The sequence below is a fragment of the Loxodonta africana genome, chromosome 6 (assembly GCF_030014295.1).
Source record: "Loxodonta africana isolate mLoxAfr1 chromosome 6, mLoxAfr1.hap2, whole genome shotgun sequence".
Taxonomy (NCBI): Eukaryota; Metazoa; Chordata; class Mammalia; order Proboscidea; family Elephantidae; genus Loxodonta; species Loxodonta africana.
The window spans coordinates 141,392,044-141,461,024 of NC_087347.1; positions in this window are offsets into that span (position 1 = coordinate 141,392,044).

Below are 68,981 nucleotides of genomic sequence, written 5' to 3' on the forward strand. Positions count from 1 at the left end.
GCCTATTCTTGTGAGCGGGTCTCTATTCGGGCCTCTTTTTGCCTAAGGGCTCCTCTATTCGGGCCGATTCTGGCCTGCGGGACTCTCCGTTCGGGCCTATGCTTGCCTGCGGGAATCTCCGTTCAGGCATATGCTGGCCTGCGGGGCTCTCCGTTCGGGCCTATTCTTGCCTGCGGGACTCTGTTCGGGCCTCTACTTTCCTGCACGTCTCCTCTACTCGGGCCTCTTCTTGCCTGTGGGACTCTATTGGGGCCTATTCTTGCCTCCGACAATCTCCGTTCGGGCCTATTCTGGCCTGCGGGACTCTTCGTTCGGGCCTCTGCTTCCCTTCGGCAATCTCCGTTCAGGCGTATGCTGGCCTGCGGGATTCTGTCCGGGCCTTTGGTTGCTTTCAGAAATCCCCGTTCTGGCCTATTCTGGCCTGCGGAATTCTGTTCGTGGCTATTCTTGCTCCGGGAATCTCTGTTCGGGCCTATTCTGGCCTGCGGGACTCTGTTTGGGCCTATGCTTGCCTGCGGGAATCTCCTTTCAGGCATATGCTGGCCTGCGGTTCTCTCCGTTCGGGCCTATTCTTGCCTGTGGGACTCTCCGTTTGGGCGTATCCTTGCCCGCGGGACTCTGTTCGGGCCTCTTCTTGCCTGCACGGCTCCTCTACTCGGGCCTCTTTTTGCCTGTGCGACTCTATTGGGGCCTATTCTTGCCTCCGGGACTCTTCGTTCGGGCCTAGGCTTCCCTTCGGCAATCTCCGTTCAGGCGTATGCTGGCCTGCGGGACTCTGTTCGGGCCTTTGGTTGCTTTCGGAAATCCCTGTTCTGGCCTATTCTGGCCTGCGGAATTCTGTTCGGGGCTATTCTTGCTCCGGGAATCTCTGTTCGGGACTATTCTGGCCTGTGGGACTCTGTTCGGGCCCATGCCTGCCTGCGGGGCTCTCTGTTCAGGCCTTTTTCGCCTACGGGACTCTCCGTTCGGGCCTATTCTCTGGAGCGGGACTTCAGTCGGGCCTACTCTTGCCTACGGGGCTCCTCTATTCTTGCCTCTGGGATTCTGTTCGGGCCTATTCTTGTCTGCGGGACTCTCCGTTTGAGCCTATTCTTGCCTGTGGGTTCTCCGTTCAGGGCTACTCTTGCCAGCGGGACTCTGTTCGTGCCTCATCTTGCCTGCATGGCTGCTCTACTCGGGCCTATTCTTGCCTGCGGGACTCTGTTCGGGCCTCTCCTTGCTCCGGGAATCTCCGTTCGGGCGTACCCTGGCCTGCGGGACTCTGTTCGGGCCTATGCTTGCCTGCAGGAATCTCTGTTCCGGCCTATTCTGGCCTGCAGGACTCTGTTTGGGCCTATGATTGCCTGCGGGAATCTCCGTTCAGGCGTATGCTGGCCTGCGGTATTCTCAATTTGGGCATATTTTCTCGCCTGCGGGACTTTCCTTCGGGCCTATGCTCGCCTGCGCAACTCTCCGTTCGGGCCTATGCTCGCCTGGGCGACTCTCCGTTCGGGCCTATTCTTCCCTGCGGGTCTCTCCGTTCCGGCCTATTCTTGCCTGCGGGTCTCTCCGTTCGGGACAATTCTGACCTGCAAAACTCTCCGTTCGGACCTAATCTAGCCTCTGGGTGTCTCCTTTCGGGTCTCCTGTTGCGTGCGGGGCTGCTCTATTCCAGCCTTTTGTGCTTACGGAGCTCCGATATTCGGTCCTGTTCTAGCATGCGGAGCTCCGCTACTCAGGCCTGATTGTGCGTGTGGGGCTCCGCTGCTCGGGTCTGTTGGTGCATGCGGGGCTCCACTACTTGGGCCTGTTCGTGCATGCGGGGCTCCGCTACTCGGGTCTGTTCGTGCTTGCAGGGCTCCACTACTCGGGCCTGTTTGTGCTTGCGGGGTTCCGCTACTCGGGTCTGTTCGTGCTTGCAGGGCTCTGCTACTCGGGCCTGTTCGTTTGTACGGGGCTCCGCTATTCAGGCCTGATAGTGTGTGCGGGGCTCCTCTATTCAGGCCTGTCCTTCCCTGCGGAACTCTATTCGGGCCTATACTTCCCTGCGGGACTCTGTTCGGGCCTATTCTGGCCTGCGAGACTCTCCGTTCGCTCCTATCGTGGTCTGCGGGACCCTCGTTCGGGCCCATTCTCGCCTTCGAGACCCTCTGTTCGGGCTTTTCTGGCCTGCGGGACTCTCCGTTCGGGCCTATTCTCACCTGCGGAACTCTCCGTTCGGGCCTTTCTGGCCTTCGGGACTCTGTTCGGGTCTCTTCTTGCCAGCGGGGCTCTTCGTTTGGGCCTATTCTTGCCTGCAAGACTCTGTTCGGGCCTATGCTGGCCTGCGGGAATCACCATTCGGGCCAATTCTGGCCTGCGGGACTGTCCGTTCGGGCCTATTCTTGTGAGCGGGTCTCTATTCGGGCCTCTTTTTGCCTAAGGGCTCCTCTATTCGGGCCGATTCTGGCCTGCGGGACTCTCCGTTCGGGCCTATGCTTGCCTGCGGGAATCTCCGTTCAGGCATATGCTGGCCTGCGGGGCTCTCCGTTCGGGCCTATTCTTGCCTGCGGGACTCTGTTCGGGCCTCTACTTTCCTGCACGTCTCCTCTACTCGGGCCTCTTCTTGCCTGTGGGACTCTATTGGGGCCTATTCTTGCCTCCGACAATCTCCGTTCGGGCCTATTCTGGCCTGCGGGACTCTTCGTTCGGGCCTCTGCTTCCCTTCGGCAATCTCCGTTCAGGCGTATGCTGGCCTGCGGGATTCTGTCCGGGCCTTTGGTTGCTTTCAGAAATCCCCGTTCTGGCCTATTCTGGCCTGCGGAATTCTGTTCGTGGCTATTCTTGCTCCGGGAATCTCTGTTCGGGCCTATTCTGGCCTGCGGGACTCTGTTTGGGCCTATGCTTGCCTGCGGGAATCTCCTTTCAGGCGTATGCTGGCCTGCGGTTCTCTCCGTTCGGGCCTATTCTTGCCTGTGGGACTCTCCGTTTGGGCGTATCCTTGCCCGCGGGACTCTGTTCGGGCCTCTTCTTGCCTGCACGGCTCCTCTACTCGGGCCTCTTTTTGCCTGTGCGACTCTATTGGGGCCTATTCTTGCCTCCGGGACTCTTCGTTCGGGCCTAGGCTTCCCTTCGGCAATCTCCGTTCAGGCGTATGCTGGCCTGCGGGACTCTGTTCGGGCCTTTGGTTGCTTTCGGAAATCCCTGTTCTGGCCTATTCTGGCCTGCGGAATTCTGTTCGGGGCTATTCTTGCTCCGGGAATCTCTGTTCGGGACTATTCTGGCCTGTGGGACTCTGTTCGGGCCCATGCCTGCCTGCGGGGCTCTCTGTTCAGGCCTTTTTCGCCTACGGGACTCTCCGTTCGGGCCTATTCTCTGGAGCGGGACTTCAGTCGGGCCTACTCTTGCCTACGGGGCTCCTCTATTCTTGCCTCTGGGATTCTGTTCGGGCCTATTCTTGTCTGCGGGACTCTCCGTTTGAGCCTATTCTTGCCTGTGGGTTCTCCGTTCAGGGCTACTCTTGCCAGCGGGACTCTGTTCGTGCCTCATCTTGCCTGCATGGCTGCTCTACTCGGGCCTATTCTTGCCTGCGGGACTCTGTTCGGGCCTCTCCTTGCTCCGGGAATCTCCGTTCGGGCGTACCCTGGCCTGCGGGACTCTGTTCGGGCCTATGCTTGCCTGCAGGAATCTCTGTTCCGGCCTATTCTGGCCTGCAGGACTCTGTTTGGGCCTATGATTGCCTGCGGGAATCTCCGTTCAGGCGTATGCTGGCCTGCGGTATTCTCAATTTGGGCATATTTTCTCGCCTGCGGGACTTTCCTTCGGGCCTATGCTCGCCTGCGCAACTCTCCGTTCGGGCCTATGCTCGCCTGGGCGACTCTCCGTTCGGGCCTATTCTTCCCTGCGGGTCTCTCCGTTCCGGCCTATTCTTGCCTGCGGGTCTCTCCGTTCGGGACAATTCTGACCTGCAAAACTCTCCGTTCGGACCTAATCTAGCCTCTGGGTGTCTCCTTTCGGGTCTCCTGTTGCGTGCGGGGCTGCTCTATTCCAGCCTTTTGTGCTTACGGAGCTCCGATATTCGGTCCTGTTCTAGCATGCGGAGCTCCGCTACTCAGGCCTGATTGTGCGTGTGGGGCTCCGCTGCTCGGGTCTGTTGGTGCATGCGGGGCTCCACTACTTGGGCCTGTTCGTGCATGCGGGGCTCCGCTACTCGGGTCTGTTCGTGCTTGCAGGGCTCCACTACTCGGGCCTGTTTGTGCTTGCGGGGTTCCGCTACTCGGGTCTGTTCGTGCTTGCAGGGCTCTGCTACTCGGGCCTGTTCGTTTGTACGGGGCTCCGCTATTCAGGCCTGATAGTGTGTGCGGGGCTCCTCTATTCAGGCCTGTCCTTCCCTGCGGAACTCTATTCGGGCCTATACTTCCCTGCGGGACTCTGTTCGGGCCTATTCTGGCCTGCGAGACTCTCCGTTCGCTCCTATCGTGGTCTGCGGGACCCTCGTTCGGGCCCATTCTCGCCTTCGAGACCCTCTGTTCGGGCTTTTCTGGCCTGCGGGACTCTCCGTTCGGGCCTATTCTCACCTGCGGAACTCTCCGTTCGGGCCTTTCTGGCCTTCGGGACTCTGTTCGGGTCTCTTCTTGCCAGCGGGGCTCTTCGTTTGGGCCTATTCTTGCCTGCAAGACTCTGTTCGGGCCTATGCTGGCCTGCGGGAATCACCATTCGGGCCAATTCTGGCCTGCGGGACTGTCCGTTCGGGCCTATTCTTGTGAGCGGGTCTCTATTCGGGCCTATGTTTGCCTAAGGGCTCCTCTATTCGGGCCGACTCTGGCCTGCGGGACTCTCCGTTCGGGCCTACTCTCACCTGCGGAACTCTCCGTTCGGGCCTTTCTGGCCTTCGGGACTCTGTTCGGGTCTCTTGTTGCCAGCGGGGCTCTTCATTTGGGCCTATTCTTGCCTGCAGGAATCTGTTCGGGCCTCTTCTTGCCTGCACAGCCCCTCTACTCGGGCCTATTCTTGCCTGCGGGACTCTGTCCAGGCCTATGGTTGCCCACGGGAAACTCCGTTCCGTCCTATTCCGGCTTGCGGGACTCTGTTCGGGCCTATGCTTGCCTGCGGGAATCTCCTTTCAGGGTTATGCTGACCTGTGGGATTCTCAATTTGGGCGTATTCTCGCCTGCAGGACATCTCTTTGGGCCTATTCTCGCCCGCGGGACTCTCCGTTCGGTCGTTTCTGGCCTGCGGGACTCTCCGTTCGGGCCTAATCTTGGGAGCGGGACTCTACTCGGGCCTATTCTTGCCTAGGGGCCTCTTCTATTCGTGCTTCTTCTTGCCAGTGGGACTCTGTTCAGGCCCGTTCTTGCCTGCGGGATTCTGCGTTCGGGCTTATTCTTGCTTGCCGGACAGTGTTCGGGCGTCTTCTTGCCTGCACGGCTCCTCTACTCGGGCCTCTTTTTGCCTTCGGGACACCGTTCGGGTCTATTCTTGGTCCGGGAATCTCCGTTCGGGCCTATGCTGCCTGCTGGACTCTGTTCGGGCCTATGCTTGCCTGCGGGAATGACCGTTTGGGCCAATTCTGGCCTGTGGGACTCTCCGTTCGGGCATATTCTCACCTGCGGGACTCCGTGCTCGGGGCTTTCTGACCTGCGGGGCTCTCCTTTTGGGCCTATTCTTGCCTCTAGGACTCTGTTCGGGCCTCTTCTTGCCAGCACGGCTCCTCTACTCGGGCCTATTCTTGCCTGTGGGACTCTGTTCGGGCCTATTGTTTCTTCCGAAAATCTCCGTTCGGGCCTGTTCTTGCCTGCGGGACCCTATTCGGGCCTATGCTTGCCTGCGGGAATGTTGGTTCAGGCCTATGCTGGCCTGCGGGATTCTCAGTTTGAGCGTATTCTCGCCTGCGGGACTTCCCTTCGGGCCTATTCTGGCCTGCGGGACTCTTCGTTCGGGCCTATGCTTGCCTGCGGGAATCTCCGTTCAGGCATATGCTGGCCTGCGGGGCTCTCCGTTCGGGCCTATTCTTGCCTGCGGGACTCTGTTCGGGCCTCTACTTTCCTGCACGTCTCCTCTACTCGGGCCTATTCTTGCCTGTGGGACTCTATTGGGGCCTATTCTTGCCTCCGACAATCTCCGTTCGGGCCTATTCTGGCCTGCGGGACTCTTCGTTCGGGCCTATGCTTCCCTTCGGCAATCTCCGTTCAGGCGTATGCTGGCCTGCGGGACTCTGTCCGGGCCTTTGGTTGCTTTCAGAAATCCCCGTTCTGGCCTATACTGGCCTGCGGAATTCTGTTCGTGGCTATTCTTGCTCCGGGAATCTCTGTTCGGGCCTATTCTGGCCTGCGGGACTCTGTTCGGGCCTATTCTGTGCTGCGGAACTCTCCGTTCGGGCCTATTCTGACCTGCGGGACTCTGTTTGGGCCTATGCTTGCCTGCGGGAATCTCCTTTCAGGCGTATGCTGGCCTGCGGGTCTCTCCGTTCGGGCCTATTCTTGCCTGCGGGACTCTCCGTTTGGGCGTATCCTTGCCCGCGGGACTCTGTTCGGGCCTCTTCTTGCCTGCACGGCTCCTCTACTCGGGCCTCTTTTTGCCTCTGGGACTCTATGGGGGCCTATTCTTGCCTCCGGGACTCTTCGTTCGGGCCTAGGCTTCCCTTCGGCAATCTCCGTTCAGGCGTATGCTGGCCTGCGGGACTCTGTTCGGGCCTTTGGTTGCTTTCGGAAATCCCTGTTCTGGCCTATTCTGGCCTGCGGAATTCTGTTCGGGGCTATTCTTGCTCCGGGAATCTCTGTTCGGGACTATTCTGGCCTGTGGGACTCTGTTCGGGCCCATGCCTGCCTGCGGGGCTCTCTGTTCAGGCCTTTTTCGCCTACGGGACTCTCCGTTCGGGCCTATTCTCTGGAGCGGGACTTCAGTCGGGCCTACTCTTGCCTACGGGGCTCCTCTATTCTTGCCTCTGGGATTCTGTTCGGGCCTATTCTTGTCTGCGGGACTCTCCGTTTGAGCCTATTCTTGCCTGTGGGTTCTCCGTTCAGGGCTACTCTTGCCAGCGGGACTCTGTTCGTGCCTCATCTTGCCTGCATGGCTGCTCTACTCGGGCCTATTCTTGCCTGCGGGACTCTGTTCGGGCCTCTCCTTGCTCCGGGAATCTCCGTTCGGGCGTACCCTGGCCTGCGGGACTCTGTTCGGGCCTATGCTTGCCTGCAGGAATCTCTGTTCCGGCCTATTCTGGCCTGCAGGACTCTGTTTGGGCCTATGATTGCCTGCGGGAATCTCCGTTCAGGCGTATGCTGGCCTGCGGTATTCTCAATTTGGGCATATTTTCTCGCCTGCGGGACTTTCCTTCGGGCCTATGCTCACCTGCGCAACTCTCCGTTCGGGCCTATGCTCGCCTGGGCGACTCTCCGTTCGGGCCTATTCTTCCCTGCGGGTCTCTCCGTTCCGGCCTATTCTTGCCTGCGGGTCTCTCCGTTCGGGACAATTCTGACCTGCAAAACTCTCCGTTCGGACCTAATCTAGCCTCTGGGTGTCTCCTTTCGGGTCTCCTGTTGCGTGCGGGGCTGCTCTATTCCAGCCTTTTGTGCTTACGGAACTCCGATATTCGGTCCTGTTCTAGCATGCGGAGCTCCGCTACTCAGGCCTGATTGTGCGTGTGGGGCTCCGCTGCTCGGGTCTGTTGGTGCATGCGGGGCTCCACTACTCGGGCCTGTTCGTGCATGCGGGGCTCCGCTACTCGGGTCTGTTCGTGCTTGCAGGGCTCCACTACTCGGGCCTGTTTGTGCTTGCGGGGTTCCGCTACTCGGGTCTGTTCGTGCTTGCAGGGCTCTGCTACTCGGGCCTGTTCGTTTGTACGGGGCTCCGCTATTCAGGCCTGATAGTGTGTGCGGGGCTCCTCTATTCAGGCCTGTCCTTCCCTGCGGAACTCTATTCAGGCCTATACTTCCCTGCGGGACTCTGTTCGGGCCTATTCTGGCCTGCGAGACTCTCCGTTCGCTCCTATCGTGGTCTGCGGGACCCTCGTTCGGGCCCATTCTCGCCTTCGAGACCCTCTGTTCGGGCTTTTCTGGCCTGCGGGACTCTCCGTTCGGGCCTATTCTCACCTGCGGAACTCTCCGTTCGGGCCTTTCTGGCCTTCGGGACTCTGTTCGGGTCTCTTCTTGCCAGCGGGGCTCTTCGTTTGGGCCTATTCTTGCCTGCAAGACTCTGTTCGGGCCTATGCTGGCCTGCGGGAATCACCATTCGGGCCAATTCTGGCCTGCGGGACTGTCCGTTCGGGCCTATTCTTGTGAGCGGGTCTCTATTCGGGCCTATGTTTGCCTAAGGGCTCCTCTATTCGGGCCGACTCTGGCCTGCGGGACTCTCCGTTCGGGCCTACTCTCACCTGCGGAACTCTCCGTTCGGGCCTTTCTGGCCTTCGGGACTCTGTTCGGGTCTCTTGTTGCCAGCGGGGCTCTTCATTTGGGCCTATTCTTGCCTGCAGGAATCTGTTCGGGCCTCTTCTTGCCTGCACAGCCCCTCTACTCGGGCCTATTCTTGCCTGCGGGACTCTGTCCAGGCCTATGGTTGCCCACGGGAAACTCCGTTCCGTCCTATTCCGGCTTGCGGGACTCTGTTCGGGCCTATGCTTGCCTGCGGGAATCTCCTTTCAGGGTTATGCTGACCTGTGGGATTCTCAATTTGGGCGTATTCTCGCCTGCAGGACATCTCTTTGGGCCTATTCTCGCCCGCGGGACTCTCCGTTCGGTCGTTTCTGGCCTGCGGGACTCTCCGTTCGGGCCTAATCTTGGGAGCGGGACTCTACTCGGGCCTATTCTTGCCTAGGGGCCTCTTCTATTCGTGCTTCTTCTTGCCAGTGGGACTCTGTTCAGGCCCGTTCTTGCCTGCGGGATTCTGCGTTCGGGCTTATTCTTGCTTGCCGGACAGTGTTCGGGCGTCTTCTTGCCTGCACGGCTCCTCTACTCGGGCCTCTTTTTGCCTTCGGGACACCGTTCGGGTCTATTCTTGGTCCGGGAATCTCCGTTCGGGCCTATGCTGCCTGCTGGACTCTGTTCGGGCCTATGCTTGCCTGCGGGAATGACGGTTTGGGCCAATTCTGGCCTGTGGGACTCTCCGTTCGGGCATATTCTCACCTGCGGGACTCCGTGCTCGGGGCTTTCTGACCTGCGGGGCTCTCCTTTTGGGCCTATTCTTGCCTCTAGGACTCTGTTCGGGCCTCTTCTTGCCAGCACGGCTCCTCTACTCGGGCCTATTCTTGCCTGTGGGACTCTGTTCGGGCCTATTGTTTCTTCCGAAAATCTCCGTTCGGGCCTGTTCTTGCCTGCGGGACCCTATTCGGGCCTATGCTTGCCTGCGGGAATGTTGGTTCAGGCCTATGCTGGCCTGCGGGATTCTCAGTTTGAGCGTATTCTCGCCTGCGGGACTTCCCTTCGGGCCTATTCTGGCCTGCGGGACTCTTCGTTCGGGCCTATGCTTGCCTGCGGGAATCTCCGTTCAGGCATATGCTGGCCTGCGGGGCTCTCCGTTCGGGCCTATTCTTGCCTGCGGGACTCTGTTCGGGCCTCTACTTTCCTGCACGTCTCCTCTACTCGGGCCTATTCTTGCCTGTGGGACTCTATTGGGGCCTATTCTTGCCTCCGACAATCTCCGTTCGGGCCTATTCTGGCCTGCGGGACTCTTCGTTCGGGCCTATGCTTCCCTTCGGCAATCTCCGTTCAGGCGTATGCTGGCCTGCGGGACTCTGTCCGGGCCTTTGGTTGCTTTCAGAAATCCCCGTTCTGGCCTATACTGGCCTGCGGAATTCTGTTCGTGGCTATTCTTGCTCCGGGAATCTCTGTTCGGGCCTATTCTGGCCTGCGGGACTCTGTTCGGGCCTATTCTGTGCTGCGGAACTCTCCGTTCGGGCCTATTCTGACCTGCGGGACTCTGTTTGGGCCTATGCTTGCCTGCGGGAATCTCCTTTCAGGCGTATGCTGGCCTGCGGGTCTCTCCGTTCGGGCCTATTCTTGCCTGCGGGACTCTCCGTTTGGGCGTATCCTTGCCCGCGGGACTCTGTTCGGGCCTCTTCTTGCCTGCACGGCTCCTCTACTCGGGCCTCTTTTTGCCTGTGGGACTCTATTGGGGCCTATTCTTGCCTCCGGGACTCTTCGTTCGGGCCTAGGCTTCCCTTCGGCAATCTCCGTTCAGGCGTATGCTGGCCTGCGGGACTCTGTTCGGGCCTTTGGTTGCTTTCGGAAATCCCTGTTCTGGCCTATTCTGGCCTGCGGAATTCTGTTCGGGGCTATTCTTGCTCCGGGAATCTCTGTTCGGGACTATTCTGGCCTGCGGGACTCTGTTCGGGCCTATTCTGTGCTGCGGAACTCTCCGTTCGGGCCTATTCTGACCTGCGGGACTCTGTTTGGGCCTATGCTTGCCTGCGGGAATCTCCTTTCATGCGTATGCTGGTCTGCGGGTCTCTCCGTTCGGGCCTATTCTTGCCTGCGGGACTCTCCGTTTGGGCGTATCCTTGCCCGCGGGACTCTGTTCGGGCCTCTTCTTGCCTGCTCGGCTCCTCTACTCGGGCCTATTCTTGCCTGTGGGACTCTATTGGGGCCTATTCTTGCCTCCGACAATCTCCGTTCGGGCCTATTCTGGCCTGCGGGACTCTTCGTTCGGGCCTCTGCTTCCCTTCGGCAATCTCCGTTCGGGCGTATGCTGGCCTGCGGGATTCTGTCCGGGCCTTTGGTTGCTTTCAGAAATCCCCGTTCTGGCCTATTCTGGCCTGCGGAATTCTGTTCGTGGCTATTCTTGCTCCGGGAATCTCTGTTCGGGCCTATTCTGGCCTGCGGGACTCTGTTTGGGCCTATGCTTGCCTGCGGGAATCTCCTTTCAGGCGTATGCTGGCCTGCGGGTCTCTCCGTTCGGGCCTATTCTTGCCTGCGGGACTCTCCGTTTGGGCGTATCCTTGCCCGCGGGACTCTGTTCGGGCCTCTTCTTGCCTGCACGGCTCCTCTACTCGGGCCTCTTTTTGCCTGTGCGACTCTATTGGGGCCTATTCTTGCCTCCGGGACTCTTCGTTCGGGCCTAGGCTTCCCTTCGGCAATCTCCGTTCAGGCGTATGCTGGCCTGCGGGACTCTGTTCGGGCCTTTGGTTGCTTTCGGAAATCCCTGTTCTGGCCTATTCTGGCCTGCGGAATTCTGTTCGGGGCTATTCTTGCTCCGGGAATCTCTGTTCGGGACTATTCTGGCCTGTGGGACTCTGTTCGGGCCCATGCCTGCCTGCGGGGCTCTCTGTTCAGGCCTTTTTCGCCTACGGGACTCTCCGTTCGGGCCTATTCTCTGGAGCGGGACTTTAGTCGGGCCTACTCTTGCCTACGGGGCTCCTCTATTCTTGCCTCTGGGATTCTGTTCGGGCCTATTCTTGTCTGCGGGACTCTCCGTTTGAGCCTATTCTTGCCTGTGGGTTCTCCGTTCAGGGCTACTCTTGCCAGCGGGACTCTGTTCGTGCCTCATCTTGCCTGCATGGCTGCTCTACTAGGGCCTATTCTTGCCTGCGGGACTCTGTTCGGGCCTCTCCTTGCTCCGGGAATCTCCGTTCGGGCGTACCCTGGCCTGCGGGACTCTGTTCGGGCCTATGCTTGCCTGCAGGAATCTCTGTTCCGGCCTATTCTGGCCTGCAGGACTCTGTTTGGGCCTATGATTGCCTGCGGGAATCTCCGTTCAGGCGTATGCTGGCCTGCGGTATTCTCAATTTGGGCATATTTTCTCGCCTGCGGGACTTTCCTTCGGGCCTATTCTCGCCTGCGCAACTCTCCGTTCGGGCCTATGCTCGCCTGGGCGACTCTCCGTTCGGGCCTATTCTTCCCTGCGGGACTCTCCGTTCCGGCCTATTCTTGCCTGCGGGTCTCTCCGTTCGGGACAATTCTGACCTGCAAAACTCTCCGTTCGGACCTAATCTAGCCTCTGGGTGTCTCCTTTCGGGTCTCCTGTTGCGTGCGGGGCTGCTCTATTCCAGCCTTTTGTGCTTACGGAGCTCCGATATTCGGTCCTGTTCTAGCATGCGGAGCTCCGCTACTCAGGCCTGATTGTGCGTGTGGGGCTCCGCTGCTCGGGTCTGTTGGTGCATGCGGGGCTCCACTACTTGGGCCTGTTCGTGCATGCGGGGCTCCGCTACTCGGGTCTGTTCGTGCTTGCAGGGCTCCACTACTCGGGCCTGTTTGTGCTTGCGGGGTTCCGCTACTCGGGTCTGTTCGTGCTTGCAGGGCTCTGCTACTCGGGCCTGTTCGTTTGTACGGGGCTCCGCTATTCAGGCCTGATAGTGTGTGCGGGGCTCCTCTATTCAGGCCTGTCCTTCCCTGCGGAACTCTATTCGGGCCTATACTTCCCTGCGGGACTCTGTTCGGGCCTATTCTGGCCTGCGAGACTCTCCGTTCGCTCCTATCGTGGTCTGCGGGACCCTCGTTCGGGCCCATTCTCGCCTTCGAGATCCTCTGTTCGGGCTTTTCTGGCCTGCGGGACTCTCCATTCGGGCCTATTCTCACCTGCGGAACTCTCCGTTCGGGCCTTTCTGGCCTTCGGGACTCTGTTCGGGTCTCTTCTTGCCAGCGGGGCTCTTCGTTTGGGCCTATTCTTGCCTGCAAGACTCTGTTCGGGCCTATGCTGGCCTGCGGGAATCACCATTCGGGCCAATTCTGGCCTGCGGGACTGTCCGTTCGGGCCTATTCTTGTGAGCGGGTCTCTATTCGGGCCTCTTTTTGCCTAAGGGCTCCTCTATTCGGGCCGATTCTGGCCTGCGGGACTCTCCGTTCGGGCCTATGCTTGCCTGCGGGAATCTCCGTTCAGGCATATGCTGGCCTGCGGGGCTCTCCGTTCGGGCCTATTCTTGCCTGCGGGACTCTGTTCGGGCCTCTACTTTCCTGCACGGCTCCTCTACTCGGGCCTATTCTTGCCTGTGGGACTCTATTGGGGCCTATTCTTGCCTCCGACAATCTCCGTTCGGGCCTATTCTGGCCTGCGGGACTCTTCGTTCGGGCCTCTGCTTCCCTTCGGCAATCTCCGTTCGGGCGTATGCTGGCCTGCGGGATTCTGTCCGGGCCTTTGGTTGCTTTCAGAAATCCCCGTTCTGGCCTATTCTGGCCTGCGGAATTCTGTTCGTGGCTATTCTTGCTCCGGGAATCTCTGTTCGGGCCTATTCTGGCCTGCGGGACTCTGTTTGGGCCTATGCTTGCCTGCGGGAATCTCCTTTCAGGCGTATGCTGGCCTGCGGGTCTCTCCGTTCGGGCCTATTCTTGCCTGCGGGACTCTCCGTTTGGGCGTATCCTTGCCCGCGGGACTCTGTTCGGGCCTCTTCTTGCCTGCACGGCTCCTCTACTCGGGCCTCTTTTTGCCTGTGCGACTCTATTGGGGCCTATTCTTGCCTCCGGGACTCTTCGTTCGGGCCTAGGCTTCCCTTCGGCAATCTCCGTTGAGGCGTATGCTGGCCTGCGGGACTCTGTTCGGGCCTTTGGTTGCTTTCGGAAATCCCTGTTCTGGCCTATTCTGGCCTGCGGAATTCTGTTCGGGGCTATTCTTGCCCCGGGAATCTCTGTTCGGGACTATTCTGGCCTGTGGGACTCTGTTCGGGCCCATGCCTGCCTGCGGGGCTCTCTGTTCAGGCCTTTTTCGCCTACGGGACTCTCCGTTCGGGCCTATTCTCTGGAGCGGGACTTTAGTCGGGCCTACTCTTGCCTACGGGGCTCCTCTATTCTTGCCTCTGGGATTCTGTTCGGGCCTATTCTTGTCTGCGGGACTCTCCGTTTGAGCCTATTCTTGCCTGTGGGTTCTCCGTTCAGGGCTACTCTTGCCAGCGGGACTCTGTTCGTGCCTCATCTTGCCTGCATGGCTGCTCTACTCGGGCCTATTCTTGCCTGCGGGACTCTGTTCGGGCCTCTCCTTGCTCCGGGAATCTCCGTTCGGGCGTACCCTGGCCTGCGGGACTCTGTTCGGGCCTATGCTTGCCTGCAGGAATCTCTGTTCCGGCCTATTCTGGCCTGCAGGACTCTGTTTGGGCCTATGATTGCCTGCGGGAATCTCCGTTCAGGCGTATGCTGGCCTGCGGTATTCTCAATTTGGGCATATTTTCTCGCCTGCGGGACTTTCCTTCGGGCCTATTCTCGCCTGCGCAACTCTCCGTTCGGGCCTATGCTCGCCTGGGCGACTCTCCGTTCGGGCCTATTCTTCCCTGCGGGACTCTCCGTTCCGGCCTATTCTTGCCTGCGGGTCTCTCCGTTCGGGACAATTCTGACCTGCAAAACTCTCCGTTCGGACCTAATCTAGCCTCTGGGTGTCTCCTTTCGGGTCTCCTGTTGCGTGCGGGGCTGCTCTATTCCAGCCTTTTGTGCTTACGGAGCTCCGATATTCGGTCCTGTTCTAGCATGCGGAGCTCCGCTACTCAGGCCTGATTGTGCGTGTGGGGCTCCGCTGCTCGGGTCTGTTGGTGCATGCGGGGCTCCACTACTTGGGCCTGTTCGTGCATGCGGGGCTCCGCTACTTGGGTCTGTTCGTGCTTGCAGGGCTCCACTACTCGGGCCTGTTTGTGCTTGCGGGGTTCCGCTACTCGGGTCTGTTCGTGCTTGCAGGGCTCTGCTACTCGGGCCTGTTCGTTTGTACGGGGCTCCGCTATTCAGGCCTGATAGTGTGTGCGGGGCTCCTCTATTCAGGCCTGTCCTTCCCTGCGGAACTCTATTCGGGCCTATACTTCCCTGCGGGACTCTGTTCGGGCCTATTCTGGCCTGCGAGACTCTCCGTTCGCTCCTATCGTGGTCTGCGGGACCCTCGTTCGGGCCCATTCTCGCCTTCGAGACCCTCTGTTCGGGCTTTTCTGGCCTGCGGGACTCTCCGTTCGGGCCTATTCTCACCTGCGGAACTCTCCGTTCGGGCCTTTCTGGCCTTCGGGACTCTGTTCGGGTCTCTTCTTGCCAGCGGGGCTCTTCGTTTGGGCCTATTCTTGCCTGCAAGACTCTGTTCGGGCCTATGCTGGCCTGCGGGAATCACCATTCGGGCCAATTCTGGCCTGCGGGACTGTCCGTTCGGGCCTATTCTTGTGAGCGGGTCTCTATTCGGGCCTCTTTTTGCCTAAGGGCTCCTCTATTCGGGCCGATTCTGGCCTGCGGGACTCTCCGTTCGGGCCTATGCTTGCCTGCGGGAATCTCCGTTCAGGCATATGCTGGCCTGCGGGGCTCTCCGTTCGGGCCTATTCTTGCCTGCGGGACTCTGTTCGGGCCTCTACTTTCCTGCACGTCTCCTCTACTCGGGCCTCTTCTTGCCTGTGGGACTCTATTGGGGCCTATTCTTGCCTCCGACAATCTCCGTTCGGGCCTATTCTGGCCTGCGGGACTCTTCGTTCGGGCCTCTGCTTCCCTTCGGCAATCTCCGTTCAGGCGTATGCTGGCCTGCGGGATTCTGTCCGGGCCTTTGGTTGCTTTCAGAAATCCCCGTTCTGGCCTATTCTGGCCTGCGGAATTCTGTTCGTGGCTATTCTTGCTCCGGGAATCTCTGTTCGGGCCTATTCTGGCCTGCGGGACTCTGTTTGGGCCTATGCTTGCCTGCGGGAATCTCCTTTCAGGCGTATGCTGGCCTGCGGTTCTCTCCGTTCGGGCCTATTCTTGCCTGTGGGACTCTCCGTTTGGGCGTATCCTTGCCCGCGGGACTCTGTTCGGGCCTCTTCTTGCCTGCACGGCTCCTCTACTCGGGCCTCTTTTTGCCTGTGCGACTCTATTGGGGCCTATTCTTGCCTCCGGGACTCTTCGTTCGGGCCTAGGCTTCCCTTCGGCAATCTCCGTTCAGGCGTATGCTGGCCTGCGGGACTCTGTTCGGGCCTTTGGTTGCTTTCGGAAATCCCTGTTCTGGCCTATTCTGGCCTGCGGAATTCTGTTCGGGGCTATTCTTGCTCCGGGAATCTCTGTTCGGGACTATTCTGGCTTGTGGGACTCTGTTCGGGCCCATGCCTGCCTGCGGGGCTCTCTGTTCAGGCCTTTTTCGCCTACGGGACTCTCCGTTCGGGCCTATTCTCTGGAGCGGGACTTTAGTCGGGCCTGCTCTTGCCTACGGGGCTCCTCTATTCTTGCCTCTGGGATTCTGTTCGGGCCTATTCTTGTCTGCGGGACTCTCCGTTTGAGCCTATTCTTGCCTGTGGGTTCTCCGTTCAGGGCTACTCTTGCCAGCGGGACTCTGTTCGTGCCTCATCTTGCCTGCATGGCTGCTCTACTAGGGCCTATTCTTGCCTGCGGGACTCTGTTCGGGCCTCTCCTTGCTCCGGGAATCTCCGTTCGGGCGTACCCTGGCCTGCGGGACTCTGTTCGGGCCTATGCTTGCCTGCAGGAATCTCTGTTCCGGCCTATTCTGGCCTGCAGGACTCTGTTTGGGCCTATGATTGCCTGCGGGAATCTCCGTTCAGGCGTATGCTGGCCTGCGGTATTCTCAATTTGGGCATATTTTCTCGCCTGCGGGACTTTCCTTTGGGCCTATTCTCGCCTGCGCAACTCTCCGTTCGGGCCTATGCTCGCCTGGGCGACTCTCCGTTCGGGCCTATTCTTCCCTGCGGGACTCTCCGTTCCGGCCTATTCTTGCCTGCGGGTCTCTCCGTTCGGGACAATTCTGACCTGCAAAACTCTCCGTTCGGACCTAATCTAGCCTCTGGGTGTCTCCTTTCGGGTCTCCTGTTGCGTGCGGGGCTGCTCTATTCCAGCCTTTTGTGCTTACGGAGCTCCGATATTCGGTCCTGTTCTAGCATGCGGAGCTCCGCTACTCAGGCCTGATTGTGCGTGTGGGGCTCCGCTGCTCGGGTCTGTTGGTGCATGCGGGGCTCCACTACTTGGGCCTGTTCGTGCATGCGGGGCTCCGCTACTCGGGTCTGTTCGTGCTTGCAGGGCTCTGCTACTCGGGCCTGTTCGTTTGTACGGGGCTCCGCTATTCAGGCCTGATAGTGTGCGCGGGGCTCCTCTATTCAGGCCTGTCCTTCCCTGCGGAACTCTATTCGGGCCTATACTTCCCTGCGGGACTCTGTTCGGGCCTATTCTGGCCTGCGAGACTCTCCGTTCGCTCCTATCGTGGTCTGCGGGACCCTCGTTCGGGCCCATTCTCGCCTTCGAGACCCTCTGTTCGGGCTTTTCTGGCCTGCGGGACTCTCTGTTCGGGCCTATTCTCACCTGCGGAACTCTCCGTTCGGGCCTGTCTGGCCTTCGGGACTCTGTTCGGGTCTCTTCTTGCCAGCGGGGCTCTTCGTTTGGGCCTATTCTTGCCTGCAAGACTCTGTTCGGGCCTATGCTGGCCTGCGGGAATCACCATTCGGGCCAATTCTGGCCTGCGGGACTGTCCGTTCGGGCCTATTCTTGTGAGCGGGTCTCTATTCGGGCCTATGTTTGCCTAAGGGCTCCTCTATTCGGGCCGATTATGGCCTGCGGGACTCTCCGTTCGGGCCTATTCTCACCTGCGGAACTCTCCGTTCGGGCCTTTCTGGCCTTCGGGACTCTGTTCGGGTCCCTTGTTGCCAGCGGGGCTCTTCATTTGGGCCTATTCTTGCCTGCAGGAATCTGTTCGGGCCTCTTCTTGCCTGCACAGCCCCTCTACTGGGGCCTATTTTTGCCTGCGGGACTCTGTCCAGGCCTATTGTTGCCCACGGGAAACTCCGTTCCGTCCTATTCCGGCTTGCGGGACTCTGTTCGGGCCTATGCTTGCCTGCGGGAATCTCCTTTCAGGGTTATGCTGACCTGTGGGATTCTCAATTTGGGCGTATTCTCGCCTGCAGGACATCTCTTTGGGCCTATTCTCGCCCGCGGGACTCTCCGTTCGGTCGTTTCTGGCCTGCGGGACTCTCCGTTCGGGCCTAATCTTGGGAGCGGGACTCTACTCGGGCCTATTCTTGCCTAGGGGCCTCTTCTATTCGTGCTTCTTCTTGCCAGTGGGACTCTGTTCAGGCCCGTTCTTGCCTGCGGGATTCTGCGTTCGGGCTTATTCTTGCTTGCCGGACAGTGTTCGGGCGTCTTCTTGCCTGCACGGCTCCTCTACTCGGGCCTCTTTTTGCCTTCGGGACACCGTTCGGGTCTATTCTTGGTCCGGGAATCTCCGTTCGGGCCTATGCTGCCTGCTGGACTCTGTTCGGGCCTATGCTTGCCTGCGGGAATGACCGTTTGGGCCAATTCTGGCCTGTGGGACTCTCCGTTCGGGCATATTCTCACCTGCGGGACTCTGTGCTCGGGGCTTTCTGACCTGCGGGGCTCTCCTTTTGGGCCTATTCTTGCCTCTAGGACTCTGTTCGGGCCTCTTCTTGCCAGCACGGCTCCTCTACTCGGGCCTATTCTTGCCTGTGGGACTCTGTTCGGGCCTATTGTTTCTTCCGAAAATCTCCGTTCGGGCCTATTCTTGCCTGCGGGACCCTATTCGGGCCTATGCTTGCCTGCGGGAATGTTGGTTCAGGCCTATGCTGGCCTGCGAGATTCTCAGTTTGAGCGTATTCTCGCCTGCGGGACTTCCCTTCCGGCCTATTCTGGCCTGCGGAACTCTTCGTTCGGGCCTATGCTTGCCTGCGGGAATCTCCGTTCAGGCATATGCTGGCCTGCGGGACTCTCCGTTCGGGCCTATTCTTGCCTGCGGGACTCTGTTCGGGCCTCTACTTTCCTGCACGTCTCCTCTACTCGGGCCTATTCTTGCCTGTGGGACTCTATTGGGGCCTATTCTTGCCTCCGACAATCTCCGTTCGGGCCTATTCTGGCCTGCGGGACTCTTCGTTCGGGCCTATGCTTCCCTTCGGCAATCTCCGTTCAGGCGTATGCTGGCCTGCGGGATTCTGTCCGGGCCTTTGGTTGTTTTCAGAAATCCCCGTTCTGGCCTCTTCTGGCCTGCAGAATTCTGTTCGTGGCTATTCTTGCTCCGGGAATCTCTGTTCGGGCCTATTCTGGCCTGCGGGACTCTGTTCGGGCCTATTCTGTGCTGCAGAACTCTCCGTTCGGGCCTATTCTGACCTGCGGGACTCTGTTTGGGCCTATGCTTGCCTGCGGGAATCTCCTTTCAGGCGTATGCTGGCCTGCGGGTCTCTCCGTTCGGGCCTATTCTTGCCTGCGGGACTCTCCGTTTGGGCGTATCCTTGCCCGCGGGACTCTGTTCGGGCCTCTTCTTGCCTGCACGGCTCCTCTACTCGGGCCTCTTTTTGCCTGTGCGACTCTATTGGGGCCTATTCTTGCCTCCGGGACTCTTCGTTCGGGCCTAGGCTTCCCTTCGGCAATCTCCGTTGAGGCGTATGCTGGCCTGCGGGACTCTGTTCGGGCCTTTGGTTGCTTTCGGAAATCCCTGTTCTGGCCTATTCTGGCCTGCGGAATTCTGTTCGGGGCTATTCTTGCCCCGGGAATCTCTGTTCGGGACTATTCTGGCCTGTGGGACTCTGTTCGGGCCCATGCCTGCCTGCGGGGCTCTCTGTTCAGGCCTTTTTCGCCTACGGGACTCTCCGTTCGGGCCTATTCTCTGGAGCGGGACTTTAGTCGGGCCTACTCTTGCTTACGGGGCTCCTCTATTCTTGCCTCTGGGATTCTGTTCGGGCCTATTCTTGTCTGCGGGACTCTCCGTTTGAGCCTATTCTTGCCTGTGGGTTCTCCATTCAGGGCTACTCTTGCCAGCGGGACTCTGTTCGTGCCTCATCTTGCCTGCATGGCTGCTCTACTCGGGCCTATTCTTGCCTGCGGGACTCTGTTCGGGCCTCTCCTTGCTCCGGGAATCTCCGTTCGGGCGTACCCTGGCCTGCGGGACTCTGTTCGGGCCTATGCTTGCCTGCAGGAATCTCTGTTCCGGCCTATTCTGGCCTGCAGGACTCTGTTTGGGCCTATGATTGCCTGCGGGAATCTCCGTTCAGGCGTATGCTGGCCTGCGGTATTCTCAATTTGGGCATATTTTCTCGCCTGCGGGACTTTCCTTCGGGCCTATTCTCGCCTGCGCAACTCTCCGTTCGGGCCTATGCTCGCCTGGGCGACTCTCCGTTCGGGCCTATTCTTCCCTGCGGGACTCTCCGTTCTGGCCTATTCTTGCCTGCGGGTCTCTCCGTTCGGGACAATTCTGACCTGCAAAACTCTCCGTTCGGACCTAATCTAGCCTCTGGGTGTCTCCTTTCGGGTCTCCTGTTGCGTGCGGGGCTGCTCTATTCCAGCCTTTTGTGCTTACGGAGCTCCGATATTCGGTCCTGTTCTAGCATGCGGAGCTCCGCTACTCAGGCCTGATTGTGCGTGTGGGGCTCCGCTGCTCGGGTCTGTTGGTGCATGCGGGGCTCCACTACTTGGGCCTGTTCGTGCATGCGGGGCTCCGCTACTCGGGTCTGTTCGTGCTTGCAGGGCTCCACTACTCGGGCCTGTTTGTGCTTGCGGGGTTCCGCTACTCGGGTCTGTTCGTGCTTGCAGGGCTCTGCTACTCGGGCCTGTTCGTTTGTACGGGGCTCCGCTATTCAGGCCTGATAGTGTGTGCGGGGCTCCTCTATTCAGGCCTGTCCTTCCCTGCGGAACTCTATTCGGGCCTATACTTCCCTGCGGGACTCTGTTCGGGCCTATTCTGGCCTGCGAGACTCTCCGTTCGCTCCTATCGTGGTCTGCGGGACCCTCGTTCGGGCCCATTCTCGCCTTCGAGACCCTCTGTTCGGGCTTTTCTGGCCTGCGGGACTCTCCGTTCGGGCCTATTCTCACCTGCGGAACTCTCCGTTCGGGCCTTTCTGGCCTTCGGGACTCTGTTCGGGTCTCTTCTTGCCAGCGGGGCTCTTCGTTTGGGCCTATTCTTGCCTGCAAGACTCTGTTCGGGCCTATGCTGGCCTGCGGGAATCACCATTCGGGCCAATTCTGGCCTGCGGGACTGTCCGTTCGGGCCTATTCTTGTGAGCGGGTCTCTATTCGGGCCTATTTTTGCCTAAGGGCTCCTCTATTCGGGCCGATTCTGGCCTGCGAGACTCTCCGTTCGGGCCTATTCTCACCTGCGGAACTCTCCGTTCGGGCCTTTCTGGCCTTCGGGACTCTGTTCGGGTCTCTTGTTGCCAGCGGGGCTCTTCATTTGGGCCTATTCTTGCCTGCAGGAATCTGTTCGGGCCTCTTCTTGCCTGCACAGCCCCTCTACTCGGGCCTATTCTTGCCTGCGGGACTCTGTCCAGGCCTATTGCTGCCCACGGGAAACTCCGTTCCGTCCTATTCCGGCTTGCGGGACTCTGTTCGGGCCTATGCTTGCCTGCGGGAATCTCCTTTCAGGGTTATGCTGACCTGTGGGATTCTCAATTTGGGCGTATTCTCGCCTGCAGGACATCTCTTTGGGCCTATTCTCGCCCGCGGGACTCTCCGTTCGGTCGTTTCTGGCCTGCGGGACTCTCCGTTCGGGCCTAATCTTGGGAGCGGGACTCTACTCGGGCCTATTCTTGCCTAGGGGCCTCTTCTATTCGTGCTTCTTCTTGCCAGTGGGACTCTGTTCAGGCCCGTTCTTGCCTGCGGGATTCTGCGTTCGGGCTTATTCTTGCTTGCCGGACAGTGTTCGGGCGTCTTCTTGCCTGCACGGCTCCTCTACTCGGGCCTCTTTTTGCCTTCGGGACACCGTTCGGGTCTATTCTTGGTCCGGGAATCTCCGTTCGGGCCTATGCTGCCTGCTGGACTCTGTTCGGGCCTATGCTTGCCTGCGGGAATGACCGTTTGGGCCAATTCTGGCCTGTGGGACTCTCCGTTCGGGCATATTCTCACCTGCGGGACTCTGTGCTCGGGGCTTTCTGACCTGCGGGGCTCTCCTTTTGGGCCTATTCTTGCCTCTAGGACTCTGTTCGGGCCTCTTCTTGCCAGCACGGCTCCTCTACTCGGGCCTATTCTTGCCTGTGGGACTCTGTTCGGGCCTATTGTTTCTTCCGAAAATCTCCGTTCGGGCCTGTTCTTGCCTGCGGGACTCTATTCGGGTCTATGCTTGCCTGCGGGAATGTTGGTTCAGGCCTATGCTGGCCTGCGGGATTCTCAGTTTGAGCGTATTCCCGCCTGCGGGACTTCCCTTCGGGCCTATTCTGGCCTGCGGGACTCTTCGTTCGGGCCTATGCTTGCCTGCGGGAATCTCCGTTCAGGCATATGCTGGCCTGCGGGGCTCTCCGTTCGGGCCTATTCTTGCCTGCGGGACTCTGTTCGGGCCTCTACTTTCCTGTACGTCTCCTCTACTCGGGCCTATTCTTGCCTGTGGGACTCTATTGGGGCCTATTCTTGCCTCCGACAATCTCCGTTCGGGCCTATTCTGGCCTGCGGGACTCTTCGTTCGGGCCTATGCTTCCCTTCGGCAATCTCCGTTCAGGCGTATGCTGGCCTGCGGGATTCTGTCCGGGCCTTTGTTTGCTTTCAGAAATCCCCGTTCTGGCCTATTCTGGCCTGCGGAATTCTGTTCGTGGCTATTCTTGCTCCGGGAATCTCTGTTCGGGCCTATTCTGGCCTGCGGGACTCTGTTCGGGCCTATTCTGTGCTGCGGAACTCTCCGTTCGGGCCTATTCTGACCTGCGGGACTCTGTTTGGGCCTATGCTTGCCTGCGGGAATCTCCTTTCAGGCGTATGCTGGCCTGCGGGTCTCTCCGTTCGGGCCTATTCTTGCCTGCGGGACTCTCCGTTTGGGCGTATCCTTGCCCGCGGGACTCTGTTCGGGCCTCTTCTTGCCTGCACGGCTCCTCTACTCGGGCCTCTTTTTGCCTGTGGGACTCTATTGGGGCCTATTCTTGCCTCCGGGACTCTTCGTTCGGGCCTAGGCTTCCCTTCGGCAATCTCCGTTGAGGCGTATGCTGGCCTGCGGGACTCTGTTCGGGCCTTTGGTTGCTTTCGGAAATCCCTGTTCTGGCCTATTCTGGCCTGCGGAATTCTGTTCGGGGCTATTCTTGCTCCGGGAATCTCTGTTCGGGACTATTCTGGCCTGTGGGACTCTGTTCGGGCCCATGCCTGCCTGCGGGGCTCTCTGTTCAGGCCTTTTTCGCCTACGGGACTCTCCGTTCGGGCCTATTCTCTGGAGCGGGACTTTAGTCGGGCCTGCTCTTGCCTACGGGGCTCCTCTATTCTTGCCTCTGGGATTCTGTTCGGGCCTATTCTTGTCTGCGGGACTCTCCGTTTGAGCCTATTCTTGCCTGTGGGTTCTCCGTTCAGGGCTACTCTTGCCAGCGGGACTCTGTTCGTGCCTCATCTTGCCTGCATGGCTGCTCTACTCGGGCCTATTCTTGCCTGCGGGACTCTGTTCGGGCCTCTCCTTGCTCCGGGAATCTCCGTTCGGGCGTACCCTGGCCTGCGGGACTCTGTTCGGGCCTATGCTTGCCTGCAGGAATCTCTGTTCCGGCCTATTCTGGCCTGCAGGACTCTGTTTGGGCCTATGATTGCCTGCGGGAATCTCCGTTCAGGCGTATGCTGGCCTGCGGTATTCTCAATTTGGGCATATTTTCTCGCCTGCGGGACTTTCCTTCGGGCCTATTCTCGCCTGCGCAACTCTCTGTTCGGGTCTATGCTCGCCTGGGCGACTCTCCGTTCGGGCCTATTCTTCCCTGCGGGACTCTCCGTTCCGGCCTATTCTTGCCTGCGGGTCTCTCCGTTCGGGACAATTCTGACCTGCAAAACTCTCCGTTCGGACCTAATCTAGCCTCTGGGTGTCTCCTTTCGGGTCTCCTGTTGCGTGCGGGGCTGCTCTATTCCAGCCTTTTGTGCTTACGGAGCTCCGATATTCGGTCCTGTTCTAGCATGCGGAGCTCCGCTACTCAGGCCTGATTGTGCGTGTGGGGCTCCGCTGCTCGGGTCTGTTGGTGCATGCGGGGCTCCACTACTTGGGCCTGTTCGTGCATGCGGGGCTCCGCTACTCGGGTCTGTTCGTGCTTGCAGGGCTCCACTACTCGGGCCTGTTTGTGCTTGCGGGGTTCCGCTACTCGGGTCTGTTCGTGCTTGCAGGGCTCTGCTACTCGGGCCTGTTCGTTTGTACGGGGCTCCGCTATTCAGGCCTGATAGTGTGTGCGGGGCTCCTCTATTCAGGCCTGTCCTTCCCTGCGGAACTCTATTCAGGCCTATACTTCCCTGCGGGACTCTGTTCGGGCCTATTCTGGCCTGCGAGACTCTCCGTTCGCTCCTATCGTGGTCTGCGGGACCCTCGTTCGGGCCCATTCTCGCCTTCGAGACCCTCTGTTCGGGCTTTTCTGGCCTGCGGGACTCTCCGTTCGGGCCTATTCTCACCTGCGGAACTCTCCGTTCGGGCCTTTCTGGCCTTCGGGACTCTGTTCGGGTCTCTTCTTGCCAGCGGGGCTCTTCGTTTGGGCCTATTCTTGCCTGCAAGACTCTGTTCGGGCCTATGCTGGCCTGCGGGAATCACCATTCGGGCCAATTCTGGCCTGCGGGACTGTCCGTTCGGGCCTATTCTTGTGAGCGGGTCTCTATTCGGGCCTATTTTTGCCTAAGGGCTCCTCTATTCGGGCCGATTCTGGCCTGCGAGACTCTCCGTTCGGGCCTATTCTCACCTGCGGAACTCTCCGTTCGGGCCTTTCTGGCCTTCGGGACTCTGTTCGGGTCTCTTGTTGCCAGCGGGGCTCTTCATTTGGGCCTATTCTTGCCTGCAGGAATCTGTTCGGGCCTCTTCTTGCCTGCACAGCCCCTCTACTCGGGCCTATTCTTGCCTGCGGGACTCTGTCCAGGCCTATTGTTGCCCACGGGAAACTCCGTTCCGTCCTATTCCGGCTTGCGGGACTCAGTTCGGGCCTATGCTTGCCTGCGGGAATCTCCTTTCAGGGTTATGCTGACCAGTGGGATTCTCAATTTGGGCGTATTCTCGCCTGCAGGACATCTCTTTGGGCCTATTCTCGCCCGCGGGACTCTCCGTTCGGTCGTTTCTGGCCTGCGGGACTCTCCGTTCGGGCCTAATCTTGGGAGCGGGACTCTACTCGGGCCTATTCTTGCCTAGGGGCCTCTTCTATTCGTGCTTCTTCTTGCCAGTGGGACTCTGTTCAGGCCCGTTCTTGCCTGCGGGATTCTGCGTTCGGGCTTATTCTTGCTTGCCGGACAGTGTTCGGGCGTCTTCTTGCCTGCACGGCTCCTCTACTCGGGCCTCTTTTTGCCTTCGGGACACCGTTCGGGTCTATTCTTGGTCCGGGAATCTCCGTTCGGGCCTATGCTGCCTGCTGGACTCTGTTCGGGCCTATGCTTGCCTGCGGGAATGACCGTTTGGGCCAATTCTGGCCTGTGGGACTCTCCGTTCGGGCATATTCTCACCTGCGGGACTCTGTGCTCGGGGCTTTCTGACCTGCGGGGCTCTCCTTTTGGGCCTATTCTTGCCTCTAGGACTCTGTTCGGGCCTCTTCTTGCCAGCACGGCTCCTCTACTCGGGCCTATTCTTGCCTGTGGGACTCTGTTCGGGCCTATTGTTTCTTCCGAAAATCTCCGTTCGGGCCTGTTCTTGCCTGCGGGACCCTATTCGGGCCTATGCTTGCCTGCGGGAATGTTGGTTCAGGCCTATGCTGGCCTGCGGGATTCTCAGTTTGAGCGTATTCTCGCCTGCGGGACTTCCCTTCGGGCCTATTCTGGCCTGCGGAACTCTTCGTTCGGGCCTATGCTTGCCTGCGGGAATCTCCGTTCAGGCACATGCTGGCCTGCGGGGCTCTCCGTTCGGGCCTATTCTGACCTGCGGGAGTCTGTTTGGGCGTATGCTGGCCTGCGGGTCTCTCCGTTCGGGCCTATTCTTGCCTGTGGGACTCTCCGTTTGGGCGTATCCTTGCCCGCGGGACTCTGTTCGGGCCTCTTCTTGCCTGCACGGCTCCTCTACTCGGGCCTATTCTTGCCTGTGTTACTCTATTGGGGCCTATTCTTGCCTCCGACAATCTCCGTTCGGGCCTATTCTGGCCTGCGGGACTCTTCGTTCGGGCCTCTGCTTCCCTTCGGCAATCTCCGTTCGGGCGTATGCTGGCCTGCGGGATTCTGTCCGGGCCTTTGGTTGCTTTCAGAAATCCCCGTTCTGGCCTATTCTGGCCTGCGGAATTCTGTTCGTGGCTATTCTTGCTCCGGGAATCTCTGTTCGGGCCTATTCTGGCCTGCGGGACTCTGTTTGGGCCTATGCTTGCCTGCGGGAATCTCCTTTCAGGCGTATGCTGGCCTGCGGGTCTCTCCGTTCGGGCCTATTCTTGCCTGCGGGACTCTCCGTTTGGGCGTATCCTTGCCCGCGGGACTCTGTTCGGGCCTCTTCTTGCCTGCACGGCTCCTCTACTCGGGCCTCTTTTTGCCTGTGCGACTCTATTGGGGCCTATTCTTGCCTCCGGGACTCTTCGTTCGGGCCTATGCTTGCCTGCGGGAATCTCCGTTCAGGCATATGCTGGCCTGCGGGGCTCTCCGTTCGGGCCTATTCTTGCCTGCGGGACTCTGTTCGGGCCTCTACTTTCCTGCACGTCTGCTCTACTCGGGCCTATTCTTGCCTGTGGGACTCTATTGGGGCCTATTCTTGCCTCCGACAATCTCCGTTCGGGCCTATTCTGGCCTGCGGGACTCTTCGTTCGGGCCTCGGCTTCCCTTCGGCAATCTCCGTTCGGGCGTATGCTGGCCTGCGGGATTCTGTCCGGGCCTTTGTTTGCTTTCAGAAATCCCCGTTCTGGCCTATTCTGGCCTGCGGAATTCTGTTCGTGGCTATTCTTGCTCCGGGAATCTCTGTTCGGGCCTATTCTGGCCTGCGGGACTCTGTTCGGGCCTATTCTGTGCTGCGGAACTCTCCGTTCGGGCCTATTCTGACCTGCGGGACTCTGTTTGGGCCTATGCTTGCCTGCGGGAATCTCCTTTCAGGCGTATGCTGGCCTGCGGGTCTCTCCGTTCGGGCCTATTCTTGCCTGCGGGACTCTCCGTTTGGGCGTATCCTTGCCCGCGGGACTCTGTTCGGGCCTCTTCTTGCCTGCACGGCTCCTCTACTCGGGCCTCTTTTTGCCTGTGCGACTCTATTGGGGCCTATTCTTGCCTCCGGGACTCTTCGTTCGGGCCTAGGCTTCCCTTCGGCAATCTCCGTTCAGGCGTATGCTGGCCTGCGGGACTCTGTTCGGGCCTTTGGTTGCTTTCGGAAATCCCTGTTCTGGCCTATTCTGGCCTGCGGAATTCTGTTCGGGGCTATTCTTGCTCCGGGAATCTCTGTTCGGGACTATTCTGGCCTGTGGGACTCTGTTCGGGCCCATGCCTGCCTGCGCGGCTCTCTGTTCAGGCCTTTTTCGCCTACGGGACTCTCCGTTCGGGCCTATTCTCTGGAGCGGGACTTTAGTCGGGCCTGCTCTTGCCTACGGGGCTCCTCTATTCTTGCCTCTGGGATTCTGTTCGGGCCTATTCTTGTCTGCGGGACTCTCCGTTTGAGCCTATTCTTGCCTGTGGGTTCTCCGTTCAGGGCTACTCTTGCCAGCGGGACTCTGTTCGTGCCTCATCTTGCCTGCATGGCTGCTCTACTCGGGCCTATTCTTGCCTGCGGGACTCTGTTCGGGCCTCTCCTTGCTCCGGGAATCTCCGTTCGGGCGTACCCTGGCCTGCGGGACTCTGTTCGGGCCTATGCTTGCCTGCAGGAATCTCTGTTCCGGCCTATTCTGGCCTGCAGGACTCTGTTTGGGCCTATGATTGCCTGCGGGAATCTCCGTTCAGGCGTATGCTGGCCTGCGGGATTCTGTCCGGGCCTTTGGTTGCTTTCAGAAATCCCCGTTCTGGCCTATTCTGGCCTGCGGAATTCTGTTCGTGGCTATTCTTGCTCCGGGAATCTCTGTTCGGGCCTATTCTGGCCTGCGGGACTCTGTTTGGGCCTATGCTTGCCTGCGGGAATCTCCTTTCAGGCGTATGCTGGCCTGCGGTTCTCTCCGTTCGGGCCTATTCTTGCCTGCGGGACTCCGTGCTCGGGGCTTTCTGACCTGCGGGGCTCTCCTTTTGGGCCTATTCTTGCCTCTAGGACTCTGTTCGGGCCTCTTCTTGCCAGCACGGCTCCTCTACTCGGGCCTATTCTTGCCTGTGGGACTCTGTTCGGGCCTATTGTTTCTTCCGAAAATCTCCGTTCGGGCCTGTTCTTGCCTGCGGGACCCTATTCGGGCCTATGCTTGCCTGCGGCAATGTTGGTTCAGGCCTATGCTGGCCTGCGGCATTCTCAGTTTGAGCGTATTCTCGCCTGCGGGACTTCCCTTCGGGCCTATTCTGGCCTGCGGGACTCTTCGTTCGGGCCTATGCTTGCCTGCGGGAATCTCCGTTCAGGCATATGCTGGCCTGCGGGGCTCTCCGTTCGGGCCTATTCTTGCCTGCGGGACTCTGTTCGGGCCTCTACTTTACTGCACGTCTCCTCTACTCGGGCCTATTCTTGCCTGTGGGACTCTATTGGGGCCTATTCTTTCCTCCGACAATCTCCGTTCGGGCCTATTCTGGCCTGCGGGACTCTTCGTTCGGGCCTCGGCTTCCCTTCGGCAATCTCCGTTCAGGCGTATGCTGGCCTGCGGGACTCTGTCCGGGCCTTTGGTTGCTTTCAGAAATCCCCGTTCTGGCCTATACTGGCCTGCGGAATTCTGTTCGTGGCTATTCTTGCTCCGGGAATCTCTGTTCGGGCCTATTCTGGCCTGCGGGACTCTGTTCGGGACTATTCTGTGCTGCGGAACTCTCCGTTCGGGCCTATTCTGACCTGCGGGACTCTGTTTGGGCCTATGCTTGCCTGCGGGAATCTCCTTTCAGGCGTATGCTGGCCTGCGGGTCTCTCCGTTCGGGCCTATTCTTGCCTGCGGGACTCTCCGTTTGGGCGTATCCTTGCCCGCGGGACTCTGTTCGGGCCTCTTCTTGCCTGCACGGCTCCTCTATTCGGGCCTATTCTTGCCTGTGGGACTCTATTGGGGCCTATTCTTGCCTCCGACAATCTCCGTTCGGGCCTATTCTGGCCTGCGGGACTCTCCGTTTGGGCTTTTCTGGCCTGCGGTTCTCTCCGTTCGGGCCTATTCTTGCCTGCGGGACTCCGTGCTCGGGGCTTTCTGACCTGCGGGGCTCTCCTTTTGGGCCTATTCTTGCCTCTAGGACTCTGTTCGGGCCTCTTCTTGCCAGCACGGCTCCTCTACTCGGGCCTATTCTTGCCTGTGGGACTCTGTTCGGGCCTATTGTTTCTTCCGAAAATCTCCGTTCGGGCCTGTTCTTGCCTGCGGGACCCTATTCGGGCCTATGCTTGCCTGCGGGAATGTTGGTTCAGGCCTATGCTGGCCTGCGGGATTCTCAGTTTGAGCGTATTCTCGCCTGCGGGACTTCCCTTCGGGCCTATTCTGGCCTGCGGGACTCTTCGTTCGGGCCTATGCTTGCCTGCGGGAATCTCCGTTCAGGCATATGCTGGCCTGCGGGGCTCTCCGTTCGGGCCTATTCTTGCCTGCGGGACTCTGTTCGGGCCTCTACTTTCCTGCACGTCTCCTCTACTCGGGCCTATTCTTGCCTGTGGGACTCTATTGGGGCCTATTCTTGCCTCCGACAATCTCCGTTCGGGCCTATTCTGGCCTGCGGGACTCTTCGTTCGGGCCTATGCTTCCCTTCGGCAATCTCCGTTCAGGCGTATGCTGGCCTGCGGGACTCTGTCCGGGCCTTTGGTTGCTTTCAGAAATCCCCGTTCTGGCCTATACTGGCCTGCGGAATTCTGTTCGTGGCTATTCTTGCTCCGGGAATCTCTGTTCGGGCCTATTCTGGCCTGCGGGACTCTGTTCGGGCCTATTCTGTGCTGCGGAACTCTCCGTTCGGGCCTATTCTGACCTGCGGGACTCTGTTTGGGCCTATGCTTGCCTGCGGGAATCTCCTTTCAGGCGTATGCTGGCCTGCGGGTCTCTCCGTTCGGGCCTATTCTTGCCTGCGGGACTCTCCGTTTGGGCGTATCCTTGCCCGCGGGACTCTGTTCGGGCCTCTTCTTGCCTGCACGGCTCCTCTACTCGGGCCTCTTTTTGCCTGTGGGACTCTATTGGGGCCTATTCTTGCCTCCGGGACTCTTCGTTCGGGCCTAGGCTTCCCTTCGGCAATCTCCGTTCAGGCGTATGCTGGCCTGCGGGACTCTGTTCGGGCCTTTGGTTGCTTTCGGAAATCCCTGTTCTGGCCTATTCTGGCCTGCGGAATTCTGTTCGGGGCTATTCTTGCTCCGGGAATCTCTGTTCGGGACTATTCTGGCCTGCGGGACTCTGTTCGGGCCTATTCTGTGCTGCGGAACTCTCCGTTCGGGCCTATTCTGACCTGCGGGACTCTGTTTGGGCCTATGCTTGCCTGCGGGAATCTCCTTTCATGCGTATGCTGGTCTGCGGGTCTCTCCGTTCGGGCCTATTCTTGCCTGCGGGACTCTCCGTTTGGGCGTATCCTTGCCCGCGGGACTCTGTTCGGGCCTCTTCTTGCCTGCTCGGCTCCTCTACTCGGGCCTATTCTTGCCTGTGGGACTCTATTGGGGCCTATTCTTGCCTCCGACAATCTCCGTTCGGGCCTATTCTGGCCTGCGGGACTCTTCGTTCGGGCCTCTGCTTCCCTTCGGCAATCTCCGTTCGGGCGTATGCTGGCCTGCGGGATTCTGTCCGGGCCTTTGGTTGCTTTCAGAAATCCCCGTTCTGGCCTATTCTGGCCTGCGGAATTCTGTTCGTGGCTATTCTTGCTCCGGGAATCTCTGTTCGGGCCTATTCTGGCCTGCGGGACTCTGTTTGGGCCTATGCTTGCCTGCGGGAATCTCCTTTCAGGCGTATGCTGGCCTGCGGGTCTCTCCGTTCGGGCCTATTCTTGCCTGCGGGACTCTCCGTTTGGGCGTATCCTTGCCCGCGGGACTCTGTTCGGGCCTCTTCTTGCCTGCACGGCTCCTCTACTCGGGCCTCTTTTTGCCTGTGCGACTCTATTGGGGCCTATTCTTGCCTCCGGGACTCTTCGTTCGGGCCTAGGCTTCCCTTCGGCAATCTCCGTTGAGGCGTATGCTGGCCTGCGGGACTCTGTTCGGGCCTTTGGTTGCTTTCGGAAATCCCTGTTCTGGCCTATTCTGGCCTGCGGAATTCTGTTCGGGGCTATTCTTGCTCCGGGAATCTCTGTTCGGGACTATTCTGGCCTGTGGGACTCTGTTCGGGCCCATGCCTGCCTGCGGGGCTCTCTGTTCAGGCCTTTTTCGCCTACGGGACTCTCCGTTCGGGCCTATTCTCTGGAGCGGGACTTTAGTCGGGCCTACTCTTGCCTACGGGGCTCCTCTATTCTTGCCTCTGGGATTCTGTTCGGGCCTATTCTTGTCTGCGGGACTCTCCGTTTGAGCCTATTCTTGCCTGTGGGTTCTCCGTTCAGGGCTACTCTTGCCAGCGGGACTCTGTTCGTGCCTCATCTTGCCTGCATGGCTGCTCTACTAGGGCCTATTCTTGCCTGCGGGACTCTGTTCGGGCCTCTCCTTGCTCCGGGAATCTCCGTTCGGGCGTACCCTGGCCTGCGGGACTCTGTTCGGGCCTATGCTTGCCTGCAGGAATCTCTGTTCCGGCCTATTCTGGCCTGCAGGACTCTGTTTGGGCCTATGATTGCCTGCGGGAATCTCCGTTCAGGCGTATGCTGGCCTGCGGTATTCTCAATTTGGGCATATTTTCTCGCCTGCGGGACTTTCCTTCGGGCCTATTCTCGCCTGCGCAACTCTCCGTTCGGGCCTATGCTCGCCTGGGCGACTCTCCGTTCGGGCCTATTCTTCCCTGCGGGACTCTCCGTTCCGGCCTATTCTTGCCTGCGGGTCTCTCCGTTCGGGACAATTCTGACCTGCAAAACTCTCCGTTCGGACCTAATCTAGCCTCTGGGTGTCTCCTTTCGGGTCTCCTGTTGCGTGCGGGGCTGCTCTATTCCAGCCTTTTGTGCTTACGGAGCTCCGATATTCGGTCCTGTTCTAGCATGCGGAGCTCCGCTACTCAGGCCTGATTGTGCGTGTGGGGCTCCGCTGCTCGGGTCTGTTGGTGCATGCGGGGCTCCACTACTTGGGCCTGTTCGTGCATGCGGGGCTCCGCTACTCGGGTCTGTTCGTGCTTGCAGGGCTCCACTACTCGGGCCTGTTTGTGCTTGCGGGGTTCCGCTACTCGGGTCTGTTCGTGCTTGCAGGGCTCTGCTACTCGGGCCTGTTCGTTTGTACGGGGCTCCGCTATTCAGGCCTGATAGTGTGTGCGGGGCTCCTCTATTCAGGCCTGTCCTTCCCTGCGGAACTCTATTCGGGCCTATACTTCCCTGCGGGACTCTGTTCGGGCCTATTCTGGCCTGCGAGACTCTCCGTTCGCTCCTATCGTGGTCTGCGGGACCCTCGTTCGGGCCCATTCTCGCCTTCGAGATCCTCTGTTCGGGCTTTTCTGGCCTGCGGGACTCTCCATTCGGGCCTATTCTCACCTGCGGAACTCTCCGTTCGGGCCTTTCTGGCCTTCGGGACTCTGTTCGGGTCTCTTCTTGCCAGCGGGGCTCTTCGTTTGGGCCTATTCTTGCCTGCAAGACTCTGTTCGGGCCTATGCTGGCCTGCGGGAATCACCATTCGGGCCAATTCTGGCCTGCGGGACTGTCCGTTCGGGCCTATTCTTGTGAGCGGGTCTCTATTCGGGCCTCTTTTTGCCTAAGGGCTCCTCTATTCGGGCCGATTCTGGCCTGCGGGACTCTCCGTTCGGGCCTATGCTTGCCTGCGGGAATCTCCGTTCAGGCATATGCTGGCCTGCGGGGCTCTCCGTTCGGGCCTATTCTTGCCTGCGGGACTCTGTTCGGGCCTCTACTTTCCTGCACGGCTCCTCTACTCGGGCCTATTCTTGCCTGTGGGACTCTATTGGGGCCTATTCTTGCCTCCGACAATCTCCGTTCGGGCCTATTCTGGCCTGCGGGACTCTTCGTTCGGGCCTCTGCTTCCCTTCGGCAATCTCCGTTCGGGCGTATGCTGGCCTGCGGGATTCTGTCCGGGCCTTTGGTTGCTTTCAGAAATCCCCGTTCTGGCCTATTCTGGCCTGCGGAATTCTGTTCGTGGCTATTCTTGCTCCGGGAATCTCTGTTCGGGCCTATTCTGGCCTGCGGGACTCTGTTTGGGCCTATGCTTGCCTGCGGGAATCTCCTTTCAGGCGTATGCTGGCCTGCGGGTCTCTCCGTTCGGGCCTATTCTTGCCTGCGGGACTCTCCGTTTGGGCGTATCCTTGCCCGCGGGACTCTGTTCGGGCCTCTTCTTGCCTGCACGGCTCCTCTACTCGGGCCTCTTTTTGCCTGTGCGACTCTATTGGGGCCTATTCTTGCCTCCGGGACTCTTCGTTCGGGCCTAGGCTTCCCTTCGGCAATCTCCGTTGAGGCGTATGCTGGCCTGCGGGACTCTGTTCGGGCCTTTGGTTGCTTTCGGAAATCCCTGTTCTGGCCTATTCTGGCCTGCGGAATTCTGTTCGGGGCTATTCTTGCCCCGGGAATCTCTGTTCGGGACTATTCTGGCCTGTGGGACTCTGTTCGGGCCCATGCCTGCCTGCGGGGCTCTCTGTTCAGGCCTTTTTCGCCTACGGGACTCTCCGTTCGGGCCTATTCTCTGGAGCGGGACTTTAGTCGGGCCTACTCTTGCCTACGGGGCTCCTCTATTCTTGCCTCTGGGATTCTGTTCGGGCCTATTCTTGTCTGCGGGACTCTCCGTTTGAGCCTATTCTTGCCTGTGGGTTCTCCGTTCAGGGCTACTCTTGCCAGCGGGACTCTGTTCGTGCCTCATCTTGCCTGCATGGCTGCTCTACTCGGGCCTATTCTTGCCTGCGGGACTCTGTTCGGGCCTCTCCTTGCTCCGGGAATCTCCGTTCGGGCGTACCCTGGCCTGCGGGACTCTGTTCGGGCCTATGCTTGCCTGCAGGAATCTCTGTTCCGGCCTATTCTGGCCTGCAGGACTCTGTTTGGGCCTATGATTGCCTGCGGGAATCTCCGTTCAGGCGTATGCTGGCCTGCGGTATTCTCAATTTGGGCATATTTTCTCGCCTGCGGGACTTTCCTTCGGGCCTATTCTCGCCTGCGCAACTCTCCGTTCGGGCCTATGCTCGCCTGGGCGACTCTCCGTTCGGGCCTATTCTTCCCTGCGGGACTCTCCGTTCCGGCCTATTCTTGCCTGCGGGTCTCTCCGTTCGGGACAATTCTGACCTGCAAAACTCTCCGTTCGGACCTAATCTAGCCTCTGGGTGTCTCCTTTCGGGTCTCCTGTTGCGTGCGGGGCTGCTCTATTCCAGCCTTTTGTGCTTACGGAGCTCCGATATTCGGTCCTGTTCTAGCATGCGGAGCTCCGCTACTCAGGCCTGATTGTGCGTGTGGGGCTCCGCTGCTCGGGTCTGTTGGTGCATGCGGGGCTCCACTACTTGGGCCTGTTCGTGCATGCGGGGCTCCGCTACTTGGGTCTGTTCGTGCTTGCAGGGCTCCACTACTCGGGCCTGTTTGTGCTTGCGGGGTTCCGCTACTCGGGTCTGTTCGTGCTTGCAGGGCTCTGCTACTCGGGCCTGTTCGTTTGTACGGGGCTCCGCTATTCAGGCCTGATAGTGTGTGCGGGGCTCCTCTATTCAGGCCTGTCCTTCCCTGCGGAACTCTATTCGGGCCTATACTTCCCTGCGGGACTCTGTTCGGGCCTATTCTGGCCTGCGAGACTCTCCGTTCGCTCCTATCGTGGTCTGCGGGACCCTCGTTCGGGCCCATTCTCGCCTTCGAGACCCTCTGTTCGGGCTTTTCTGGCCTGCGGGACTCTCCGTTCGGGCCTATTCTCACCTGCGGAACTCTCCGTTCGGGCCTTTCTGGCCTTCGGGACTCTGTTCGGGTCTCTTCTTGCCAGCGGGGCTCTTCGTTTGGGCCTATTCTTGCCTGCAAGACTCTGTTCGGGCCTATGCTGGCCTGCGGGAATCACCATTCGGGCCAATTCTGGCCTGCGGGACTGTCCGTTCGGGCCTATTCTTGTGAGCGGGTCTCTATTCGGGCCTCTTTTTGCCTAAGGGCTCCTCTATTCGGGCCGATTCTGGCCTGCGGGACTCTCCGTTCGGGCCTATGCTTGCCTGCGGGAATCTCCGTTCAGGCATATGCTGGCCTGCGGGGCTCTCCGTTCGGGCCTATTCTTGCCTGCGGGACTCTGTTCGGGCCTCTACTTTCCTGCACGTCTCCTCTACTCGGGCCTCTTCTTGCCTGTGGGACTCTATTGGGGCCTATTCTTGCCTCCGACAATCTCCGTTCGGGCCTATTCTGGCCTGCGGGACTCTTCGTTCGGGCCTCTGCTTCCCTTCGGCAATCTCCGTTCAGGCGTATGCTGGCCTGCGGGATTCTGTCCGGGCCTTTGGTTGCTTTCAGAAATCCCCGTTCTGGCCTATTCTGGCCTGCGGAATTCTGTTCGTGGCTATTCTTGCTCCGGGAATCTCTGTTCGGGCCTATTCTGGCCTGCGGGACTCTGTTTGGGCCTATGCTTGCCTGCGGGAATCTCCTTTCAGGCGTATGCTGGCCTGCGGTTCTCTCCGTTCGGGCCTATTCTTGCCTGTGGGACTCTCCGTTTGGGCGTATCCTTGCCCGCGGGACTCTGTTCGGGCCTCTTCTTGCCTGCACGGCTCCTCTACTCGGGCCTCTTTTTGCCTGTGCGACTCTATTGGGGCCTATTCTTGCCTCCGGGACTCTTCGTTCGGGCCTAGGCTTCCCTTCGGCAATCTCCGTTCAGGCGTATGCTGGCCTGCGGGACTCTGTTCGGGCCTTTGGTTGCTTTCGGAAATCCCTGTTCTGGCCTATTCTGGCCTGCGGAATTCTGTTCGGGGCTATTCTTGCTCCGGGAATCTCTGTTCGGGACTATTCTGGCTTGTGGGACTCTGTTCGGGCCCATGCCTGCCTGCGGGGCTCTCTGTTCAGGCCTTTTTCGCCTACGGGACTCTCCGTTCGGGCCTATTCTCTGGAGCGGGACTTTAGTCGGGCCTGCTCTTGCCTACGGGGCTCCTCTATTCTTGCCTCTGGGATTCTGTTCGGGCCTATTCTTGTCTGCGGGACTCTCCGTTTGAGCCTATTCTTGCCTGTGGGTTCTCCGTTCAGGGCTACTCTTGCCAGCGGGACTCTGTTCGTGCCTCATCTTGCCTGCATGGCTGCTCTACTAGGGCCTATTCTTGCCTGCGGGACTCTGTTCGGGCCTCTCCTTGCTCCGGGAATCTCCGTTCGGGCGTACCCTGGCCTGCGGGACTCTGTTCGGGCCTATGCTTGCCTGCAGGAATCTCTGTTCCGGCCTATTCTGGCCTGCAGGACTCTGTTTGGGCCTATGATTGCCTGCGGGAATCTCCGTTCAGGCGTATGCTGGCCTGCGGTATTCTCAATTTGGGCATATTTTCTCGCCTGCGGGACTTTCCTTCGGGCCTATTCTCGCCTGCGCAACTCTCCGTTCGGGCCTATGCTCGCCTGGGCGACTCTCCGTTCGGGCCTATTCTTCCCTGCGGGACTCTCCGTTCCGGCCTATTCTTGCCTGCGGGTCTCTCCGTTCGGGACAATTCTGACCTGCAAAACTCTCCGTTCGGACCTAATCTAGCCTCTGGGTGTCTCCTTTCGGGTCTCCTGTTGCGTGCGGGGCTGCTCTATTCCAGCCTTTTGTGCTTACGGAGCTCCGATATTCGGTCCTGTTCTAGCATGCGGAGCTCCGCTACTCAGGCCTGATTGTGCGTGTGGGGCTCCGCTGCTCGGGTCTGTTGGTGCATGCGGGGCTCCACTACTTGGGCCTGTTCGTGCATGCGGGGCTCCGCTACTCGGGTCTGTTCGTGCTTGCAGGGCTCTGCTACTCGGGCCTGTTCGTTTGTACGGGGCTCCGCTATTCAGGCCTGATAGTGTGCGCGGGGCTCCTCTATTCAGGCCTGTCCTTCCCTGCGGAACTCTATTCGGGCCTATACTTCCCTGCGGGACTCTGTTCGGGCCTATTCTGGCCTGCGAGACTCTCCGTTCGCTCCTATCGTGGTCTGCGGGACCCTCGTTCGGGCCCATTCTCGCCTTCGAGACCCTCTGTTCGGGCTTTTCTGGCCTGCGGGACTCTCTGTTCGGGCCTATTCTCACCTGCGGAACTCTCCGTTCGGGCCTGTCTGGCCTTCGGGACTCTGTTCGGGTCTCTTCTTGCCAGCGGGGCTCTTCGTTTGGGCCTATTCTTGCCTGCAAGACTCTGTTCGGGCCTATGCTGGCCTGCGGGAATCACCATTCGGGCCAATTCTGGCCTGCGGGACTGTCCGTTCGGGCCTATTCTTGTGAGCGGGTCTCTATTCGGGCCTATGTTTGCCTAAGGGCTCCTCTATTCGGGCCGATTATGGCCTGCGGGACTCTCCGTTCGGGCCTATTCTCACCTGCGGAACTCTCCGTTCGGGCCTTTCTGGCCTTCGGGACTCTGTTCGGGTCCCTTGTTGCCAGCGGGGCTCTTCATTTGGGCCTATTCTTGCCTGCAGGAATCTGTTCGGGCCTCTTCTTGCCTGCACAGCCCCTCTACTGGGGCCTATTTTTGCCTGCGGGACTCTGTCCAGGCCTATTGTTGCCCACGGGAAACTCCGTTCCGTCCTATTCCGGCTTGCGGGACTCTGTTCGGGCCTATGCTTGCCTGCGGGAATCTCCTTTCAGGGTTATGCTGACCTGTGGGATTCTCAATTTGGGCGTATTCTCGCCTGCAGGACATCTCTTTGGGCCTATTCTCGCCCGCGGGACTCTCCGTTCGGTCGTTTCTGGCCTGCGGGACTCTCCGTTCGGGCCTAATCTTGGGAGCGGGACTCTACTCGGGCCTATTCTTGCCTAGGGGCCTCTTCTATTCGTGCTTCTTCTTGCCAGTGGGACTCTGTTCAGGCCCGTTCTTGCCTGCGGGATTCTGCGTTCGGGCTTATTCTTGCTTGCCGGACAGTGTTCGGGCGTCTTCTTGCCTGCACGGCTCCTCTACTCGGGCCTCTTTTTGCCTTCGGGACACCGTTCGGGTCTATTCTTGGTCCGGGAATCTCCGTTCGGGCCTATGCTGCCTGCTGGACTCTGTTCGGGCCTATGCTTGCCTGCGGGAATGACCGTTTGGGCCAATTCTGGCCTGTGGGACTCTCCGTTCGGGCATATTCTCACCTGCGGGACTCTGTGCTCGGGGCTTTCTGACCTGCGGGGCTCTCCTTTTGGGCCTATTCTTGCCTCTAGGACTCTGTTCGGGCCTCTTCTTGCCAGCACGGCTCCTCTACTCGGGCCTATTCTTGCCTGTGGGACTCTGTTCGGGCCTATTGTTTCTTCCGAAAATCTCCGTTCGGGCCTATTCTTGCCTGCGGGACCCTATTCGGGCCTATGCTTGCCTGCGGGAATGTTGGTTCAGGCCTATGCTGGCCTGCGAGATTCTCAGTTTGAGCGTATTCTCGCCTGCGGGACTTCCCTTCCGGCCTATTCTGGCCTGCGGAACTCTTCGTTCGGGCCTATGCTTGCCTGCGGGAATCTCCGTTCAGGCATATGCTGGCCTGCGGGACTCTCCGTTCGGGCCTATTCTTGCCTGCGGGACTCTGTTCGGGCCTCTACTTTCCTGCACGTCTCCTCTACTCGGGCCTATTCTTGCCTGTGGGACTCTATTGGGGCCTATTCTTGCCTCCGACAATCTCCGTTCGGGCCTATTCTGGCCTGCGGGACTCTTCGTTCGGGCCTATGCTTCCCTTCGGCAATCTCCGTTCAGGCGTATGCTGGCCTGCGGGATTCTGTCCGGGCCTTTGGTTGTTTTCAGAAATCCCCGTTCTGGCCTCTTCTGGCCTGCAGAATTCTGTTCGTGGCTATTCTTGCTCCGGGAATCTCTGTTCGGGCCTATTCTGGCCTGCGGGACTCTGTTCGGGCCTATTCTGTGCTGCAGAACTCTCCGTTCGGGCCTATTCTGACCTGCGGGACTCTGTTTGGGCCTATGCTTGCCTGCGGGAATCTCCTTTCAGGCGTATGCTGGCCTGCGGGTCTCTCCGTTCGGGCCTATTCTTGCCTGCGGGACTCTCCGTTTGGGCGTATCCTTGCCCGCGGGACTCTGTTCGGGCCTCTTCTTGCCTGCACGGCTCCTCTACTCGGGCCTCTTTTTGCCTGTGCGACTCTATTGGGGCCTATTCTTGCCTCCGGGACTCTTCGTTCGGGCCTAGGCTTCCCTTCGGCAATCTCCGTTGAGGCGTATGCTGGCCTGCGGGACTCTGTTCGGGCCTTTGGTTGCTTTCGGAAATCCCTGTTCTGGCCTATTCTGGCCTGCGGAATTCTGTTCGGGGCTATTCTTGCCCCGGGAATCTCTGTTCGGGACTATTCTGGCCTGTGGGACTCTGTTCGGGCCCATGCCTGCCTGCGGGGCTCTCTGTTCAGGCCTTTTTCGCCTACGGGACTCTCCGTTCGGGCCTATTCTCTGGAGCGGGACTTTAGTCGGGCCTACTCTTGCTTACGGGGCTCCTCTATTCTTGCCTCTGGGATTCTGTTCGGGCCTATTCTTGTCTGCGGGACTCTCCGTTTGAGCCTATTCTTGCCTGTGGGTTCTCCATTCAGGGCTACTCTTGCCAGCGGGACTCTGTTCGTGCCTCATCTTGCCTGCATGGCTGCTCTACTCGGGCCTATTCTTGCCTGCGGGACTCTGTTCGGGCCTCTCCTTGCTCCGGGAATCTCCGTTCGGGCGTACCCTGGCCTGCGGGACTCTGTTCGGGCCTATGCTTGCCTGCAGGAATCTCTGTTCCGGCCTATTCTGGCCTGCAGGACTCTGTTTGGGCCTATGATTGCCTGCGGGAATCTCCGTTCAGGCGTATGCTGGCCTGCGGTATTCTCAATTTGGGCATATTTTCTCGCCTGCGGGACTTTCCTTCGGGCCTATTCTCGCCTGCGCAACTCTCCGTTCGGGCCTATGCTCGCCTGGGCGACTCTCCGTTCGGGCCTATTCTTCCCTGCGGGACTCTCCGTTCTGGCCTATTCTTGCCTGCGGGTCTCTCCGTTCGGGACAATTCTGACCTGCAAAACTCTCCGTTCGGACCTAATCTAGCCTCTGGGTGTCTCCTTTCGGGTCTCCTGTTGCGTGCGGGGCTGCTCTATTCCAGCCTTTTGTGCTTACGGAGCTCCGATATTCGGTCCTGTTCTAGCATGCGGAGCTCCGCTACTCAGGCCTGATTGTGCGTGTGGGGCTCCGCTGCTCGGGTCTGTTGGTGCATGCGGGGCTCCACTACTTGGGCCTGTTCGTGCATGCGGGGCTCCGCTACTCGGGTCTGTTCGTGCTTGCAGGGCTCCACTACTCGGGCCTGTTTGTGCTTGCGGGGTTCCGCTACTCGGGTCTGTTCGTGCTTGCAGGGCTCTGCTACTCGGGCCTGTTCGTTTGTACGGGGCTCCGCTATTCAGGCCTGATAGTGTGTGCGGGGCTCCTCTATTCAGGCCTGTCCTTCCCTGCGGAACTCTATTCGGGCCTATACTTCCCTGCGGGACTCTGTTCGGGCCTATTCTGGCCTGCGAGACTCTCCGTTCGCTCCTATCGTGGTCTGCGGGACCCTCGTTCGGGCCCATTCTCGCCTTCGAGACCCTCTGTTCGGGCTTTTCTGGCCTGCGGGACTCTCCGTTCGGGCCTATTCTCACCTGCGGAACTCTCCGTTCGGGCCTTTCTGGCCTTCGGGACTCTGTTCGGGTCTCTTCTTGCCAGCGGGGCTCTTCGTTTGGGCCTATTCTTGCCTGCAAGACTCTGTTCGGGCCTATGCTGGCCTGCGGGAATCACCATTCGGGCCAATTCTGGCCTGCGGGACTGTCCGTTCGGGCCTATTCTTGTGAGCGGGTCTCTATTCGGGCCTATTTTTGCCTAAGGGCTCCTCTATTCGGGCCGATTCTGGCCTGCGAGACTCTCCGTTCGGGCCTATTCTCACCTGCGGAACTCTCCGTTCGGGCCTTTCTGGCCTTCGGGACTCTGTTCGGGTCTCTTGTTGCCAGCGGGGCTCTTCATTTGGGCCTATTCTTGCCTGCAGGAATCTGTTCGGGCCTCTTCTTGCCTGCACAGCCCCTCTACTCGGGCCTATTCTTGCCTGCGGGACTCTGTCCAGGCCTATTGCTGCCCACGGGAAACTCCGTTCCGTCCTATTCCGGCTTGCGGGACTCTGTTCGGGCCTATGCTTGCCTGCGGGAATCTCCTTTCAGGGTTATGCTGACCTGTGGGATTCTCAATTTGGGCGTATTCTCGCCTGCAGGACATCTCTTTGGGCCTATTCTCGCCCGCGGGACTCTCCGTTCGGTCGTTTCTGGCCTGCGGGACTCTCCGTTCGGGCCTAATCTTGGGAGCGGGACTCTACTCGGGCCTATTCTTGCCTAGGGGCCTCTTCTATTCGTGCTTCTTCTTGCCAGTGGGACTCTGTTCAGGCCCGTTCTTGCCTGCGGGATTCTGCGTTCGGGCTTATTCTTGCTTGCCGGACAGTGTTCGGGCGTCTTCTTGCCTGCACGGCTCCTCTACTCGGGCCTCTTTTTGCCTTCGGGACACCGTTCGGGTCTATTCTTGGTCCGGGAATCTCCGTTCGGGCCTATGCTGCCTGCTGGACTCTGTTCGGGCCTATGCTTGCCTGCGGGAATGACCGTTTGGGCCAATTCTGGCCTGTGGGACTCTCCGTTCGGGCATATTCTCACCTGCGGGACTCTGTGCTCGGGGCTTTCTGACCTGCGGGGCTCTCCTTTTGGGCCTATTCTTGCCTCTAGGACTCTGTTCGGGCCTCTTCTTGCCAGCACGGCTCCTCTACTCGGGCCTATTCTTGCCTGTGGGACTCTGTTCGGGCCTATTGTTTCTTCCGAAAATCTCCGTTCGGGCCTGTTCTTGCCTGCGGGACTCTATTCGGGTCTATGCTTGCCTGCGGGAATGTTGGTTCAGGCCTATGCTGGCCTGCGGGATTCTCAGTTTGAGCGTATTCCCGCCTGCGGGACTTCCCTTCGGGCCTATTCTGGCCTGCGGGACTCTTCGTTCGGGCCTATGCTTGCCTGCGGGAATCTCCGTTCAGGCATATGCTGGCCTGCGGGGCTCTCCGTTCGGGCCTATTCTTGCCTGCGGGACTCTGTTCGGGCCTCTACTTTCCTGTACGTCTCCTCTACTCGGGCCTATTCTTGCCTGTGGGACTCTATTGGGGCCTATTCTTGCCTCCGACAATCTCCGTTCGGGCCTATTCTGGCCTGCGGGACTCTTCGTTCGGGCCTATGCTTCCCTTCGGCAATCTCCGTTCAGGCGTATGCTGGCCTGCGGGATTCTGTCCGGGCCTTTGTTTGCTTTCAGAAATCCCCGTTCTGGCCTATTCTGGCCTGCGGAATTCTGTTCGTGGCTATTCTTGCTCCGGGAATCTCTGTTCGGGCCTATTCTGGCCTGCGGGACTCTGTTCGGGCCTATTCTGTGCTGCGGAACTCTCCGTTCGGGCCTATTCTGACCTGCGGGACTCTGTTTGGGCCTATGCTTGCCTGCGGGAATCTCCTTTCAGGCGTATGCTGGCCTGCGGGTCTCTCCGTTCGGGCCTATTCTTGCCTGCGGGACTCTCCGTTTGGGCGTATCCTTGCCCGCGGGACTCTGTTCGGGCCTCTTCTTGCCTGCACGGCTCCTCTACTCGGGCCTCTTTTTGCCTGTGGGACTCTATTGGGGCCTATTCTTGCCTCCGGGACTCTTCGTTCGGGCCTAGGCTTCCCTTCGGCAATCTCCGTTGAGGCGTATGCTGGCCTGCGGGACTCTGTTCGGGCCTTTGGTTGCTTTCGGAAATCCCTGTTCTGGCCTATTCTGGCCTGCGGAATTCTGTTCGGGGCTATTCTTGCTCCGGGAATCTCTGTTCGGGACTATTCTGACCTGTGGGACTCTGTTCGGGCCCATGCCTGCCTGCGGGGCTCTCTGTTCAGGCCTTTTTCGCCTACGGGACTCTCCGTTCGGGCCTATTCTCTGGAGCGGGACTTTAGTCGGGCCTGCTCTTGCCTACGGGGCTCCTCTATTCTTGCCTCTGGGATTCTGTTCGGGCCTATTCTTGTCTGCGGGACTCTCCGTTTGAGCCTATTCTTGCCTGTGGGTTCTCCGTTCAGGGCTACTCTTGCCAGCGGGACTCTGTTCGTGCCTCATCTTGCCTGCATGGCTGCTCTACTCGGGCCTATTCTTGCCTGCGGGACTCTGTTCGGGCCTCTCCTTGCTCCGGGAATCTCCGTTCGGGCGTACCCTGGCCTGCGGGACTCTGTTCGGGCCTATGCTTGCCTGCAGGAATCTCTGTTCCGGCCTATTCTGGCCTGCAGGACTCTGTTTGGGCCTATGATTGCCTGCGGGAATCTCCGTTCAGGCGTATGCTGGCCTGCGGTATTCTCAATTTGGGCATATTTTCTCGCCTGCGGGACTTTCCTTCGGGCCTATTCTCGCCTGCGCAACTCTCTGTTCGGGTCTATGCTCGCCTGGGCGACTCTCCGTTCGGGCCTATTCTTCCCTGCGGGACTCTCCGTTCCGGCCTATTCTTGCCTGCGGGTCTCTCCGTTCGGGACAATTCTGACCTGCAAAACTCTCCGTTCGGACCTAATCTAGCCTCTGGGTGTCTCCTTTCGGGTCTCCTGTTGCGTGCGGGGCTGCTCTATTCCAGCCTTTTGTGCTTACGGAGCTCCGATATTCGGTCCTGTTCTAGCATGCGGAGCTCCGCTACTCAGGCCTGATTGTGCGTGTGGGGCTCCGCTGCTCGGGTCTGTTGGTGCATGCGGGGCTCCACTACTTGGGCCTGTTCGTGCATGCGGGGCTCCGCTACTCGGGTCTGTTCGTGCTTGCAGGGCTCCACTACTCGGGCCTGTTTGTGCTTGCGGGGTTCCGCTACTCGGGTCTGTTCGTGCTTGCAGGGCTCTGCTACTCGGGCCTGTTCGTTTGTACGGGGCTCCGCTATTCAGGCCTGATAGTGTGTGCGGGGCTCCTCTATTCAGGCCTGTCCTTCCCTGCGGAACTCTATTCAGGCCTATACTTCCCTGCGGGACTCTGTTCGGGCCTATTCTGGCCTGCGAGACTCTCCGTTCGCTCCTATCGTGGTCTGCGGGACCCTCGTTCGGGCCCATTCTCGCCTTCGAGACCCTCTGTTCGGGCTTTTCTGGCCTGCGGGACTCTCCGTTCGGGCCTATTCTCACCTGCGGAACTCTCCGTTCGGGCCTTTCTGGCCTTCGGGACTCTGTTCGGGTCTCTTCTTGCCAGCGGGGCTCTTCGTTTGGGCCTATTCTTGCCTGCAAGACTCTGTTCGGGCCTATGCTGGCCTGCGGGAATCACCATTCGGGCCAATTCTGGCCTGCGGGACTGTCCGTTCGGGCCTATTCTTGTGAGCGGGTCTCTATTCGGGCCTATTTTTGCCTAAGGGCTCCTCTATTCGGGCCGATTCTGGCCTGCGAGACTCTCCGTTCGGGCCTATTCTCACCTGCGGAACTCTCCGTTCGGGCCTTTCTGGCCTTCGGGACTCTGTTCGGGTCTCTTGTTGCCAGCGGGGCTCTTCATTTGGGCCTATTCTTGCCTGCAGGAATCTGTTCGGGCCTCTTCTTGCCTGCACAGCCCCTCTACTCGGGCCTATTCTTGCCTGCGGGACTCTGTCCAGGCCTATTGTTGCCCACGGGAAACTCCGTTCCGTCCTATTCCGGCTTGCGGGACTCAGTTCGGGCCTATGCTTGCCTGCGGGAATCTCCTTTCAGGGTTATGCTGACCAGTGGGATTCTCAATTTGGGCGTATTCTCGCCTGCAGGACATCTCTTTGGGCCTATTCTCGCCCGCGGGACTCTCCGTTCGGTCGTTTCTGGCCTGCGGGACTCTCCGTTCGGGCCTAATCTTGGGAGCGGGACTCTACTCGGGCCTATTCTTGCCTAGGGGCCTCTTCTATTCGTGCTTCTTCTTGCCAGTGGGACTCTGTTCAGGCCCGTTCTTGCCTGCGGGATTCTGCGTTCGGGCTTATTCTTGCTTGCCGGACAGTGTTCGGGCGTCTTCTTGCCTGCACGGCTCCTCTACTCGGGCCTCTTTTTGCCTTCGGGACACCGTTCGGGTCTATTCTTGGTCCGGGAATCTCCGTTCGGGCCTATGCTGCCTGCTGGACTCTGTTCGGGCCTATGCTTGCCTGCGGGAATGACCGTTTGGGCCAATTCTGGCCTGTGGGACTCTCCGTTCGGGCATATTCTCACCTGCGGGACTCTGTGCTCGGGGCTTTCTGACCTGCGGGGCTCTCCTTTTGGGCCTATTCTTGCCTCTAGGACTCTGTTCGGGCCTCTTCTTGCCAGCACGGCTCCTCTACTCGGGCCTATTCTTGCCTGTGGGACTCTGTTCGGGCCTATTGTTTCTTCCGAAAATCTCCGTTCGGGCCTGTTCTTGCCTGCGGGACCCTATTCGGGCCTATGCTTGCCTGCGGGAATGTTGGTTCAGGCCTATGCTGGCCTGCGGGATTCTCAGTTTGAGCGTATTCTCGCCTGCGGGACTTCCCTTCGGGCCTATTCTGGCCTGCGGAACTCTTCGTTCGGGCCTATGCTTGCCTGCGGGAATCTCCGTTCAGGCACATGCTGGCCTGCGGGGCTCTCCGTTCGGGCCTATTCTGACCTGCGGGAGTCTGTTTGGGCGTATGCTGGCCTGCGGGTCTCTCCGTTCGGGCCTATTCTTGCCTGTGGGACTCTCCGTTTGGGCGTATCCTTGCCCGCGGGACTCTGTTCGGGCCTCTTCTTGCCTGCACGGCTCCTCTACTCGGGCCTATTCTTGCCTGTGTTACTCTATTGGGGCCTATTCTTGCCTCCGACAATCTCCGTTCGGGCCTATTCTGGCCTGCGGGACTCTTCGTTCGGGCCTCTGCTTCCCTTCGGCAATCTCCGTTCGGGCGTATGCTGGCCTGCGGGATTCTGTCCGGGCCTTTGGTTGCTTTCAGAAATCCCCGTTCTGGCCTATTCTGGCCTGCGGAATTCTGTTCGTGGCTATTCTTGCTCCGGGAATCTCTGTTCGGGCCTATTCTGGCCTGCGGGACTCTGTTTGGGCCTATGCTTGCCTGCGGGAATCTCCTTTCAGGCGTATGCTGGCCTGCGGGTCTCTCCGTTCGGGCCTATTCTTGCCTGCGGGACTCTCCGTTTGGGCGTATCCTTGCCCGCGGGACTCTGTTCGGGCCTCTTCTTGCCTGCACGGCTCCTCTACTCGGGCCTCTTTTTGCCTGTGCGACTCTATTGGGGCCTATTCTTGCCTCCGGGACTCTTCGTTCGGGCCTATGCTTGCCTGCGGGAATCTCCGTTCAGGCATATGCTGGCCTGCGGGGCTCTCCGTTCGGGCCTATTCTTGCCTGCGGGACTCTGTTCGGGCCTCTACTTTCCTGCACGTCTGCTCTACTCGGGCCTATTCTTGCCTGTGGGACTCTATTGGGGCCTATTCTTGCCTCCGACAATCTCCGTTCGGGCCTATTCTGGCCTGCGGGACTCTTCGTTCGGGCCTCGGCTTCCCTTCGGCAATCTCCGTTCGGGCGTATGCTGGCCTGCGGGATTCTGTCCGGGCCTTTGTTTGCTTTCAGAAATCCCCGTTCTGGCCTATTCTGGCCTGCGGAATTCTGTTCGTGGCTATTCTTGCTCCGGGAATCTCTGTTCGGGCCTATTCTGGCCTGCGGGACTCTGTTCGGGCCTATTCTGTGCTGCGGAACTCTCCGTTCGGGCCTATTCTGACCTGCGGGACTCTGTTTGGGCCTATGCTTGCCTGCGGGAATCTCCTTTCAGGCGTATGCTGGCCTGCGGGTCTCTCCGTTCGGGCGTATTCTTGCCTGCGGGACTCTCCGTTTGGGCGTATCCTTGCCCGCGGGACTCTGTTCGGGCCTCTTCTTGCCTGCACGGCTCCTCTACTCGGGCCTCTTTTTGCCTGTGCGACTCTATTGGGGCCTATTCTTGCCTCCGGGACTCTTCGTTCGGGCCTAGGCTTCCCTTCGGCAATCTCCGTTCAGGCGTATGCTGGCCTGCGGGACTCTGTTCGGGCCTTTGGTTGCTTTCGGAAATCCCTGTTCTGGCCTATTCTGGCCTGCGGAATTCTGTTCGGGGCTATTCTTGCTCCGGGAATCTCTGTTCGGGACTATTCTGGCCTGTGGGACTCTGTTCGGGCCCATGCCTGCCTGCGCGGCTCTCTGTTCAGGCCTTTTTCGCCTACGGGACTCTCCGTTCGGGCCTATTCTCTGGAGCGGGACTTTAGTCGGGCCTGCTCTTGCCTACGGGGCTCCTCTATTCTTGCCTCTGGGATTCTGTTCGGGCCTATTCTTGTCTGCGGGACTCTCCGTTTGAGCCTATTCTTGCCTGTGGGTTCTCCGTTCAGGGCTACTCTTGCCAGCGGGACTCTGTTCGTGCCTCATCTTGCCTGCATGGCTGCTCTACTCGGGCCTATTCTTGCCTGCGGGACTCTGTTCGGGCCTCTCCTTGCTCCGGGAATCTCCGTTCGGGCGTACCCTGGCCTGCGGGACTCTGTTCGGGCCTATGCTTGCCTGCAGGAATCTCTGTTCCGGCCTATTCTGGCCTGCAGGACTCTGTTTGGGCCTATGATTGCCTGCGGGAATCTCCGTTCAGGCGTATGCTGGCCTGCGGGATTCTGTCCGGGCCTTTGGTTGCTTTCAGAAATCCCCGTTCTGGCCTATTCTGGCCTGCGGAATTCTGTTCGTGGCTATTCTTGCTCCGGGAATCTCTGTTCGGGCCTATTCTGGCCTGCGGGACTCTGTTTGGGCCTATGCTTGCCTGCGGGAATCTCCTTTCAGGCGTATGCTGGCCTGCGGTTCTCTCCGTTCGGGCCTATTCTTGCCTGCGGGACTCCGTGCTCGGGGCTTTCTGACCTGCGGGGCTCTCCTTTTGGGCCTATTCTTGCCTCTAGGACTCTGTTCGGGCCTCTTCTTGCCAGCACGGCTCCTCTACTCGGGCCTATTCTTGCCTGTGGGACTCTGTTCGGGCCTATTGTTTCTTCCGAAAATCTCCGTTCGGGCCTGTTCTTGCCTGCGGGACCCTATTCGGGCCTATGCTTGCCTGCGGCAATGTTGGTTCAGGCCTATGCTGGCCTGCGGCATTCTCAGTTTGAGCGTATTCTCGCCTGCGGGACTTCCCTTCGGGCCTATTCTGGCCTGCGGGACTCTTCGTTCGGGCCTATGCTTGCCTGCGGGAATCTCCGTTCAGGCATATGCTGGCCTGCGGGGCTCTCCGTTCGGGCCTATTCTTGCCTGCGGGACTCTGTTCGGGCCTCTACTTTACTGCACGTCTCCTCTACTCGGGCCTATTCTTGCCTGTGGGACTCTATTGGGGCCTATTCTTTCCTCCGACAATCTCCGTTCGGGCCTATTCTGGCCTGCGGGACTCTTCGTTCGGGCCTCGGCTTCCCTTCGGCAATCTCCGTTCAGGCGTATGCTGGCCTGCGGGACTCTGTCCGGGCCTTTGGTTGCTTTCAGAAATCCCCGTTCTGGCCTATACTGGCCTGCGGAATTCTGTTCGTGGCTATTCTTGCTCCGGGAATCTCTGTTCGGGCCTATTCTGGCCTGCGGGACTCTGTTCGGGACTATTCTGTGCTGCGGAACTCTCCGTTCGGGCCTATTCTGACCTGCGGGACTCTGTTTGGGCCTATGCTTGCCTGCGGGAATCTCCTTTCAGGCGTATGCTGGCCTGCGGGTCTCTCCGTTCGGGCCTATTCTTGCCTGCGGGACTCTCCGTTTGGGCGTATCCTTGCCCGCGGGACTCTGTTCGGGCCTCTTCTTGCCTGCACGGCTCCTCTATTCGGGCCTATTCTTGCCTGTGGGACTCTATTGGGGCCTATTCTTGCCTCCGACAATCTCCGTTCGGGCCTATTCTGGCCTGCGGGACTCTCCGTTTGGGCTTTTCTGGCCTGCGGGACTCTCCGTTCGGGGCTATTCTCTCGAGCGGTACTCTACTCGGGCCTATTCTTGCCTGCGGGAGTGTGATCGGACGTATTTGGCCTGCGGGACTCTCCGTTCAGGCCTATTCGTGCCTTCGGGACTCTGGGCCTCTTCTTGCTTGCAAAGCTCCTCTACTCGGACCTTTTCTTGTCACCGGACTCTGTTCGGGCCTATGATTGCCTGCAGAAATCTCCGTTCGGGCCTATTCTGGCCTGCGGGACTCTGTTCGGGCCTATATTTGCTCCGGGAATCTCCATTCGGGCCTATTCTGGCCTGCGGGACTCTGTTCCGGCCCATTCTTGCTCCGGGAATCTCCGTTCGGGCCTATTCTGGCCTGCGGAACTCTCCTTTCGGGCCTATTCTCGCCTGTGAGACTTCCCTTCAGGGGTATTCTGCCCTGTGGGACTCTCCGTTTGGGCCTATTCTTGCCTGCGGGACTCTGTTCGAGCCTATTCTTGCCTCCAGAAATCTCCATTCGGGACTATTCTGGCCTGTGGGACTCTCCGTTAGGACCTATTCTCTGTGAGAGGGAATCTACTCGGGCCTATTCTTGCCTTCGGGGCTTCTCTATTCGCGCCTATTCTGGCCTGCGGGACTTTCCATTCATGCCTATTCTTGCCTGTGGAACTCTCCGTTCGGGCCTCTTCTTGCCTGCACGGCTCCTCTACTCCGGAGTATTCTTGCCTGCGGGACTCTGTTCGGGCCATTTCTTGCTCCGGAAATCTCTGTTCGGGCCTATTCTGGCCTGCGGGACTCTGTATTCCAGTCTTTTCTTAACTGCAGGACTCTGTTCGGGCCTATTCTTGCCTCCGGGAATCTCTGTTCGGGCCTATTCTGGTCTGCGGGACTCTTTTCTGGCCTATATTTGCTGCAGGAATATCCGTTCGGGATTATTCTTGCCTGTGAGACTCTCCGTTTGGGCCTTTCTGGCCTTTGGGACTCTCCGTTCGGGCCTTTTCTGCCCTCCGGGACTCTCTGAGCCTATTCTTGCCTGCGGGACTCTCTTTTCAGGCTCATTCTTGCCTGCGGGACTCTGTTCAGGCCTCTTCTTGCCTCACGGCTCCTGTACTCTGGCTTATTGTTGCCTGTGGGACTCTCCGTTCTTTTCTATTCTTGCCTGCGGGACTCTGTTCAGGCCTCTTCTTGCCTCACGGCTCCTGTACTCTGGCTTATTGTTGCCTGTGGGACTCTCCGTTCTTTTCTATTCTTGCCTGCGGGACTCTGTTCAGGCCTCTTCTTGCCTCACGGCTCCTGTACTCTGGCTTATTGTTGCCTGTGGGACTCTCCGTTCTTTTCTATTCTTGCCTGCGGGACTCTGTTCAGGCCTCTTCTTGCCTGCACGGCTCCTCTACTCGGGCCTATTCTTGCCTGCGGGACTCTGTTCGGACCAATTCTTGCTCCGGAAATCTCTGTTTGGGTCTATTCTGGCCTTCGGAACTCTCCTTTAGGACCTTTCTGTCCTGCGGGACTCTCCATTCGAGTCTTTTCTTGCCTGCAGGACTCTGTTCAGGCCTATTCTTGCCTCCGGGAATCTCCGTTCACGCTTATTCTGGCCTGTGGGACTCTTTTTGGGCATATGCTTGCTGCGGGAATATCCGTTCAGGACTATTCTCACCTGTGGGACTCTCCACTCGGTCCTATTCTTGCCTGTGGGACTCTCCGTTCGAGAGTATTGTTGCCTGTGGGACTCTGTTCGGGCCTGTTCTTGCCTGCACTGCTCCTGTACTCGGGCCTGTTCTTGCCTGCGGTACTCTGTTCGGGTCTCTTCTTGCCTGCATGGCTTCTCTAATCGCACCTATTCTTGCCTGCGGGACTGTGCTCGGGACTATTCTTGCCTGCGGGAATCTCCATTAGGGCCTATTCTTGCCTGTGGGAGTCTCCCTTCGAGCCTATTTTTTCCTCCAGGAATGTCCGTTAGGGCCTTTTCTGGCCTGAGGGACTCTGTTCGGGCCTATGCTTGCCTGAGGGACTCTCCGGTCGGGCCTATACTCGCCTGCGGAACCCTCCGTTCGGGACTTTCTGGCCTGCGGGACTCTCCATTCACGTCTATTCTTGCCTGCAGGAGTCTCCGTTCGGGCCTATGCTGGCCTGCAAGATTCTCACTTTGGGTCTATTCTCGCCTGCGGGACGCTCCTTTTGGGCCTATTCTTGCCTGCGGGACTCTCCATTCGGGCCTATTCTTGCCTGCGGGAGTCTCCGTTCGTGCCTTTTCTTGCCCGTGGGACTCTTGGTTTGGGCGTATTCTTGCCTGCGGGACTCTGTTCGGGCCTCTTCTTCCCTGCACAGCTTCTTTACTTGGGCCTATTCTTGCCTTTGGACTAATTGGGGCATATTCTGGCATCCAAGACTCTCCGTTAGGGCCTATTCTGGCCTGCGGGACTCTGTTTGGGTCTATGCTTGCCTGCGGGAATCTTCGCTCAGGCCTAGGCTGGCCTGCGGGATTCTCAGTTAGGGTGTATTCTCGCCTGCAGGACTTCCCTTCGGGCCTGTTCTTGCCTGCGGGACTCTGTTCGGGCCTACGCTTGCCTGCAGCAATCTCCGTTCGGGCCTATTCTTGCCTGTGGGACTCTGTTTGGGCCTATGCTTGCCTGCGGGAATCTTTGTTCAGGCGTATGCTGGCCTGCGGGATTCTCAGGTTGGGCCTATTCTTGCCTGCGGGTCTTTCCGTTCGGGACTATTTTTACCTGCTGAACCCTCCGTTCAGTCCTAATCTTGCCTACAGGAGTCTAATTTCGGGTCTCCTCTTGCATGTGGGGCTCCTCTATTTGGGCCTTTTGTGCTTACGGAGCTCCGTTATTCTGTCCTCTCTTAGCCTGCGGAGCTCTGGTATTCGGGCCTGATCATGCATGCGGGGCTCCGCTGCTCGGGCCTGATCGTTTGTGCGGAGCTCCGCTATTCGGGCCTGTTCTTGTCTGTGAAAGTCTATGCGTCCTTATTCTTGCCTGGAGGACTCTGGGTGTCTTCTTGCCTGCGGGTCTCTGTTTGGGGCTATTCTTTCCTGTGCTGCTCCTCTATTCGGGCCTTTTCCGGCCTGCGGGACTCTCCGTTTGGGCTTTTCTGGCCTGCGGGACTCTCCGTTCGGGGCTATTCTCTCGAGCGGTACTCTACTCGGGCCTATTCTTGCCTGCGGGAGTGTGATCGGACGTATTTGGCCTGCGGGACTCTCCGTTCAGGCCTATTCGTGCCTTCGGGACTCTGGGCCTCTTCTTGCTTGCAAAGCTCCTCTACTCGGACCTTTTCTTGTCACCGGACTCTGTTCGGGCCTATGATTGCCTGCAGAAATCTCCGTTCGGGCCTATTCTGGCCTGCGGGACTCTGTTCGGGCCTATATTTGCTCCGGGAATCTCCATTCGGGCCTATTCTGGCCTGCGGGACTCTGTTCCGGCCCATTCTTGCTCCGGGAATCTCCGTTCGGGCCTATTCTGGCCTGCGGAACTCTCCTTTCGGGCCTATTCTCGCCTGTGAGACTTCCCTTCAGGGGTATTCTGCCCTGTGGGACTCTCCGTTTGGGCCTATTCTTGCCTGCGGGACTCTGTTCGAGCCTATTCTTGCCTCCAGAAATCTCCATTCGGGACTATTCTGGCCTGTGGGACTCTCCGTTAGGACCTATTCTCTGTGAGAGGGAATCTACTCGGGCCTATTCTTGCCTTCGGGGCTTCTCTATTCGCGCCTATTCTGGCCTGCGGGACTTTCCATTCATGCCTATTCTTGCCTGTGGAACTCTCCGTTCGGGCCTCTTCTTGCCTGCACGGCTCCTCTACTCCGGAGTATTCTTGCCTGCGGGACTCTGTTCGGGCCATTTCTTGCTCCGGAAATCTCTGTTCGGGCCTATTCTGGCCTGCGGGACTCTGTATTCCAGTCTTTTCTTAACTGCAGGACTCTGTTCGGGCCTATTCTTGCCTCCGGGAATCTCTGTTCGGGCCTATTCTGGTCTGCGGGACTCTTTTCTGGCCTATATTTGCTGCAGGAATATCCGTTCGGGATTATTCTTGCCTGTGAGACTCTCCGTTTGGGCCTTTCTGGCCTTTGGGACTCTCCGTTCGGGCCTTTTCTGCCCTCCGGGACTCTCTGAGCCTATTCTTGCCTGCGGGACTCTCTTTTCAGGCTCATTCTTGCCTGCGGGACTCTGTTCAGGCCTCTTCTTGCCTCACGGCTCCTGTACTCTGGCTTATTGTTGCCTGTGGGACTCTCCGTTCTTTTCTATTCTTGCCTGCGGGACTCTGTTCAGGCCTCTTCTTGCCTCACGGCTCCTGTACTCTGGCTTATTGTTGCCTGTGGGACTCTCCGTTCTTTTCTATTCTTGCCTGCGGGACTCTGTTCAGGCCTCTTCTTGCCTCACGGCTCCTGTACTCTGGCTTATTGTTGCCTGTGGGACTCTCCGTTCTTTTCTATTCTTGCCTGCGGGACTCTGTTCAGGCCTCTTCTTGCCTGCACGGCTCCTCTACTCGGGCCTATTCTTGCCTGCGGGACTCTGTTCGGACCAATTCTTGCTCCGGAAATCTCTGTTTGGGTCTATTCTGGCCTTCGGAACTCTCCTTTAGGACCTTTCTGTCCTGCGGGACTCTCCATTCGAGTCTTTTCTTGCCTGCAGGACTCTGTTCAGGCCTATTCTTGCCTCCGGGAATCTCCGTTCACGCTTATTCTGGCCTGTGGGACTCTTTTTGGGCATATGCTTGCTGCGGGAATATCCGTTCAGGACTATTCTCACCTGTGGGACTCTCCACTCGGTCCTATTCTTGCCTGTGGGACTCTCCGTTCGAGAGTATTGTTGCCTGTGGGACTCTGTTCGGGCCTGTTCTTGCCTGCACTGCTCCTGTACTCGGGCCTGTTCTTGCCTGCGGTACTCTGTTCGGGTCTCTTCTTGCCTGCGGGGCTCCTCTATTCGGAGCTATTGTGGCCTGCGGGACTCACCGTTTCAGCCTATTCTGGCCTGCAGGACACTCCTCTCAGGCCTATTCTTGCCTGTGGGACTCTCCTTTCAGGCCTCTCTGGCCTGCGGGACTCTCCGTTTGGGCATAGCTTGCCAACGGGACTCCTCTATTCAACCTATTCTTGCCTGCGGGATTCTGTTTGGGCCTATTCTTGCCTGCGGGACTCTCTGTTCGAGCCTATTCTTGCCTGCGGGGCTCTCCGTTTGGGCCTATTCTTTCCTGCGGTACTCTGTTCGGGCCTCTTCTTGCCTGCATGGCTTCTCTAATCGCACCTATTCTTGCCTGCGGGACTGTGCTCGGGACTATTCTTGCCTGCGGGAATCTCCATTAGGGCCTATTCTTGCCTGTGGGAGTCTCCCTTCGAGCCTATTTTTTCCTCCAGGAATGTCCGTTAGGGCCTTTTCTGGCCTGAGGGACTCTGTTCGGGCCTATGCTTGCCTGAGGGACTCTCCGGTCGGGCCTATACTCGCCTGCGGAACCCTCCGTTCGGGACTTTCTGGCCTGCGGGACTCTCCATTCACGTCTATTCTTGCCTGCAGGAGTCTCCGTTCGGGCCTATGCTGGCCTGCAAGATTCTCACTTTGGGTCTATTCTCGCCTGCGGGACGCTCCTTTTGGGCCTATTCTTGCCTGCGGGACTCTCCATTCGGGCCTATTCTTGCCTGCGGGAGTCTCCGTTCGTGCCTTTTCTTGCCCGTGGGACTCTTGGTTTGGGCGTATTCTTGCCTGCGGGACTCTGTTCGGGCCTCTTCTTCCCTGCACAGCTTCTTTACTTGGGCCTATTCTTGCCTTTGGACTAATTGGGGCATATTCTGGCATCCAAGACTCTCCGTTAGGGCCTATTCTGGCCTGCGGGACTCTGTTTGGGTCTATGCTTGCCTGCGGGAATCTTCGCTCAGGCCTAGGCTGGCCTGCGGGATTCTCAGTTAGGGTGTATTCTCGCCTGCAGGACTTCCCTTCGGGCCTGTTCTTGCCTGCGGGACTCTGTTCGGGCCTACGCTTGCCTGCAGCAATCTCCGTTCGGGCCTATTCTTGCCTGTGGGACTCTGTTTGGGCCTATGCTTGCCTGCGGGAATCTTTGTTCAGGCGTATGCTGGCCTGCGGGATTCTCAGGTTGGGCCTATTCTTGCCTGCGGGTCTTTCCGTTCGGGACTATTTTTACCTGCTGAACCCTCCGTTCAGTCCTAATCTTGCCTACAGGAGTCTAATTTCGGGTCTCCTCTTGCATGTGGGGCTCCTCTATTTGGGCCTTTTGTGCTTACGGAGCTCCGTTATTCTGTCCTCTCTTAGCCTGCGGAGCTCTGGTATTCGGGCCTGATCATGCATGCGGGGCTCCGCTGCTCGGGCCTGATCGTTTGTGCGGAGCTCCGCTATTCGGGCCTGTTCTTGTCTGTGAAAGTCTATGCGTCCTTATTCTTGCCTGGAGGACTCTGGGTGTCTTCTTGCCTGCGGGTCTCTGTTTGGGGCTATTCTTTCCTGTGCTGCTCCTCTATTCGGGCCTTTTCCGGCCTGCGGGACTCTCCGTTTGGGCTTTTCTGGCCTGCGGGACTCTCCGTTCGGGGCTATTCTCTCGAGCGGTACTCTACTCGGGCCTATTCTTGCCTGCGGGAGTGTGATCGGACGTATTTGGCCTGCGGGACTCTCCGTTCAGGCCTATTCGTGCCTTCGGGACTCTGGGCCTCTTCTTGCTTGCAAAGCTCCTCTACTCGGACCTTTTCTTGTCACCGGACTCTGTTCGGGCCTATGATTGCCTGCAGAAATCTCCGTTCGGGCCTATTCTGGCCTGCGGGACTCTGTTCGGGCCTATATTTGCTCCGGGAATCTCCATTCGGGCCTATTCTGGCCTGCGGGACTCTGTTCCGGCCCATTCTTGCTCCGGGAATCTCCGTTCGGGCCTATTCTGGCCTGCGGAACTCTCCTTTCGGGCCTATTCTCGCCTGTGAGACTTCCCTTCAGGGGTATTCTGCCCTGTGGGACTCTCCGTTTGGGCCTATTCTTGCCTGCGGGACTCTGTTCGAGCCTATTCTTGCCTCCAGAAATCTCCATTCGGGACTATTCTGGCCTGTGGGACTCTCCGTTAGGACCTATTCTCTGTGAGAGGGAATCTACTCGGGCCTATTCTTGCCTTCGGGGCTTCTCTATTCGCGCCTATTCTGGCCTGCGGGACTTTCCATTCATGCCTATTCTTGCCTGTGGAACTCTCCGTTCGGGCCTCTTCTTGCCTGCACGGCTCCTCTACTCCGGAGTATTCTTGCCTGCGGGACTCTGTTCGGGCCATTTCTTGCTCCGGAAATCTCTGTTCGGGCCTATTCTGGCCTGCGGGACTCTGTATTCCAGTCTTTTCTTAACTGCAGGACTCTGTTCGGGCCTATTCTTGCCTCCGGGAATCTCTGTTCGGGCCTATTCTGGTCTGCGGGACTCTTTTCTGGCCTATATTTGCTGCAGGAATATCCGTTCGGGATTATTCTTGCCTGTGAGACTCTCCGTTTGGGCCTTTCTGGCCTTTGGGACTCTCCGTTCGGGCCTTTTCTGCCCTCCGGGACTCTCTGAGCCTATTCTTGCCTGCGGGACTCTCTTTTCAGGCTCATTCTTGCCTGCGGGACTCTGTTCAGGCCTCTTCTTGCCTCACGGCTCCTGTACTCTGGCTTATTGTTGCCTGTGGGACTCTCCGTTCTTTTCTATTCTTGCCTGCGGGACTCTGTTCAGGCCTCTTCTTGCCTCACGGCTCCTGTACTCTGGCTTATTGTTGCCTGTGGGACTCTCCGTTCTTTTCTATTCTTGCCTGCGGGACTCTGTTCAGGCCTCTTCTTGCCTCACGGCTCCTGTACTCTGGCTTATTGTTGCCTGTGGGACTCTCCGTTCTTTTCTATTCTTGCCTGCGGGACTCTGTTCAGGCCTCTTCTTGCCTGCACGGCTCCTCTACTCGGGCCTATTCTTGCCTGCGGGACTCTGTTCGGACCAATTCTTGCTCCGGAAATCTCTGTTTGGGTCTATTCTGGCCTTCGGAACTCTCCTTTAGGACCTTTCTGTCCTGCGGGACTCTCCATTCGAGTCTTTTCTTGCCTGCAGGACTCTGTTCAGGCCTATTCTTGCCTCCGGGAATCTCCGTTCACGCTTATTCTGGCCTGTGGGACTCTTTTTGGGCATATGCTTGCTGCGGGAATATCCGTTCAGGACTATTCTCACCTGTGGGACTCTCCACTCGGTCCTATTCTTGCCTGTGGGACTCTCCGTTCGAGAGTATTGTTGCCTGTGGGACTCTGTTCGGGCCTGTTCTTGCCTGCACTGCTCCTGTACTCGGGCCTGTTCTTGCCTGCGGTACTCTGTTCGGGTCTCTTCTTGCCTGCGGGGCTCCTCTATTCGGAGCTATTGTGGCCTGCGGGACTCACCGTTTCAGCCTATTCTGGCCTGCAGGACACTCCTCTCAGGCCTATTCTTGCCTGTGGGACTCTCCTTTCAGGCCTCTCTGGCCTGCGGGACTCTCCGTTTGGGCATAGCTTGCCAACGGGACTCCTCTATTCAACCTATTCTTGCCTGCGGGATTCTGTTTGGGCCTATTCTTGCCTGCGGGACTCTCTGTTCGAGCCTATTCTTGCCTGCGGGGCTCTCCGTTTGGGCCTATTCTTTCCTGCGGTACTCTGTTCGGGCCTCTTCTTGCCTGCATGGCTTCTCTAATCGCACCTATTCTTGCCTGCGGGACTGTGCTCGGGACTATTCTTGCCTGCGGGAATCTCCATTAGGGCCTATTCTTGCCTGTGGGAGTCTCCCTTCGAGCCTATTTTTTCCTCCAGGAATGTCCGTTAGGGCCTTTTCTGGCCTGAGGGACTCTGTTCGGGCCTATGCTTGCCTGAGGGACTCTCCGGTCGGGCCTATACTCGCCTGCGGAACCCTCCGTTCGGGACTTTCTGGCCTGCGGGACTCTCCATTCACGTCTATTCTTGCCTGCAGGAGTCTCCGTTCGGGCCTATGCTGGCCTGCAAGATTCTCACTTTGGGTCTATTCTCGCCTGCGGGACGCTCCTTTTGGGCCTATTCTTGCCTGCGGGACTCTCCATTCGGGCCTATTCTTGCCTGCGGGAGTCTCCGTTCGTGCCTTTTCTTGCCCGTGGGACTCTTGGTTTGGGCGTATTCTTGCCTGCGGGACTCTGTTCGGGCCTCTTCTTCCCTGCACAGCTTCTTTACTTGGGCCTATTCTTGCCTTTGGACTAATTGGGGCATATTCTGGCATCCAAGACTCTCCGTTAGGGCCTATTCTGGCCTGCGGGACTCTGTTTGGGTCTATGCTTGCCTGCGGGAATCTTCGCTCAGGCCTAGGCTGGCCTGCGGGATTCTCAGTTAGGGTGTATTCTCGCCTGCAGGACTTCCCTTCGGGCCTGTTCTTGCCTGCGGGACTCTGTTCGGGCCTACGCTTGCCTGCAGCAATCTCCGTTCGGGCCTATTCTTGCCTGTGGGACTCTGTTTGGGCCTATGCTTGCCTGCGGGAATCTTTGTTCAGGCGTATGCTGGCCTGCGGGATTCTCAGGTTGGGCCTATTCTTGCCTGCGGGTCTTTCCGTTCGGGACTATTTTTACCTGCTGAACCCTCCGTTCAGTCCTAATCTTGCCTACAGGAGTCTAATTTCGGGTCTCCTCTTGCATGTGGGGCTCCTCTATTTGGGCCTTTTGTGCTTACGGAGCTCCGTTATTCTGTCCTCTCTTAGCCTGCGGAGCTCTGGTATTCGGGCCTGATCATGCATGCGGGGCTCCGCTGCTCGGGCCTGATCGTTTGTGCGGAGCTCCGCTATTCGGGCCTGTTCTTGTCTGTGAAAGTCTATGCGTCCTTATTCTTGCCTGGAGGACTCTGGGTGTCTTCTTGCCTGCGGGTCTCTGTTTGGGGCTATTCTTTCCTGTGCTGCTCCTCTATTCGGGCCTTTTCCGGCCTGCGGGACTCTCCGTTTGGGCTTTTCTGGCCTGCGGGACTCTCCGTTCGGGGCTATTCTCTCGAGCGGTACTCTACTCGGGCCTATTCTTGCCTGCGGGAGTGTGATCGGACGTATTTGGCCTGCGGGACTCTCCGTTCAGGCCTATTCGTGCCTTCGGGACTCTGGGCCTCTTCTTGCTTGCAAAGCTCCTCTACTCGGACCTTTTCTTGTCACCGGACTCTGTTCGGGCCTATGATTGCCTGCAGAAATCTCCGTTCGGGCCTATTCTGGCCTGCGGGACTCTGTTCGGGCCTATATTTGCTCCGGGAATCTCCATTCGGGCCTATTCTGGCCTGCGGGACTCTGTTCCGGCCCATTCTTGCTCCGGGAATCTCCGTTCGGGCCTATTCTGGCCTGCGGAACTCTCCTTTCGGGCCTATTCTCGCCTGTGAGACTTCCCTTCAGGGGTATTCTGCCCTGTGGGACTCTCCGTTTGGGCCTATTCTTGCCTGCGGGACTCTGTTCGAGCCTATTCTTGCCTCCAGAAATCTCCATTCGGGACTATTCTGGCCTGTGGGACTCTCCGTTAGGACCTATTCTCTGTGAGAGGGAATCTACTCGGGCCTATTCTTGCCTTCGGGGCTTCTCTATTCGCGCCTATTCTGGCCTGCGGGACTTTCCATTCATGCCTATTCTTGCCTGTGGAACTCTCCGTTCGGGCCTCTTCTTGCCTGCACGGCTCCTCTACTCCGGAGTATTCTTGCCTGCGGGACTCTGTTCGGGCCATTTCTTGCTCCGGAAATCTCTGTTCGGGCCTATTCTGGCCTGCGGGACTCTGTATTCCAGTCTTTTCTTAACTGCAGGACTCTGTTCGGGCCTATTCTTGCCTCCGGGAATCTCTGTTCGGGCCTATTCTGGTCTGCGGGACTCTTTTCTGGCCTATATTTGCTGCAGGAATATCCGTTCGGGATTATTCTTGCCTGTGAGACTCTCCGTTTGGGCCTTTCTGGCCTTTGGGACTCTCCGTTCGGGCCTTTTCTGCCCTCCGGGACTCTCTGAGCCTATTCTTGCCTGCGGGACTCTCTTTTCAGGCTCATTCTTGCCTGCGGGACTCTGTTCAGGCCTCTTCTTGCCTCACGGCTCCTGTACTCTGGCTTATTGTTGCCTGTGGGACTCTCCGTTCTTTTCTATTCTTGCCTGCGGGACTCTGTTCAGGCCTCTTCTTGCCTCACGGCTCCTGTACTCTGGCTTATTGTTGCCTGTGGGACTCTCCGTTCTTTTCTATTCTTGCCTGCGGGACTCTGTTCAGGCCTCTTCTTGCCTCACGGCTCCTGTACTCTGGCTTATTGTTGCCTGTGGGACTCTCCGTTCTTTTCTATTCTTGCCTGCGGGACTCTGTTCAGGCCTCTTCTTGCCTCACGGCTCCTGTACTCGGGCTTATTGTTGCCTGTGGGACTCTCCGTTCTTTTCTATTCTTGCCTGCGGGACTCTGTTCAGGCCTCTTCTTGCCTGCACGGCTCCTCTACTCGGGCCTATTCTTGCCTGCGGGACTCTGTTCGGACCAATTCTTGCTCCGGAAATCTCTGTTTGGGTCTATTCTGGCCTTCGGAACTCTCCTTTAGGACCTTTCTGTCCTGCGGGACTCTCCATTCGAGTCTTTTCTTGCCTGCAGGACTCTGTTCAGGCCTATTCTTGCCTCCGGGAATCTCCGTTCACGCTTATTCTGGCCTGTGGGACTCTTTTTGGGCATATGCTTGCTGCGGGAATATCCGTTCAGGACTATTCTCACCTGTGGGACTCTCCACTCGGTCCTATTCTTGCCTGTGGGACTCTCCGTTCGAGAGTATTGTTGCCTGTGGGACTCTGTTCGGGCCTGTTCTTGCCTGCACTGCTCCTGTACTCGGGCCTGTTCTTGCCTGCGGTACTCTGTTCGGGTCTCTTCTTGCCTGCATGGCTTCTCTAATCGCACCTATTCTTGCCTGCGGGACTGTGCTCGGGACTATTCTTGCCTGCGGGAATCTCCATTAGGGCCTATTCTTGCCTGTGGGAGTCTCCCTTCGAGCCTATTTTTTCCTCCAGGAATGTCCGTTAGGGCCTTTTCTGGCCTGAGGGACTCTGTTCGGGCCTATGCTTGCCTGAGGGACTCTCCGGTCGGGCCTATACTCGCCTGCGGAACCCTCCGTTCGGGACTTTCTGGCCTGCGGGACTCTCCATTCACGTCTATTCTTGCCTGCAGGAGTCTCCGTTCGGGCCTATGCTGGCCTGCAAGATTCTCACTTTGGGTCTATTCTCGCCTGCGGGACGCTCCTTTTGGGCCTATTCTTGCCTGCGGGACTCTCCATTCGGGCCTATTCTTGCCTGCGGGAGTCTCCGTTCGTGCCTTTTCTTGCCCGTGGGACTCTTGGTTTGGGCGTATTCTTGCCTGCGGGACTCTGTTCGGGCCTCTTCTTCCCTGCACAGCTTCTTTACTTGGGCCTATTCTTGCCTTTGGACTAATTGGGGCATATTCTGGCATCCAAGACTCTCCGTTAGGGCCTATTCTGGCCTGCGGGACTCTGTTTGGGTCTATGCTTGCCTGCGGGAATCTTCGCTCAGGCCTAGGCTGGCCTGCGGGATTCTCAGTTAGGGTGTATTCTCGCCTGCAGGACTTCCCTTCGGGCCTGTTCTTGCCTGCGGGACTCTGTTCGGGCCTACGCTTGCCTGCAGCAATCTCCGTTCGGGCCTATTCTTGCCTGTGGGACTCTGTTTGGGCCTATGCTTGCCTGCGGGAATCTTTGTTCAGGCGTATGCTGGCCTGCGGGATTCTCAGGTTGGGCCTATTCTTGCCTGCGGGTCTTTCCGTTCGGGACTATTTTTACCTGCTGAACCCTCCGTTCAGTCCTAATCTTGCCTACAGGAGTCTAATTTCGGGTCTCCTCTTGCATGTGGGGCTCCTCTATTTGGGCCTTTTGTGCTTACGGAGCTCCGTTATTCTGTCCTCTCTTAGCCTGCGGAGCTCTGGTATTCGGGCCTGATCATGCATGCGGGGCTCCGCTGCTCGGGCCTGATCGTTTGTGCGGAGCTCCGCTATTCGGGCCTGTTCTTGTCTGTGAAAGTCTATGCGTCCTTATTCTTGCCTGGAGGACTCTGGGTGTCTTCTTGCCTGCGGGTCTCTGTTTGGGGCTATTCTTTCCTGTGCTGCTCCTCTATTCGGGCCTTTTCCGGCCTGCGGGACTCTCCGTTTGGGCTTTTCTGGCCTGCGGGACTCTCCGTTCGGGGCTATTCTCTCGAGCGGTACTCTACTCGGGCCTATTCTTGCCTGCGGGAGTGTGATCGGACGTATTTGGCCTGCGGGACTCTCCGTTCAGGCCTATTCGTGCCTTCGGGACTCTGGGCCTCTTCTTGCTTGCAAAGCTCCTCTACTCGGACCTTTTCTTGTCACCGGACTCTGTTCGGGCCTATGATTGCCTGCAGAAATCTCCGTTCGGGCCTATTCTGGCCTGCGGGACTCTGTTCGGGCCTATATTTGCTCCGGGAATCTCCATTCGGGCCTATTCTGGCCTGCGGGACTCTGTTCCGGCCCATTCTTGCTCCGGGAATCTCCGTTCGGGCCTATTCTGGCCTGCGGAACTCTCCTTTCGGGCCTATTCTCGCCTGTGAGACTTCCCTTCAGGGGTATTCTGCCCTGTGGGACTCTCCGTTTGGGCCTATTCTTGCCTGCGGGACTCTGTTCGAGCCTATTCTTGCCTCCAGAAATCTCCATTCGGGACTATTCTGGCCTGTGGGACTCTCCGTTAGGACCTATTCTCTGTGAGAGGGAATCTACTCGGGCCTATTCTTGCCTTCGGGGCTTCTCTATTTGCGCCTATTCTGGCCTGCGGGACTTTCCATTCATGCCTATTCTTGCCTGTGGAACTCTCCGTTCGGGCCTCTTCTTGCCTGCACGGCTCCTCTACTCCGGAGTATTCTTGCCTGCGGGACTCTGTTCGGGCCATTTCTTGCTCCGGAAATCTCTGTTCGGGCCTATTCTGGCCTGCGGGACTCTGTATTCCAGTCTTTTCTTAACTGCAGGACTCTGTTCGGGCCTATTCTTGCCTCCGGGAATCTCTGTTCGGGCCTATTCTGGTCTGCGGGACTCTTTTCTGGCCTATATTTGCTGCAGGAATATCCGTTCGGGATTATTCTTGCCTGTGAGACTCTCCGTTTGGGCCTTTCTGGCCTTTGGGACTCTCCGTTCGGGCCTTTTCTGCCCTCCGGGACTCTCTGAGCCTATTCTTGCCTGCGGGACTCTCTTTTCAGGCTCATTCTTGCCTGCGGGACTCTGTTCAGGCCTCTTCTTGCCTCACGGCTCCTGTACTCTGGCTTATTGTTGCCTGTGGGACTCTCCGTTCTTTTCTATTCTTGCCTGCGGGACTCTGTTCAGGCCTCTTCTTGCCTCACGGCTCCTGTACTCTGGCTTATTGTTGCCTGTGGGACTCTCCGTTCTTTTCTATTCTTGCCTGCGGGACTCTGTTCAGGCCTCTTCTTGCCTCACGGCTCCTGTACTCTGGCTTATTGTTGCCTGTGGGACTCTCCGTTCTTTTCTATTCTTGCCTGCGGGACTCTGTTCAGGCCTCTTCTTGCCTCACGGCTCCTGTACTCTGGCTTATTGTTGCCTGTGGGACTCTCCGTTCTTTTCTATTCTTGCCTGCGGGACTCTGTTCAGGCCTCTTCTTGCCTGCACGGCTCCTCTACTCGGGCCTATTCTTGCCTGCGGGACTCTGTTCGGACCAATTCTTGCTCCGGAAATCTCTGTTTGGGTCTATTCTGGCCTTCGGAACTCTCCTTTAGGACCTTTCTGTCCTGCGGGACTCTCCATTCGAGTCTTTTCTTGCCTGCAGGACTCTGTTCAGGCCTATTCTTGCCTCCGGGAATCTCCGTTCACGCTTATTCTGGCCTGTGGGACTCTTTTTGGGCATATGCTTGCTGCGGGAATATCCGTTCAGGACTATTCTCACCTGTGGGACTCTCCACTCGGTCCTATTCTTGCCTGTGGGACTCTCCGTTCGAGAGTATTGTTGCCTGTGGGACTCTGTTCGGGCCTGTTCTTGCCTGCACTGCTCCTGTACTCGGGCCTGTTCTTGCCTGCGGTACTCTGTTCGGGTCTCTTCTTGCCTGCATGGCTTCTCTAATCGCACCTATTCTTGCCTGCGGGACTGTGCTCGGGACTATTCTTGCCTGCGGGAATCTCCATTAGGGCCTATTCTTGCCTGTGGGAGTCTCCCTTCGAGCCTATTTTTTCCTCCAGGAATGTCCGTTAGGGCCTTTTCTGGCCTGAGGGACTCTGTTCGGGCCTATGCTTGCCTGAGGGACTCTCCGGTCGGGCCTATACTCGCCTGCGGAACCCTCCGTTCGGGACTTTCTGGCCTGCGGGACTCTCCATTCACGTCTATTCTTGCCTGCAGGAGTCTCCGTTCGGGCCTATGCTGGCCTGCAAGATTCTCACTTTGGGTCTATTCTCGCCTGCGGGACGCTCCTTTTGGGCCTATTCTTGCCTGCGGGACTCTCCATTCGGGCCTATTCTTGCCTGCGGGAGTCTCCGTTCGTGCCTTTTCTTGCCCGTGGGACTCTTGGTTTGGGCGTATTCTTGCCTGCGGGACTCTGTTCGGGCCTCTTCTTCCCTGCACAGCTTCTTTACTTGGGCCTATTCTTGCCTTTGGACTAATTGGGGCATATTCTGGCATCCAAGACTCTCCGTTAGGGCCTATTCTGGCCTGCGGGACTCTGTTTGGGTCTATGCTTGCCTGCGGGAATCTTCGCTCAGGCCTAGGCTGGCCTGCGGGATTCTCAGTTAGGGTGTATTCTCGCCTGCAGGACTTCCCTTCGGGCCTGTTCTTGCCTGCGGGACTCTGTTCGGGCCTACGCTTGCCTGCAGCAATCTCCGTTCGGGCCTATTCTTGCCTGTGGGACTCTGTTTGGGCCTATGCTTGCCTGCGGGAATCTTTGTTCAGGCGTATGCTGGCCTGCGGGATTCTCAGGTTGGGCCTATTCTTGCCTGCGGGTCTTTCCGTTCGGGACTATTTTTACCTGCTGAACCCTCCGTTCAGTCCTAATCTTGCCTACAGGAGTCTAATTTCGGGTCTCCTCTTGCATGTGGGGCTCCTCTATTTGGGCCTTTTGTGCTTACGGAGCTCCGTTATTCTGTCCTCTCTTAGCCTGCGGAGCTCTGGTATTCGGGCCTGATCATGCATGCGGGGCTCCGCTGCTCGGGCCTGATCGTTTGTGCGGAGCTCCGCTATTCGGGCCTGTTCTTGTCTGTGAAAGTCTATGCGTCCTTATTCTTGCCTGGAGGACTCTGGGTGTCTTCTTGCCTGCGGGTCTCTGTTTGGGGCTATTCTTTCCTGTGCTGCTCCTCTATTCGGGCCTTTTCCGGCCTGCGGGACTCTCCGTTTGGGCTTTTCTGGCCTGCGGGACTCTCCGTTCGGGGCTATTCTCTCGAGCGGTACTCTACTCGGGCCTATTCTTGCCTGCGGGAGTGTGATCGGACGTATTTGGCCTGCGGGACTCTCCGTTCAGGCCTATTCGTGCCTTCGGGACTCTGGGCCTCTTCTTGCTTGCAAAGCTCCTCTACTCGGACCTTTTCTTGTCACCGGACTCTGTTCGGGCCTATGATTGCCTGCAGAAATCTCCGTTCGGGCCTATTCTGGCCTGCGGGACTCTGTTCGGGCCTATATTTGCTCCGGGAATCTCCATTCGGGCCTATTCTGGCCTGCGGGACTCTGTTCCGGCCCATTCTTGCTCCGGGAATCTCCGTTCGGGCCTATTCTGGCCTGCGGAACTCTCCTTTCGGGCCTATTCTCGCCTGTGAGACTTCCCTTCAGGGGTATTCTGCCCTGTGGGACTCTCCGTTTGGGCCTATTCTTGCCTGCGGGACTCTGTTCGAGCCTATTCTTGCCTCCAGAAATCTCCATTCGGGACTATTCTGGCCTGTGGGACTCTCCGTTAGGACCTATTCTCTGTGAGAGGGAATCTACTCGGGCCTATTCTTGCCTTCGGGGCTTCTCTATTCGCGCCTATTCTGGCCTGCGGGACTTTCCATTCATGCCTATTCTTGCCTGTGGAACTCTCCGTTCGGGCCTCTTCTTGCCTGCACGGCTCCTCTACTCCGGAGTATTCTTGCCTGCAGGACTCTGTTCGGGCCATTTCTTGCTCCGGAAATCTCTGTTCGGGCCTATTCTGGCCTGCGGGACTCTGTATTCCAGTCTTTTCTTAACTGCAGGACTCTGTTCGGGCCTATTCTTGCCTCCGGGAATCTCTGTTCGGGCCTATTCTGGTCTGCGGGACTCTTTTCTGGCCTATATTTGCTGCAGGAATATCCGTTCGGGATTATTCTTGCCTGTGAGACTCTCCGTTTGGGCCTTTCTGGCCTTTGGGACTCTCCGTTCGGGCCTTTTCTGCCCTCCGGGACTCTCTGAGCCTATTCTTGCCTGCGGGACTCTCTTTTCAGGCTCATTCTTGCCTGCGGGACTCTGTTCAGGCCTCTTCTTGCCTCACGGCTCCTGTACTCTGGCTTATTGTTGCCTGTGGGACTCTCCGTTCTTTTCTATTCTTGCCTGCGGGACTCTGTTCAGGCCTCTTCTTGCCTCACGGCTCCTGTACTCTGGCTTATTGTTGCCTGTGGGACTCTCCGTTCTTTTCTATTCTTGCCTGCGGGACTCTGTTCAGGCCTCTTCTTGCCTCACGGCTCCTGTACTCTGGCTTATTGTTGCCTGTGGGACTCTCCGTTCTTTTCTATTCTTGCCTGCGGGACTCTGTTCAGGCCTCTTCTTGCCTCACGGCTCCTGTACTCTGGCTTATTGTTGCCTGTGGGACTCTCCGTTCTTTTCTATTCTTGCCTGCGGGACTCTGTTCAGGCCTCTTCTTGCCTGCACGGCTCCTCTACTCGGGCCTATTCTTGCCTGCGGGACTCTGTTCGGACCAATTCTTGCTCCGGAAATCTCTGTTTGGGTCTATTCTGGCCTTCGGAACTCTCCTTTAGGACCTTTCTGTCCTGCGGGACTCTCCATTCGAGTCTTTTCTTGCCTGCAGGACTCTGTTCAGGCCTATTCTTGCCTCCGGGAATCTCCGTTCACGCTTATTCTGGCCTGTGGGACTCTTTTTGGGCATATGCTTGCTGCGGGAATATCCGTTCAGGACTATTCTCACCTGTGGGACTCTCCACTCGGTCCTATTCTTGCCTGTGGGACTCTCCGTTCGAGAGTATTGTTGCCTGTGGGACTCTGTTCGGGCCTGTTCTTGCCTGCACTGCTTCTGTACTCGGGCCTGTTCTTGCCTGCGGTACTCTGTTCGGGTCTCTTCTTGCCTGCGGGGCTCCCCTATTCGGAGCTATTGTGGCCTGCGGGACTCACCGTTTCAGCCTATTCTGGCCTGCAGGACACTCCTCTCAGGCCTATTCTTGCCTGTGGGACTCTCCTTTCAGGCCTCTCTGGCCTGCGGGACTCTCCGTTTGGGCCTAGCTTGCCAACGGGACTCCTCTATTCAACCTATTCTTGCCTGCGGGATTCTGTTTGGGCCTATTCTTGCCTGCGGGACTCTCTGTTCGAGCCTATTCTTGCCTGCGGGGCTCTCCGTTTGGGCCTATTCTTTCCTGCGGTACTCTGTTCGGGCCTCTTCTTTCCTGCATGGCTTCTCTAATCGCATCTATTCTTGCCTGCGGGACTGTGCTCGGGACTATTCTTGCCTGCGGGAATCTCCATTAGGGCCTACTCTTGCCTGTGGGAGTCTCCCTTCGAGCCTATTTTTTCCTCCAGGAATGTCCGTTAGGGCCTTTTCTGGCCTGAGAGACTCTGTTCGGGCCTATGCTTGCCTGAGGGACTCTCCGGTCGGGCCTATACTCGCCTGCGGAACCCTCCGTTCGGGACTTTCTGGCCTGCGGGACTCTCCATTCACGTCTATTCTTGCCTGCAGGAGTCTCCGTTCGGGCCTATGCTGGCCTGCAAGATTCTCACTTTGGGTCTATTCTCGCCTGCGGGACGCTCCTTTTGGGCCTATTCTGTCTGCGGGACTCTCCATTCGGGCCTATTCTTGCCTGCGGGACTCTCCGTTCAGGTCTATTCTTGTCTGCAGGACTCATCGCTCGGGCTTATGCTGGCCTGTGGGATTCTCAGTTTGGGCGTGTTCTCGCCTGCAAGACGTCCCTTCGGGCGTATTCTTGCCTGCGGAACTCTCTGTTCAAACCTATTCTTGCCTGCATTACTCTCCGTTTGGGACTATTCTTACCTGCAGAACTCTCCGTTCGGGCCTAATCTTGCCTGCGGGAGTCTCCTTTCGGGCCTCCTCTTGCATGCAGGGCTCCTCTATTCGGGCCTTTTGTGCTTATGGAGTTCTGTTATTCGGTCTGTTCTAGCCTGCGGAGCTCCGCTATTTGGGCTTGTTCATGGTTGGGGGGCTCCGTTACTCGGGTCTGTTTGTGCGTGCAGAGCTCCGCTATTCGGGCCTGTTCTTGGCTGTGGGACTCTATGTGGGCCCATTCTTGCCTGCAGGGCTCTGTTCTGGCCTCCTCTTGCCTGCGGGGCTCCTCTATTTGGGCCTATTCTTGCCTGCGGGACTCTCTGTTCGGGTCTATTCTGGCCTGCGGGACTCTGTTTGGGCCTCTTTCTGCTGGCGGGGTTCCTGTATTCGGGCCTATTCTGGCCTGCGGGACTGTCTGTTCGAGCCTATTCTTGCCAGCAGGAATCTCCGTTTGGACCTATTCTTGCCTGTGGGACTCTCCCTTTGAGCCTATCATTGCCTCTGGGAATCTCTGTTCGGGCCTATTTTGGCCTGCGGGACTCTCCATTCGGTGCTATTTTCGCCTGTGGGACTCTCCATTCGGGACTATTCTTGCCTGTGGAACTCTCAGTTCAGGCCTCTTCTTGCCTGCACACCTCCTCTACTCGGGCCTATTCTTGCCCACCAGACACTTTTTGGGCCTATTCTTGCCTGCAGGAATCTCCGTTCAGGCCTATTCTGGCCTGCGGGACTCTGTTCGGGCCTATGCTTCCCTGCGGGAATCTCCGTTCATGCCTATTTTGGCCTGCAGGACTCTCCATTTGGGGCTATTCTTTCCTGCGGGACTCTCCATTCGGGCTTATTCTTGCCTGCAAGAGTCTCCGTTCGGGCCTATTCTTGCCTGTGGGACTTTCCTTTTGGGACTATTCTTACCTGCGGAGCTCACCGTTTAGGCCAAATCTTGCCTGTGGGAGTCTCCTTTCAGGCCTCCTCTTGCCTGCAGGGCTCCTCTATTCAGGCCTGTTCTTGCCTACGGAGCTCCGTTATTCATGCCTGTTCGAGCCTTTGGAGCTCTGCTATTCGGGCCTATTCTTGCCTATGGGACTCTGGTCGGGCCTATTCTTGCCTGCGGGGCTCCTCTATTCGGGCCTATTATGGCCTGAAGGACTGTCCGTTTGAGCCTATTTTTGTCTGCAGGAATCTCCGTTCGGGCCTATTCTTGCCTGCAGGACTCTGCTTGGGCCTATTCTTGCCTGCACGAATCTCCAC